General features: G+C 42.7%; 1 protein-coding gene across 4 annotated transcripts; it reads right to left on the bottom strand.

The window, feature by feature from the left end:
* Nucleotides 1-18,751: 18,751 nt before the first annotated feature.
* On the bottom strand, nucleotides 18,752-52,126 carry si:dkey-51a16.9 (RING finger protein 122). 4 transcript variants are annotated; one of them, XM_036960024.1, is made up of 7 exons: nucleotides 52,005-52,126; nucleotides 25,437-25,593; nucleotides 21,289-21,331; nucleotides 21,037-21,078; nucleotides 20,796-20,878; nucleotides 20,164-20,278; nucleotides 18,752-19,867 (listed from the first exon to the last, which is right to left on the bottom strand). In XM_036960024.1, exons 1-7 carry the CDS (start codon nucleotides 52,078-52,080, stop codon nucleotides 19,742-19,744), a joined length of 642 nt encoding a protein of 213 aa, XP_036815919.1. In that variant the 5' UTR covers nucleotides 52,081-52,126; the 3' UTR covers nucleotides 18,752-19,741. The 4 variants fall into 4 exon arrangements, with proteins under 4 accessions (XP_036815919.1, XP_036815922.1, XP_036815921.1 ...); XM_036960027.1 differs by lacking the exon at nucleotides 52,005-52,126 and adding an exon at nucleotides 44,024-44,168; XM_036960026.1 differs by lacking the exon at nucleotides 52,005-52,126 and adding an exon at nucleotides 27,060-28,241.
* Between the last annotated feature and the right edge of the window lie 4,705 nt (nucleotides 52,127-56,831).

Below are 56,831 nucleotides of genomic sequence, written 5' to 3' on the forward strand. Positions count from 1 at the left end.
ATGAAAAACTTTCACTGAATGTTTCAATGGGACTTTTAATTACATTATTAGCTTATTTTTTGAATTCCAAGCACAAACTTAATTTCCTTCGGCATTATTCATGCAAACAAATTTCTTCTGTATGTTGACATGGCATCAGTGAGATTTAAACCTATGATCTTCTGTTTTGTATCCATTGAATGAGTCCACTGCACCACCAGGATGGAGCTAGCATGTCGTGTTTTTTATACATATAAAGCTGGTTATTTTAGTCTATTCAAAACAGACCCCATTTCAAAGGAAACAAGTATTCATTAAAGGGATTATCCTGTACTTTGTAAACGCCTACTTTTTAGCCAGTAGTTCTGAAAGTAGCTCTACTGTACAAAGTGTATCGAGTCACATATGTGCAGATACAGTACCAGTCAATTTTGGACACACCTACTCATTCTACATTGTAGAATAATAGTGAAGACATCAAAACTAGGAAATAACACATATGGAATCATGTAGTAACCAAAAGTGTCATATTTGAGATTCTTCAAAGTAGCCACCCTTGGCCATGATGACAGCTTTGCACACGCTTGGCATTCTCTCAACCAGCTTCATGAGGTAGTCACCTGGTTGCATTTCAATTAACAGGTGTGCCTTGTTAAAAGTTAATTTGTGGAATTTTTATCCTTCTTAATATGTTTGAGCCAATCAGTTGTGTTGAAACAAGGTAGAAATGGTATACAGAAGATAGGGCTATTTGGTAAAAGATCAAGTCCATATTATGGCAAGAACAGCTTAAATATGCAAAGAGAAATGAGAGCAAATCATTACTTTAAGACATGAAGGTCAGTCAATTCGGAACATCAAGAACTTTGAAAGTTTCTTCAAGTGCAGTCGCAAGAACCTATCAAGCGCTATGATGAAACTAGCTCTCACGAGGACCAGAAAGAAAGACCCAGAGTCACCTCTGGGTTAAGTTAAGTTCATTAGAGTTACCAGCCTCAGAAATTACAGCCCAAGTAAATGCTTCACAGAGTTCAAGTAACAGACATCTCAACATCAACTGTTCAGAGTAGACTGCGTGAAGCAGGCCTTCATGGTTGAATTGCTGCAAAGAAACCCCTACTAAAAGGACACCAATAAGGAAGAGACTTGCTTGGGCCAAGAAATATGTGCAATGGACATTAGACCGGTGGAAATCTGTTCTTTGGTCTGATGAGTACAAATTAGATTTTTAGTTCCAACCGTTGTGTCTTTGTGAGACGCAGAGTAGGTGAACAGAGGATCTTCACATGTGTGGTTCCCACTGTGAAGCATGGAAGTGGTGTGATGGTGCTTTGCTGGAGACACTGTCAGTGATTTATTTAGAATTCAAGGCAGCCTTAACAAGATTTGATGGTTCGTCGCTGCAGAATGCTGTGGTAGCCATGCTGGTTTGAGCTTAGTGGAACTATCATTTGTTTTTCAACAGGACAATGACCCAACACACCTCCAGGCTGTGTAAGGCAGGGTTGGGCAACTCCAGTCTGAGGGCCTGATTGGGGTCACACTTTCTCCATCCCTGGCAAACACAGCTGACTAATCAAATTGCATTCTGAACTGAAGATCATGATTCGGTAATTATTGGAATTAGGTGTGTTAGCTGGGGAGCAACTGACACCAATCAGGCCCTCGAGGACTGGAATTGCCCACCGCTGGTGTAAGGGCTATTTGACCAAGGAGAGTGAAGGAAAACCTCCTTTTACTCTCTGTTCCAGACGTTCTAGACAACCAATTCTTATTGCTTTTAGCCATACCCTTATCCTACTCCTCCTCTGTTCCTCTGGCGATGTAGAGGTGAATCCAGGCCCTGCAGTGCCTAGCTCCACTCCTATTTCCCAGGCGCTCTCTTTTGATGACTTCTGTAATCGTAATAGCCTTGGTTTCATGCATGTTAACATTCGAAGCCTCCTCCCTAAGTTTGTTTTATTCACTGCTTTAGCACACTCTGCCAACCCGGATGTTCTAGCTGTGTCTGAATCCTGGCTTAGGAAGACCACCAAAAATTGACATTTATCCCAAACTACAACATTTTCAGACAAGATAGAACTGCCAAAGGGGGCAGTGTTGCAATCTACTGCAAAGATAGTCCTGTCTTACTATCCAGGTCTGTACCCAAACAATTTGAATTTCTACTTTAAAAAAGCCACCTCTCTAAAAAAAAAAGTGTCTCACCGTTGCCGCCTGCTATAGACGACCCTCTGCCCCCAGCTGTGCTCTGGACACCATATGTGAACTGATTGCCCCCCATCTATCTTCAGAGCTCGTGCTGCTAGGCGACCTAAACTGGAACATGCTTAACACCCCAGCCATCCTACAATCTAAGCTTGATGCCCTCAATCTCACACAAATGATCAATGAACCTACCAGGTACCTCCCCAAGGGCACCCTCATAGATATCATCCTAACCAACTTGCCCTCTAAATACACCTCTGCTGTCTTCAACCAAGATCTCAGCAATCACTGCCTCATTGCCTGCATCCATAATGGGTCAGCGGTCAAACAACCTCCACTCATCACTGTCAAACACTCCCTGAAACACTTCAGCGAGCAGGCCTTTCTAATCGACCTGGCCGGTGTCACGTTTTATCAAGGTGGGTGGAATCAGGCGCAGAGAGCAGGTTTCAGTGATTCGACAGTTTATTCTCCAGCGCACAAAAAACACGGTTAACCCAACATACAGGGTGAATAATCCAACACAGGATCAAAAATAGACCGGAGAATAAAACACAAGTACTACACCAAATGACATGAATACAAAACAATCCCGCAATTGTGGGACAACCTACTACATATAAGGACGTTAATTAAACTAAAATACACACAGGTGAAACTAATAAGACAAAACCAACAGATAAACAAAAAAGGGATCGGTAGTGGCTAGTAGGACGCTGACAACGACCGCCGAGCACCGCCCGAACTTCGGCGGAAGTCGTGACAGTACCCTGACGCGTGGCCCCCGCAGCGCGCTGCCCCCGTCCTCGAGGACGACCCGGAGGACGAGGTGCTGGGCGATCCGGGTGGAGGCGGTGGAAATCTCTCAGGAGAGAAGCGTCCAAAATGTCCCCCACCGGAACCCAGCATCTCTCCATCTCCCCTCCCAGTCCACGAGGTACTGTAGGCCCCCCACCCGGCGTCTCGAATCCAGAATGCCCCGAACTGTGTACGCCGGGGACCCCTCGATGTCCAGAGGGGGCGGAGGGACCTCAGGCACCTCACCTTCTTGCAGGGGACCAGCCACCACCGGCCTGAGGAGAGACACATGAAACGAGCGGTTAATACGGTAATACCTAGGAAGTTGTAACCTGTAACACACCTCGTTTATTCTCCTCTGGACTTTGAATGGCCCCACACACTGCGACCCCAGCTTCCGACAGGGCAGGCGGAGGGACAGGTTTCGGGTCGAGAGCCAGACCCTGTCCCCCGGTGCAAACACGGGGGCCTCACTGCGGTGCTGGTCAGCGCTCCTCTTCTGCCGTTTTCCCGCTAACCGTAGTGAGTCCTGAACGGCTTTCCAGGTGTCCTTGGAGCGCTGTACCCATTCCTCCACCGCAGGAGCCTCAGTCTGGTGCCATGGGGCCAGGACCGGCTGGTAACCTAACACACACTCAAAAGGGGACAAGTTAGTTGAGGAGTGGCGTAGGGAGTTCTGAGCTAGTTCAGCCCAGGGAACATACCTTGCCCACTCACCAGGCCGGTCCCGGCAATAGGACCGCAGATACCTGCCCACATCCTGGTTTACGCGCTCCACCTGCCCATTACTCTCGGGGTGAAAACCTGAGGTTAAGCTGACCGAGACTCCCAGTCTCTCCATAAACGCCCTCCACACTCTGGACGTGAATTGGGGACCCCGATCAGAAACGATGTCCTCAGGCACCCCATAGTGCCGGAAGACATGGGTAAACAAGGCCTCCGCAGTCTGCAGGGCCGTAGGGAGACAGGGCAACGGGATGAGACGACAGGACTTGGAAAACCGATCCACAACGACCAGGATCGTAGTACTTCCCTGGGACGGGGGAAGGTCGGTAAGAAAGTCCACCGATAAGTCTGTCCACGGCCGTTGTGGAACGGGGAGGGGTTGTAATTTCCCTCTAGGCAGGTGCCGAGGAGCCTTGCTCTGAGCACACACTGAGCAGGAGGAGACATAAAATCGCACCGGTCCTCCCTTCAGCAGTGAGGTGATGGGAGCAGCCACCTGACCAAAATCCCGGCTAAACCTCCGGTAGTAATTGGCAAACCCTAAAAACCGCTGCACCTCTTTCACCGTGGTCGGAGTCGGCCAATTACGCACGGCTGTAACGCGGTCATCCTCCATCACCACCCCGGAGGTGGAAATACGATATCCCAGGAAGGAAACGGACTGTTTGAAAAACTCACATTTCTTCACCTTGCAATACAGGTCATGCTCCAGCAGTCGCCCAAGTACCTTACGCACCAGAGACACATGCGCCGCGCGTGTGGCAGAATAGATCAAGATGTCATTGATGTACACTACCACTCCCTGCCCGAGCAGGTCTCGGAGAATCTCATCTACGAAGGATTGGAAGACGGCTGGAGCATTCTTCAACCCGTATGGCATGACGCGGTACTCATAATGACCAGATGTAGTACTAAATGCGGTTTTCCACTCATCTCCTCCCCGGATACGCACCAGATTATACACGCTCTCAGGTCCAGTTTTGTGAAGAAGCGCGCCCCGTGAAATGATTCCACCGCAGTAGCGATGAGAGGTAGTGGGTAACTAAACCCCACTGTGATGGAATTTAGACCTCTATAGTCAATGCACGGACGCAGACCATCCTTCTTCTTCACAAAAAAGAAGCTCGAGGAGACGGGTGATGCGGAGGGCCGAATGTACCCCTGTCCCAGCGATTCAGCAACATATGTTTCCATCGCTACCGTCTCCTCCTGGGACAATGGATACACGTGACTCCTAGGAAGTGCAGCGTTCTCCAGAAGGTTTATCACGCAGTCCTCTCGACGATGAGGCGGTAATTGGGTCGCCTTCTTTTTACTGAAGGCGATAGCCAAATCGGCATATTCAGAGGGAATGCGCACGGTGGAAACTTGGTCTGGACTCTCCACCGTAGTCGCACCAACGGCAACTCCTATACACCTACCTGAACACTCCTCTGACCACCCCTTAAGAGCCCCCTGTCGCCAGGAAATCACCGGGTTGTGTTGAGCTAACCAGGGAACCCCCAACACCACTGGAAACGCAGGTGAATCTATAAGGAACAGACTAATCTGCTCCTTATGATCCCCCTGCGTTACCATGTCCAGCGGCACCGTAGCCTCCCTAATTACTCCTGACCCTAATGGTCGGCTATCTAAGGAGTGCACGGGGAAAGGTAGCTCTAACGACACCAGGGGAATCCCTAGCCTTAACGCAAGCCCACGATCCATGAAATTCCCAGCTGCGCCTGAATCGACTAGCGCCTTATGCTGTAGAGAGGGAAAAAACCCAGGGAAAGAAGTCAATACATACACATGACCGACAGGAAGCTCTGGGTGAGTCTGGTGCTTACTCACCTGGGGTGATCGAGCAGTGCTCCGCCTGTCCTCCCGACTCCCAGACGAGTTCCTCCAGCACCGGTCGGACGTGTGCCCTCATCGACCACAACTGGTGCAGGAGGACACTCCTCCTCCGGTCCCCCTCGAAGCAGCCCCTCCTAATTCCATAGGGATAGGGGCAGGAGGGCTGGGAAGTGGAAACGACAGGGCCTGATCCGAACGCCCGCGGGCAGCCAGCAGGTTGTCGAGACGGATAGCCAAGTCAATGAGTTCATCCAGTGTGCATGTGGTGTCCCGACATGCAAGCTCCCTGCGGACGTCCTCCTTGAGACTGCATCTGAAATGATCGATCAAGGCCCTGTCGTTCCATCCTGCTCCTGCGGCCAAGGTCCTGAACTCCAGAGCAAAGTCCTGTACGCTCCTCGTCTCCTGACGCAGGTGGAACAGCCGTTCACCCGCCGCCCGACCCTCTGGTGGATGGTCAAAAACAGCTCGGAATCGGTGGGTGAACTCTGGGTAATTATCCCTCGCCGAGTCCGGACCATTCCACACTGCGTTGGCCCACTCGAGGGCTCGCCCAGTCAAGCAGGAGACGAGGGCGCTCACGCTCTCCTCTCCGGAGGGAGCAGGACGCACGGTAGCCAGGTATAGTTCCAGTTGAAGGAGGAAACCCTGGCACCCAGCCGCCGTTCCGTCATACTCCCGTGGGAGTGTCAGCCAAAGAGCCCCGGAGCCAGATGTGGTCGCAGGAACAGGAGGTGCTGGAGAAGGGGGTGCTAGAGATGAGGTGGGAAGGCCACTCCTCTCCCATCGATTCATCCTCTCCATCATTTGGTCCATGGCAGAACCAATCCGGTGAAGCACGCTGGTGTGATGGAGGACCCGCTCTTCCATCGATGGGAGAGGAGACGCGGCTGCTCCTGCTGATTCCATGGTGGTGCGGGATTCTGTCACGTTTTATCAAGGTGGGTGGAATCAGGCGCAGAGAGCACTGCAAATCAGTGATTCGACAGTTTATTCTCCGGCGCACAAAAAACACGGTTAACCCAACATACAGGGTGAATAATCCAACACAGGATCAAAAATAGACCGGAGAATAAAACACAAGTACTACACCAAATGAAATGAAACAAAACAAAACAATCCCACACAAAACAAGGGCGAGACAACCTACCACATATAAGGACGTTAATTAAACTAAAATACACACAGGTGAAACTAATAAGACAAAACCAACAGACAAACGAAAAAGGGATCGGTAGTGGCTAGTAGGACGGTGACGACGACCGCCGAGCACCGCCCGAACAGGCAGGAGAGCCAACTTCGGCGGAAGTCGTGACAGGTATCCTGGAAGGATATTGATCTCTTCCTGTCAGTAGAGGATGCCTGGTTATTTTTTTTTAAATGCCTTCCTAACCATCATTAATATAAGCATGCCCCATTCAAGAAATTTAAAACCAGGAACAGATATAACCCTTGGTTCTCCACAGACCTGACTGCCCTTAACCAACACAAAAACATCCTATGGCGTTCTGCATTAGCATCGAACAGCCCCCGTGATATGCAGCTGTTCAGGGAAGCTAGAAACCATTATACACAGGCAGTTAGAAAAGCCAAGGCTAGCTTTTTCAAGCAGAAATTTGCTTCCTGCAACACTAACTAAAAAATGTTCTGGTACACTGTGAAGTCCATGGAGAATAATAACACCTCCTCCCAGCTGCCCAATGCACTGAAGATAGGAAACACTGTCACCACTGATAAATCCACTATAATTGAGAATTTCAATAAGCATTTTTCTACGGCTGGCCATGCTTTCCACCTGGCTACTCCTACCCCGGTCAACAGCACTGCACCCCCCACAGCAACTCGCCCAAGCCTTCCCCATTTCTCCTTCTCCCAAATCCAGTCAGCTGATGTTCTGAAAGAGCTGCAAAATCTGGACCCCTACAAATCAGCCGGGCTAGACAATCTGGACCCTTTCTTTCTAAAATTATCTGCCAAAATTGTTGCCACCCCTATTACTAGCCTGTTCAACCTCTCTTTCGTGTCATCTGAGATTCCCAAAGATTGGAAAGCAGCTGTGGTCATCCCCCTCTTCAAAGGGGGGGGGGGGGGACACTCTTGACCCAAACTGCTACAGACCTATATCTATCCTACCCTGCCTTTCTAAGGTCTTCGAAAGCCAAGTCAACAAACAGATTATCAACCATTTCGAATCTCACCATACCTTCTCTTCTATGCAATCTGGTTTCAGAGCTGGTCATGGGTGCACCTCAGCTATGCTCAAGGTCCTAAATGATATCTTAACCGCCATCGATAAGAAACATTACTGTGCAGCCGTATTCATTGATCTGGCCAAGGCTTTCGACTCTGTCAATCACCACTTCCTCATCGGCAGACTCGACAGCCTTGGTTTCTCAAATGATTGCCTCGGCTGGTTCACCAACTACTTCTCTGATAGATTTCAGTGTGTCAAATCTGTCTGTTGTCCGGACCTCTGGCAGTCTCTATGGGGGTGCCACAGGGTTCAATTCTTGGACCGACTCTCTTCTCTGTATACATCAATGATGTCGCTCTTGCTGCTGGAGAGTCTCTAAACCACCTCTACGCATACGACACCATTCTGTATACTTCTGGCTCTTTGGACACTGTTAACAACCCTCCAGGCAAGCTTTAATGCCATACAACTCTCCTTCCGTGGCCTCCAATTGCTCTTAAATACAAGTAAAACTAAATGCATGCTCTTCAACCGATCGCTGCCTGCACCTTCCCACCTGTCCAACATCACTACTCTGGATGGCTCTGACTTAGAATACATGGACAACTACAAATAGCTAGGTGTCTGGTTAGACTGTAAACTCTCCTTCCAGACCCACGTCAAACATCTCCAATCCAAAGTTAAATCTAGAATTGGCTTCCTATTTCGCAACAAAGCATCCTTCACTCATGCTGCCAAACATACCCTTGTAAAACTGACCATCCTACCAATCCTCGACTTTGGCGATGTCATTTACAAAATAGCCTCCAATACCCTACAACAGATTGGATGCAGTCTATCACAGTGCAATCCGTTTTGTCACCAAAGCCCCATATACTACCCACCACTGCGCTCTCGTTGGCTGGCCCTCGCTTCATACTCGTCGCCAAACCCACTGGCTCCATGTCATCTACAAGACCCTGCTAGGTAAAGTCCCCCCTTATCTCAGCTCGCTGGTCACCATAGCATCACCCACTTGTAGCACGCGCTCCAGCAGGTATCTCTCTGGTCACCCCCAAAACCAATTATTTCTTTGGCCGCCTCTCCTTCCAGTTCTCTGCTGCCAATGACTGGAACGAACTACAAAAATCTCTGATTTTTTTCTTTAAGCACCAACTGTCAGAGCAGCTCACAGATTACTGCACCTGTACATAGCCCACCTATAATTTAGCCCAAACAACTACCTCTTTCCCTACTGTATTTATTTATTTACTTTGCTCCCCATTATTTTTATTTCTACTTTGCACATTCTTCCACTGCAAATCTACCGTTCCAGTGTTTTACTTGCTGTATTGTATTTACTTTGCCACCATGGCCTTTTTTTGCCTTTATCTCCCTTATCTCACCTCATTTTCTCACATGGTATATAGACTTGTTTATACTGTATTATTGACTGTATGTTTGTTTTACTCCATGTGTAACTCTGTGTCGTTGTATGTGTCGAACTGCTTTGCTTTATCTTGGCCAGGTCGCAATTGTAAATGAGAACTTGTTCTCAACTTGCCTACCTGGTTAAATAAAGGTGAAATAAAATAAAATTAAAATAAATAAAACACCAACTCTGTCAGGAGGAATGGGCCATAATTCACCCAACTTATTGTGGGAAGCTTGTGGAAGGCTAGCCAAAATATTTGACCCAAGTTAAACTATTTAAAGGCAACGCTACCAAATACCAATTGAGTGTATGTAAAATTCTGACCCACTGGGAATGCAGTGAATGAAAATCATTATTATTCTGACATTTCACATTCTTAAAATAAAAGGGGTGATCCTAACTGACCTAAGACAAGGAATTTTTACTAGGATGAAATGTCAGGAATTGTGAAAAACTGAATTCAAATGTATTTGGCTAAGGTGTATGTAAACTTCAGACTTCAACTGCGTATATGTATATGAGAGATATGAGATATGTTAAAACAACATGCCTTTCTTTGTCATGTTGGGTCTGTTCGAGAGTGAAGTGTACAGAAGGAGGCTAATATATACATTTATCAGAATATTTAGTATAAATAAGCATTATATTATAGGCCGGCAGTAGCTAAAGCTAAATCTTAACAATAGCCCCACCAAACATTTCTAAACTTTATTAGGGTAATATCAAAAGTCAGTCAATCCATTGCTTATAGTGAAAATATAAGCAGGCTATTAAATTGGAGGCAATCAATTGTAACTTAATTTAGCCAACCTTCAAAAGTTTAACAGGCTATATTGCAGCAATTACCAACAAAGGCCTACTGTTATTTATTTTACAACAGGCCTACTTAACATATCTTACACTAAATAGGGATCACACAATTAAAGAGAGATTTTAGATTTTACATATTGAAAGAACTGGCTTTGATTAATAAGCCTACATTAATAAAACGGATTACAATGTCAAGTTTTGACCTTAGTTCCTTGTTATGTCTTTGTTTTAGTATGGTCAGGGCGTGAGTTGTGTGGGTTGTCTATGTTAGATTGTCTATGATTTTCTATTTCTGTGTTTGGCCTGGTATGGTTCTCAATCAGAGGCAGCTGTCAATCGTTGTCCCTGATTGAGAACTATATTTAGGTAGCCTGTTTTCCATTGTGTCTTGTGGGTGGTTATTTTCAGTCTTTGTGTGTCTGCACCAGACAGAACTGTTTCGGTTGTTTCTTTGTTTAGTTTTTTCATTAAATAAGATGACCACTTACCATGCTGCGCTTTGGTCCTCACCTTCTTCCTACGACAGCCGTTACATATAAATACAAAAAATGCATTTAAGAGTAAAAAAACAAAACATTTTCTTTAAAATTGCATCATACCTGATTTGCCAGTCAATAACACCAGACGAAAGAACCAAGGGGAGTGACAGATATAGGGAAGATAATTAAGGAGGTGATGGAGTCCAAGTGAGTGTCATGAGGCGCAGGTGCTCAAGATGATGGTGACAGGTGTGTGGGATAATTAGCAGCCTGATGACTTAGAGGCCAGAAAGGGAGTATACCATCGGTGACAACAGTAGCCTGCATTTGGCAGAGTCAAAGTTCTTCTCATCTTAGTCCACTACAATATTAAAACGTGTCCATTGGGAGCACATTCCTCTTGTAGGCTTTTCACTGTAGGCATACGCCTACTCTTTTTCCTCTAACTTTTGTTTTACTTGAATGAAAAAGGCCTCCATCTTGGTAATCAACAGTAGCCTAGGCCAAGGCTCCTCTCTTAAGTTCTCAGTCACACAGAGTGTGATAATGGTTTTGAAGCAGCACATTTGGAGTGTAGGCTGATATACAGCCTCTCCCTGACAATTTGGCAGGCTACAATTTCCTGAATAACTGGGTTGAGTTTGAGTTTTTTTTATTTTCACAGGGACAGTGCACATTAATCAACGTTTCTGCCAGGAGTGTATGTGGCCACATTATTATTGGAAGACTTGGAAGAATGATGATCTGAAACAGACAGCCGATTCAGTATCAGAAGTACAAATACAGCCAGACTGGCCTGCTACTGTGCCTTTATAGACATTATAAACTGTCGAGTGTAGACCCACAACTGATCCAAATCGAATGAAACATTCAAATCACAGGGCTTTTGCATCGTTATTCAAATGACATTTTCACTGCAGCCTAGAGTATAATGTTTTACTAATTAATTGCATGTGGTGTTGTAGGTTACCATAGTCTCGGTAGGATAATGGTATTGTCCTTAAACAAGATAAATAGAGTAGTTTTTTGAGCTGTGTGTTTGTTTCATATCTTCACTGTTCTTTCATGCACAGTGATGCACCTGGCCTGTGCACCTGGCCTGTTCACTGCCTATCAGCTATTCTATTTGTTCTTGTTGATTCATATTGAAAATTGCTTTTATGTGGGGTATACTTATGTGGGGTAAATGTTGTGAAGCCACATTCATTTTCTGAAGAATTGCATTATGGGCCCTAAAAGCATGGAAATAGTGTCCACTGCTTCTATACTTCGTATTTTGGCAAATGTTGTATGACATCTGGGAACCTATGGCTTACTAACTATATCCATACTATGACCAACAAACATACAACATACTTAGCGAATCAAATCAAATAAAAATGTATTGGTCACAAACACGTGTTTAGCAGATGTTATTGCGGGTGTAGCGAAATGCTTATGTTTCTAGCTCCGACAGCCTAGTAATATCTAACTATTTCACAACATAGAGCCAACACACACAAATCTAATTAAGGAATGGAATTAAGAATATATACATTGTCATGACTTTGCCATGTTGAGTGAGTGTCATAAAATCCACATTTCCCTCTCTACCCCCCACCGGTTTATGACCCCCCATAAATGCCTTTCCCCCTTTTTATATATATTTTTTTATTTATTTCACCTTTATTTAACCAGGTAGGCCAGTTGAGAACAAGTTCTCATTTACAACTGCAACCTGGCCAAGATAAAGCAAAGCAGTGCGACAAAAACAACACAGAGTTACACATGGGATAAACAAACGTACAGTCAATAACACAATAGAAAAATCTGTATACAGTGTGTGCAAAGGAGGTAAAGCAATAAATAGGCCAGTAGTAGCGAAATAATGACAATTTAGCAATTTACACTGGAGTGATAGATGTGCAGATGAGGATGTGCAAGTAGGAATACTGGTGTGCAAAAGAGCAGAAAAACAAAAACAAATTTGGGGATGAGGTAGGTAGTTGGTTGGGCTATTTACAGATGGGCTGTGTACAGCTGCAGCGATCGGCAAGCTGACAGCTGACGCTAAAAGTTAGTCTCAAACTTCAGTGATTTTTGCAATTCGTTCCAGGGAACTGGAAGGAAAGGCGGCCAAAGGAGGGGGTGGCTTTGGGGATGACCAGTGAAATATACCTGCTGGAGTGCGTGCTATGGGTGGGTGTTGCTATGATGACCAATGAGCTGAGATAACGTAGAGCTTTACCTAGCAAAGACTTATAGATGACCTGGAGCCAGTGGGTTTGGCGACGAATATGTAGCGAGGACCAGCCAATGAGAGCATACAGGTCGCAGTGGTGGGTAGTATATGGGGCTTTGGTGACAAAACAAATGGCACTGTGATAGACTGCATCCAATTTGCTGAGTAGAGTGTTGGAAGCTATTTTGTAAATGACATCGCCGAAGTCAAGGATCGGTAGGACAGTCAGTTTTATGAGGGTATGTTTGGCAGCATGAGTGAAGGGGTTTTTGTTGCGAAATAGGAAGCCGATTGTAGATTTCATTTTGGATTGGAGATGCTTAATGTGAGTCTGGAAGGAGAGTTTACAATCTTTCCAGACACCTAGGTATTTGTAGTATTCTAATATTCTAAGTCAGAACCGTCCAGAGTAGTGATGCTAGTCGGGCGGGCGGTTGCGGACAGCAATCGCTTGAAGAGCATGCATTTAGTTTTACTAGCGTTTAAGAGCAGTTGGGGGCCACGGAAGGAGTGTTGAATGGCATTGAAGCTCGTTTGGAGGTTTGTTAACACATTGTCCAAAGAAGGGACAGATGTATACAGAATGGTGTAGTCTGCGTAGAGGTGAATCAAATAATCACCCGCAGCAAGAGCGACATCATTGATATATACAGAGAAAATAGTCGGCCCGAAAATTGAACCCTCTGGCACCCCCATAGAGCCTGTCAGAGGTCCGGACAACAGGCCCTCCGATTTGACACACTGAACTCTATCTGAGAAGTAGTTAGTGAACCAGGCGAGGCAGTCATTAGAGAAAACAAGGCTGTTGAGTCTACCGATATATACGGTGATTGACAGTCAAAAGCCTTGGCCAGGTCGATGAAGACGGCTGCACAGTACTGTCTTTTATCGATGGCGGTTATATCGTTTAGGACCTTGAGCGTTGCTGAGGTGCATCCATGACCAGCTCGGAAACCAGATTGCATAGCGGAGAAGGTACGGCGGCAGCTCTATTTGTACTGTAGAAAGTGACTACTGTTTAATTTATTAAAGTGGCCAGTGATTTCAAGTCTGTGTATTTATAGGCAGCAGACTCTATGTGCTAGTGATGGCAATTTAACAGTCTGATAGCCTTGAGATAGAAGCTGTTTTTCAGTCTCTCTGTCCCAGCTTTGATGCACCTGTACTGACCTCGTCTTCTGGATGATAGAGGGGTGAACAGGCAGTGGCTAGGGTGGTTATCCTTGATTATCTTTTTGGCCTTCCTGTATGTTTTAGGTGTCCTGGAGGGCAGGTAGTTTACCCCCAGTGATGGCATTGGGCAGACCGCACCACCCTCTGGAGAGCCCCGCTGTTGTGAGTGGTGGTACAGGATGCTCTCAATTGTGCATCTGTAAAAGTTTGTGAAGGTTTTAGGTGCCATCACTGACCATTTCAGTTTGTCAGTGATGTGTAAGCCGATATTCTTGAAGCTTTCCACCTTCTCCACTGCGGTCCCATCGATGTGGATGGGTGGGTGCTCTCTCTGATGTTTCCTGAAGTCCACAATCTCCTTTGTTTTGTTGACATTGAGTGAGAGGTTATTTCCCTGGCACCAGACTCCCAGAGCCCTCACCTCATCCCTGTAGGCTGTCTCACCGTTGTTGGTAATCAAGCCTTCTACTGTTGTGTCGTCTGCAAACTTGATGATTGAGTTGAAGGTGTGGTTGGCCACACAGTCCTGGGTGAACAGGGAGTACAGGAGGGGGCTGAGCACGCACGCTTGTGAGGCCCCAGTGTTGAGGATTGGCGAAAGTGGAGGTGTTGTTTCCAACCTTCATCACCTTGGGGTGGTCCAGGACCCAGTTGCACAGGCTGGGGTTCACACCCAGGGCCTCGAGCTTAATGATGAGCTTGGAGGGTACTATGGTGTTGAATGCTGAGCTATAGTCAATGAACAGCATTCTTATGTAGGTATTCCTCTTGTTCAGATTGGATAGGGCAGTATGCAGTGTGATGGCGATTGTATCGTTTGTGGATCTATTGGGGCAGTACGCAAATTGAAGAGGGTCTAGGGTGACAGGTAAGGTAAGGTATAGGTGATATGATCCTTGACTAGACTCTCAAAGCACTTCATGATGACAGAAGTGAGTGCTACGAGGCGATAATCATTTACTGTAGTTCAGTTACTGTTGCTTTCTTGGGTACAGGAACAATGGTGGCCACCTTGAAGCATGTGGGGACAGCAGACTTGGATAGGGAGAGATTGAATATGTCCGGTAACACAAGCCAGCTGGTCTGCGCATGCTCTGAGGACGTGGCTAGGGATGCCGTCTGGGCCGGCAGCCTAGCGAGGGTTAACACACTGTCATACTCACATTGGCCACGGAGAAGGAGAGCCCCCCTTGGTAGCAGGCCGCATCAGTGGCATTGTTATCCTCAAAGCGGGCGAAGAAGGTGTTTAGCTTGTCCAGAAGCAAGATGTCGGTGTGGCTGGTTTTCCTTTTGTAGTCTGTGATTAGACCCTGTAGACCCTGCCACGTGAGTATTCAAACATAGTTTGTGGGGGGTTTTTGAATCTAAATTATTATGAGACATAGGAATATATTTCCTACTGATTTTATTTTCATAACCACTGCAGATTAAATTTCTCACCTTTTCTGGCCTTGATGGGAATGTTTGAGAATGTTCTCAAATAGTTCAGAGAACATTAAGAAACAACTTTCTTCAGTGGGAATTTCAGTACTTCATCATAACGTTTCTTTCAGGCTTCCTTACAGTTCTATTTAAAGTCATGTTCTCAAGTTGTTCAGAGGGTTACGCCCTGACCATAGAGAGCTGTTTATTCTCTATGCTGGTTGGGGCGTGATAGTGACTAGGGTGTGTCATCTAGAGAATTAATGGTTTATGTTGGCCGGGTATGGTTCCCAATCAGAGACAGCTGTTTATCGTTGTTTCTGATTGGTATTTAGGTAGCCATTTCCTCATTGTGCTTTGTGGGATCTTGTCTACAGTTAGTTGCCTGTGTGCACACCAGTAGCATTTAGTTTGGTAGTTTGTTGTTTTTGTTCGGTGTTCATTTATTAAAAGAATATGTATGCCTACCACGCTGCACCTTGGTCCATTCCTTTCGACGAGCGTGACACAGAGAACATTAAGAAAACATTAGTCTGTGGAAATGTCAATGCTTCAGCATAACATTTCTTACATGTTTCCTCATTGTTCTCATTTAAAGTAATGTTCTCATTTAAAGTAACATTTAAAGTAACGTTTTTGTTACTGGGGGTATTGTGTACATACATTTTAGAATAAGGCTGTAACGTAATAAAATGTGGAAAAAGTCAAGGGGTCTGAATACTTTCCAAATTCCCTGTACATTCCGTTCTCAGTGTCAACCAAACTCTACCCTCTATCTTGTTAAGTGTGTTCAGGTGTTGGCCACACCCACTAATTGGCCACACATGATCTTAATGAGTGCTTCTTTCCTTTGAAATGGGGTCTGTTTGAATAGACAAAAATGTGTAGCTTTGTTTAAATAAATAGAAACATGCTAGCTCCATACTGGTGGCGCAGTGGACTAATTCCATGGATAGAGAACAAAAGATCATACGTTTGAATCTCACTGACACAGTAAAAAATAAATGTGTTTGAATGATGAATACCTAAGCAAATACATTTTCATGTGTCTTATCGCTGCTTGGAGTTCAAAACTGTTAAACTAAGCTAGCAGTGTTATTAAAAGTCTTATTGAAATATTAAATTAAAGTTTTATGGAAGTTATTCAAAAAGCTTCTCAGAACCTCCCTGCAACCTAAAAATGAACATTCCCAGAACAGGCAAAATGTTCACTTCTTTTTATCAGAATATTTTTAAAAAACTTTCAGTTTTACCAGTCAGGAAATGTATGGCTTCGTTCCCAGAATCAATGGGAAACCAAAAACGCACGTTTCCACAGCTTCCAAGGAAATGTTCCTTGGAAGCTGTGCTAGCTGGGTGGTTTGTAACTTAACGTAATATTTGCAATTTATAATACAGTTATTATACTGTAATAATAACCAGTAACATACACAGTTAAAAACTTTTTTAAAAATTTTTTTAAGTTGGCATGAAAAGTCCAAATTAATTAAATCAATCTCCACTTTACACAATTACATAGCTGCGGGAAGTAGTTTGGGGGTGGGGTTTCTGCGATGCAGGTTGCCTACCTGGTAATGGTTCCACCCCTTTCTTCTTCTTTTTTGCATTTGAGATTTTAGAACTACCTGATATACTGTCTGTGTTTCGTGTTGGCGTGACGTTTTGATAGAATTGTAAGACTCTCTCGGACAAGGTGAGTTCTATCATTAAATTAGCCTTTCAAAAATGTTAAATGCTAATCAGCAACAGAGAAAATCTCAGCAAGACTACAAATTCCTGCAGGAAGCTCCTGCACATCATCTCTAGGCGCCACTGTCAACTACTGTTCACCAGCACGATCAGAGACCCGTGTCCAAACCACAAAGGTCTTCTGTCTCCATTCTCTATTTTAGCTAGCCATTGACTACACTTTAGTTATCTAGTTAGCAGAGCAGCAGATCAAAACATCTTTAGTTTTACTTAGCCTACGGTTTGTACAGTATGTCGACTTGTGTCTATTTCACACCTTATGGCATTTTTCAAGGATGAGCATAAACGCATTAAAAGGGAAGAAGACCACTATAAGTCTGGCCATGTGGAGATGTGCAGACATAGTGAGGGGCAACTTACTGGTTTGGTCAGTGCCAGCATGAGGGATACACTTTATCCTGTGTCGGTGAGTGTAGCTATTAAGTTAAGTTTGAGCATCGTAGCAATGCAATGTTCTATACAGCTATCAACATTCTACAAGAAAAGAGCCACTTAGTTAATGATATAATCATTAACCAGATTACCCCAGATACCATACTTCGATGAGTGATATCTCAGTTATATAATGTTGTCATTGAGGAGAATGACTCTATTGACAATCTATTGACAATCAGAATTGACATGGCTTAGACATCCAGCCTGTGTAGTTTCATGACCAGAGACAAATCTTCAAAGGAACAGTATTTATTTATTCAGGGTGGTACATGTATTCACACAGACTTGATTTATATGATCCTTCCTACTAAATGATATGTCAAGTGATAAAATCCCAAATTATCAATTAAAAAGTATGGAAAAATTGCACAATATTTAATCAACTGACATTGCTCAATTTCAGTTGAGTAATTATTCTACAGCTGTGATGTCATCCATCAAATCAAATTTTATTTATATACTACATTTCTTACAACCAATGCATTTCAAGGTGTTCAAAGTCATGAATTGAAAGGCATGTGGCACTTAACATCCTCCCTCTTGGCAGGTCTCTATAGGCGACCAGGGGATTCACTCTACCACATGCGATTGCCCCAGTGGAGTTCATAAATGTAGCCATGTGGCTGCATTGGCTATTTTTGCAGTTCACAATATTGGCTTTGTTTCTGGCCGCTCTCTCTCTCTCTCTCTCTCTCTCTTTGCCTGTCTGTTTACAGCTGTCACTCTACTCTACTGCCATGATCATGATAGCACCAAACAAAGTCTTAACACATGGAATACACCTTCATGACCCATAATTACTATGATGAAGTTAAAGACATCTAAGCTGAAAGCACTCACATTTTCCAGCTACTTTGCCAGGGGTGGTGCTTGGGCAGTTGCCAAGAACCTTACTTAAAATCCTTTGCACTCAATTTGGAAAAAACCTCTTATCCTCATTTTTTAAAATCTTCTTGACTGGTGGCACATCCATTGCTAACTATTATTTTCCGAAATGGCTCATGCAAATGGGCTCCCGAGTGGCGCAGCAGTCTAAGGCACTGCATCTCAGTGCAAGAGACGTCACTAAGGCTATATCACATCCAGCCGTGATTGGGAGTCCCATAGGGCGGCGCTCAATTGGCCCAGCGTCCCCCGGGTTTGGCCGTCCTTGTAAATAAGGATTTGTTCTTAACTGATTTGCCTAGTTAAATCATGTTTTTTTTTCTATGTAAATGCAGATACTTGAAAGGGTTATAACTATGCCCCAACTGAATAACATTTGCATGGTTAATGTTTCAGAATGAATAACATCATATCACAGATCACTGAAACAATACACTTTATTGAAAGCCAGTTATAATACAAAACAATTCCTTAGAAATAATTTAAAGACTATATATTTAATTGGATGGGTCATTCTTGAATTGCAATGGCATTTGCATCCCCCGGCTTTACAACAATGAAAAACACTTTAAAATAACAAATAGTTACACATCATACATGTTTTTGTTTATATTGTACTGTTTATCATTGATAAAATATAGATAAATCCATTTCTACTGCAAAACTGTATATTTAATGCATTGTTTAAAGTGTCTTTTCTCATACATCTTCCCCCAGAAGCTAATCGGGCATCTGATACAATTATGCCAGATTTTAGTTAGGGGTTTCTGAAATTACTCATTACACAAACAATATACAAGGACCTTGAGCATCCCCTCCAGCTGCAAACTGTTTTTCAGGGGAGGGGTCTATATTAAAGAAAGCTCTTAGCTAATCACACCCTTTTAACATGTCATCATTTTGAGGATTCCATTGATGACTTGGTGTCTAAATAAAAATTGTCATTGGTATTACTCAATTAAAAACTGTAAGGGAAATTACATTGTGATTAAAAGATTAGTCATATCCCTTTAGGGTTAAGTACATTTGAGCATCTGCGCTCTCCATTTAAGAAAATACTCAATTACCTCTAATGTGTCATTACCATCCTTGATATTTAAAGTCATTAAGCTGCCATAAAAGTTTATTTCGAATAGTAAGGTGTACCCATATACTGTACATTTAAATAAAAACAAACAAAAATAAAGTTAATTTCTTCCAAAATACCATGCCCAAATGGCAATGCAAGTCAAGAATGACCACGACGCGTTATTTAGTGACAGGGTCACTGCACCCTATGTCATAGCTGAATACCTCATAGGCTCATGATGGCAGCTGTGGGCATGTGCGTGTTCCCTCCATCCAGGCCCCATGTTACTCATCGACCAATCAGGACACCCTATGTTTACTTGGCAACATGGGATGGCGGGTTATTGACTATGATTTGGGAAAGTAGGGCCCAAAACACAGCATCCCAACTCTTTTTCAGTACCCACTGTTTCTCCTGTAGGGGTTGGCCGGTGGTCATGGGACAGGGTCCTTCCTCCATCCTCTGCCTTTTAGATTAAAAAAAACATTCAGTTTGTTCTCCAATATTGTTCTATGAGTTCCACTTCAAAGTCTCATCTCACACACACCTTTAGGGGTCTAACACCTTCAAAACTAGAGTAGAGTCTTTCAGAACTCTAGGATGGGGGTATATGGAAGACGCCAGGATGGGATGCCTGATTCATTTCAACTGGACCAGGGTGTGATTTTTAGGGGTCTGGCGGAGTGGAGTGGGATGAGGCAGGTTGGAACTGTAATTAGGGGTTTTGAGGTGCTCTAGTGTGGGCCCTCGCTCATCTCACACCTCCATTGGGCTCTGGGGCCTCTCTGCTCCCTGTAGGAGGTCTGGCTGCAAACGGCAGATGGGTTTGTTACACATGGGGCAGACACTGCGGATCTCCAGCCATTTTAACAGGCACCTGCGTAGGGGTAGAGAGGGGAACATATTATATTACAGACAGACATGGAGATGTGTAGAAGAAAAGGAGAGATGATGAGCGGGAGAGAGAGAGAGAAAGTGGGAAAGAGAGAAAGAGAGAGAGAGAGGCAGACAGGCATACAGAGCGAGCAAGGACGCATGAGAGAGAGACGCAATTCAGGGAAGGTTCAACAGTACACACTACCCTGTATATTACTATATACGCCCATTGGCTACTAACATGCCAAACATATCCTGTGGGAGAGGTCGTAATACTATTCTACCCTGGTCCAGGGAGAAACAGATGGTAGTCTATCATCTCAAGCAAACAGTCTGCAAACAGTGTCATAGGGGTCTTTCCTTAGGGGTAAACTGGTGCGTATAGTCAAATGACTGAAAGTCAAGGATTTTGTCTCTGTTTAATAAAAAATAAAAAGCTTTTGATCTCTTCTTCCATGTGTATGCCTTCAGCTGTTCACTTCACACCATCAAAGCCAGGACTGTGGGAGGGGCCTTACTTCTTGTGGAAGGCATGTGAGCAGGGACACACTCCAAGCTCGTCTCTGCTTTTGAACTCTTCTAAGCACACGGCACAGGTCTGCTGTAGGATGGGAAAGAGATCACGTTAACACTATCCTTGGAAGGAGAGAAATCTCTCACTCCCCACCCTAACCATCTGATGCTGAGGCCTAAATTCTATTCCCCTGCTGACAAAAACAATTTGCAAAGTGCATAGCTGGAACAACAAAATCAACTTACTCCAAGAAGACTCAGTTTCTTTCCTGCTCCTTTCAAAACAACCTAGAGACAAAGATGAATTTATGACAGAGGGAAATCTTTTCTACAATAAAAGTGCAGCAAAATAACACCTTTTTAAATTAATATAATAGAGATCGATTTTAGGAACAACAACTGGCAATCCAAAGATATCAAGAAACAAATCAGTCATTCTCATCAATTGTGAAATTTACCACGTTTGAGAGATTTTTTATTAATACAAGATGAAATTACCTCATTATATCCATATTGCTCCCTTGTGCCTTGTCGCCTTAACCTGAAAAAAGGCATATCCAAAAAAGATTTTTGACATTGACTGATATACACATAATTTGTTTATAATTGACACTTCATAATTCCATATTATTATGTTATGAATGCTTGTCCCATTACTTTTCATCTTTTGATCATATGTCCCATCATGCCTGATGTGTTGTCATGGAGACCGCTATTCATAGGTTGCACCTCCGTCACACGGTCACGTCATGCCATTGTTATGAACGTTCAAGCCGCCCTCTACCGGCGGTGACGGTATAGTGGTGCCCTGAAGTGGTGATAAGCACAGTCATGGAAGCAGATGTTCTGTTTGAATTAGATGGCTTGTCGAGTGGAGATGAGAATGAGTAGAATTGGATTACAGTGGCGAATGTAAAAGGAAACAAGAGAAGTAAAGTGGTAGTGAAAACTAGTCATTCCAAACCTAGGTCTGAGTATTTTTTGGTTGGAATAAGAATTTTGGATCAATTTTGTTACCTGGGAGATCCGTTTTGAAGTCTCTATTTAAATTGTGGATGCGTTGTTGGCGTCGATGAGAATAACGAGAAGTGGGCTTTGTTTTTTTTGTGTTTTCTACGGAAAAGAAGGAGCGTGCTTTGCGCCTCAAGATGTCGGATTGGAATGTGTCGTGTGTCTTGATCTTTGAAGCAGGGCACCTATCAAGGGTGTTATCTCTGGGATGGCTTTAGAAGTAAATGAAAAGGATATATGTGAAGAATAGGATGGAGTGGTTGGTGCACAACGACTGACCTTTACGGTAGATGGTGTGCGGAAAGCCCACTCCATCCATTCTATTGTTTTTTGATGAAGAGTCTCTCCCTTCTCACTTGTATTTACGTTACATGAGATTCCCTGTGAGAGCCTCCGTGCCCAAACCCATGCACTGTGATAAATGTGTCAAGTGTATGTGGACGGGAGGAGTATTATGTCAACTGAGCCTAAATGCTGCAATTGTGGTGGTGAACATTCACCCGAATTTCTGAAGTGTCCTGTTAGGGTGAAGGTGATGGAGTTGGCAAGAATAAGGGCTGTCCAGAATGTCTCCTATCCGGAGGCATTGAGAAGTGTGGAAGAAAGGAGTGAAGTTGATGAAGTAATGGTAGTAGGAGTAGAGACACAAGATGATGTTCCTTGTCAGCAGAGGGATCCTGACATGTCGCACGTTAAGAAGGTGGACTTTGTAGCGTTTATTGCTTTGGTTATCAATTGCACAGCGCAAACGGAGAGGAAATCGGAGTAAATAGGCATCATCGTGAGTGCGGCTGAGCGTTTTTTGGGGGCCTCGGGAACTTTTCTGCAGAGACGAGGAATCCTGTCGATGAATGCCCGTCGTCACAGACACCTGAGCCTGTGTAGGGATTGATTTGAATGTGACTGAAATGTATGGGATGATTTTATTTATTTTTCTATTATCTCGGGACCCCCCCTTTTATTTTGTTTCAATACTCCGTACAGTAGTTGGTGTATTGCCACCACTCGTTGTAGTCTGCCATAAAACTTTAGAGAAGAAGAAGCACAGTCATTCTGAATGGAGGCTAACTACTGTTTCGTCTAAATTCCACTATAGTTCCTGGAAATACGATGACATTGCTAAAGTATTCAAATATTTAGTAGGAAACAACTTTGCCAGCATTATCATGTCATCAAATTTACTTTAGACAGATGGCAATGTTGTCATTAGCTAGCAAAGTTTGTCAAAAATAGCTAGCAATGCTAACGTTACCTAGCTAAAATCCAGTGGCATCCCCTCAATCTAAAGTCTAAAGTCAATCTGGCGACATCAAAATCATGACAAAAGGTTTTCCTGCTAATTATTTTCCTAATTTTGAATGCATTGTATTTCCATCCCACTATAATGCACATTTGATGAAATCTTCATCAGCGCTCATTGACGATGCATTGAGTGGAATGCTCAGTCGGGAATCAGTCCAATGTGAAAGTTCAAAACAGTATTGTGACGAAACATGCAACCCATGAACAGTATGCCAAATGCAAGTCACAATGTGCCTACACTTGGCTGTGCTACAGCTGCAAAACACATCATCAGGAGCAGATTTGAGTATGTATTTTTGGTTCTCGACAACAAGAAAGTCTAAAAGAAGACGCCTCAGATTTGGCCAGAAAACAGCTCTGACATTTAACGATGCTCCTACAAAGGTTCTAATGATGAACTTAGCTTAAAGATGCTTTTGAGAAACCAGGCCCTGATCTATAAAGAATGCTATAGCTGACTATGGGTTATTGTGATTAACAAGCCCATAACTCATTGATCATCAACTAGATTCAGCCGAGGGAAGATCTTTTTCTTGTGCGGATGGTCAGGGGGCCGGAATAATTACAAACAAAACTTAAATTTGACAAAAAACCCAAACAGATATATACTGAACAAAAATATAAATGATCCTGCAGGTAAAGTAGCTGGATGTGGAGGTCCTGGGCTGGCGTGGTGCGTGGTCTGTGGTTGTGAGGCTGGTTGGACGCACTGCCAAATTCTCTAATATGACGTTGGAGGCGGCTTATGATAGAGAAATTAACATGAAATTATCTGGCTACAGCTCTGGTGGACATTCCGGCAGTCAGCATGACAATTACACACACCCTCAAAATTTGAGACATTTGTGGCATTGTGTTGTGTGACAAAACTGCACATTTTAGAGTGGCTATTGTCCCCAACACAAGGTGCACCTGAGTAATCATGCTGTTTAATCAGCTTCTTGATATGTCACACCTGTCAGGTGGAGGGATTATTTTGGCAAAGGAGAAATGTTCACTAACAGGTGTAAACCCACAAATGTTAGAATATGGAACATTTCTGGGAACTTTTATTTCAGCTCATGAAACATGGGACAAACACTTTACATGTTGCATTTATATTTTTGTTCAGTATAATATTTGAATAGAAAATAATTTCAAAACTTGCTTACATTTGTATACAATAACATTTTATTATATTCTTTGTCAAAAAACTTGGGGGCCAAATAAAATCACCTTTCAGTTGGGGAACCCTGCTGCGCTAGAGGACCGCTGCTGTGCAGTAGGGGAGAGGGTATACGTTTTTGGGTAAGTTGAGTCACCTTTCTAGGAAACCATACACAAATTGTAATATTTGACCTGTTATCAAGGCAAATTATGGCTATTTTAAGAATCTCAAATACACTTTTTTGGTTACTACATGATTCCATATGTGTTATTTCATAGTTTTGATGTCTTTACTGTTATTCTACAATATAGAAAATAGTTTTAAAAAATTAAGAAAGACCCTTGAATGACAGCAGTGTTCTAAAACTTTTGACAGGTAGTGTAGGAGTCTGTGAAGGAAGAAACCTCATGGAAAAAGTGCTAAGCAAGTTAGGTCCAAAAAAACAGATTTTCACCAAGTCAATTTACCCCTTTGGCAAAACTTACACCACTCTCCCCTACTGCACAGCAGCGATCACCTAGCGCAGCAGGGTTCCCCAATTGAAAGGTGTTAGAGGTTTCATAATGCTTGTATCTAAACCAAAGTATATAAACCATCATGTTTTTATTTTTATTTGACCCCCTTCTTCGTGGTATCCAATTGTTAGTAATTACTATCTTGTCTCATTGCTACAACTCCCGTACATGCACGGGAGAGACGAAGGTCAAAAGTCATGCGTCCTCCGAAACACAACCCAACCAAGCCGTACTGCTTCTTAACACAGCGTGCATCCAACCCGGAAGCCAGCCACACCAATGTGTCAGAGCAAACACTGTGCACCTGGCAACCTTGGTTAGCGTGCACTTCAACCCGCCCGCCACAGGAGTCGCTGGTGCGCAATGAGACAAGGATATCCCTACCGGCCAAGCCCCCCCTAACCCGGACAACTGCGACAGAGCCTGGGCGCGAGCCCAGAGTCTCTGGTGGCACAGATAGCGCTGCGATGCAGTGCCCTAGACCACTGCCCCACCCAGGAGTCCCTATAAACTGTCATGTTTACATGAATTCTGATTATTTCCAGGGATAAACAACATTGTGAAATATATGTTGATATCTTTGTTAGAAATAATACTATAGCTCCCTTGACGGAGTGATTCTGAATGTAAAAAGAATGGCTAAACTTACCCCACTCTCCCCTAAGGCTCACCTGAACATGTAGCAGCAGAAGATCAGGCTGAGCATGAAGATGAAGAGGCCGATGCCCAGAATGATGACGTACATGTTGATTGGCAGATGGTAGATGTCTTCCGATGTCATCTTGCAGTATGGGTCTGAGCTCTGCGACCCTAAACCGCACAGAGATCCTGAGAGGAGGAAGACAGAGAGCCTTGAGTTTACTTGACCAAACTCTACAGGCCCGTCTGTCATCACAGGCAAAATACAAAAAGGGATTCAGTATGTACGTCATCCTCAATAATGGATTCTGAAGCACGTAGGGAGGATGTAGGGAGGATGTTTTACCTTCAAGAAATTGGTATGTGGCATTTTAAAACATTGTGCTGTATCTCTGCGTGTGTGTGTTCATCTACTAAGTGCACAGAATGTTTTACACATGAAGCAGACTGAATCAAATGAAATTTGGAATGTCCTATTAGCATAAATGCGTTATTTACTGTGAAGTGGGGTGCGCATCGTATGTCTGACCGGTACTGGACTCTGGACTCATCTCATTGCGTATGCGTTGTTAGCCACTCAGCAGCTTCTTGTTTTACGTACTGTATCAATGTAACACTACTTCCATTGTTGAACTTCATTGAGCTGCATGAACTTTTCAAAATGTACCGCGTTACTTCTTCTGAAAAGTGAGCTCTCAGTGGGAGTGGTTGTTGGACCAGCTCCCCCAGTAAGGCCTGTGTGTGTGTGTTTGACAGGTGTGCGTGAGTCCCATATCTGAAGGCCACCCCAGCAATGAGGCACTCCACAATGACTACAAGAAATCTAATGACAAATCTTAAAATCGGTACATTTGCATTTTTACATTAACAAATAACCTTCAATTCATTGCATTTTATTCTCTTACCAAAATGAAAAGAAACCAATAAATACATTTACTCAATGAAATTTATATTTTTAAACGTTTGTATATTGTCCCATACCATAATCTGTACTCTTAAATGTGTTGATTCCTAATCCCGATTTTGAATACCACTGTAGTATAATATGCAGTATATTCTTGGACTTGAATGTGTTATGCTTGTTTGTCGGCCTGGGGATGTGTGTGTATGTGTTATGTGTGTGTGTGTGTGTGTGTCGTTTTGTGGGCGTGAGTGGGAGATTGGGAATTGGAATTTGGTCCTTTCAGTCCATGCAGCCGTTTCAGACCATCACCAGCAGCACTACCTATGGAGAGAATGGTGATCAACCTTAACGTCTAATGCCACCCATAGTCTCACAATAAGTAGAGTACTTCCTGGGTCAAAGGTCACTTCTGCCTGTGTGCGGGTCTGACCAGAAGGGCCATTCCACCAGATCTGTCTCTGAGGGGGGTGGGGTGCTGGGTTTGGGTGAGGGAACGGGCATCTGTAATCTTAGTAGGATGTTAGTGAATCATTGACAGTCGAGGTCTAAGAGGTAGGCCACTGTGAACACATGCTGTCTGGGAGAGCGTCTAGGGCCTAGCATCGAAGGGAAAGGCACACAACCAAACAGACAAGACCATACAAGTCATACCCACTCAAATGCAAATCAATTTGTAACGAGACAACACATTGTTACACCACAAACACAAAGGTCATTATTATGACACTACACATAGGAAGAAGGTACTCACCGTGACCCCACTGGACTGGGTGAAATCAGCCTCAAGAAAGCCAGAGGGACCCAGGGAATCAGTGGATGGGGGTCAAAAACGTCTGAAGTTACTCACAGCCTCTAGAGTCACTATGTCTGGGGTCACAACCAGTCCTGGGTCTTTGTTGGGGTGCCGACAGATCGAGGAGGTTGTCCCCCCAAAAAAGTCACCGTCTCCCAGACAATGATGTGAGTCCAACCTCTTCTGTGTCCCCAATGAAAATGACTTTTATTTGTAGGCTATGAGTCAATCCCATTGTGATAAACATTCTCAGTTCCCCAAGAAGCTCTCCTATGGATGAGGCTCTGGTTTCCAGTAAAACATGACAAAAACAACTCACTCATTGTTGAAATCCACACTCTTCTTTGTGATGATTTGTCATTATGTGAATAATCAAGCAACAATTTCATCAGGAATTGATAGCTACTTTTTAAAATCCAAAAATATGCTAAAAAGTAAGAAAAGGTAACAGAATCAAATATATCCGTATCGCAATGGCTCCTCTCTTCAAATAAACAAAGGGATTTCCAGAGCATAGCCGTGTTTATATTATGGGATAAACATCATACCCTCGCAGGTTAAAGACACATCAATGTTATTGTTAATATTCCAAATGGAGAGAGAACTCCCATGCAGCTAACTCAATCTATCCAGCTGAGTGCAGTCGCTGCTTTGCTTTGTCTCCCCTTCAAAACATTGTCACAGGGCTTATCCCTCCCTCCCCTGAAGTCCTGTTTTCCTCTCCCTCTCTCTCTCTGCCTCCGCCTTCCTTGAATACTCGTCTCGACATAGATTTCCTCTCTTGCTGTGAAAACCTGCTAATTATGGGAAACAAAGGAAGAACTTGAATGGTTCCCTGCAGTGCCCAGTGTTCCTGTAAAAGCAGCTATTTTGCCTGCACTTGCGTTGTGCTGTCTGCTCTGTCAGGCCCAACCATCTGCTCCCCTTTTTCCAAAATGGACAAAGAGGGGGTGAAAAAGGAGACAGCGAAAATTAGCCTAACACTGATCATTTTAACCCAGGAAGCCGCTCTCCTCTCGTCCCACTCTCTCTTTTTCTCTCTCTCTGCTCTCTGTCCCTCTTCCTCACAATGGGGCTAGTGAGCACACCTCCTCAGCTCAGTTTGTAAACATATCCCTGCTCATGTGATTCGCTGTCTGCTTTCACCCTCCCCCTCCTTTCTCTCTGCCTTGCTCACTTTCCCTCTCTCATTTTCCCTCCCTCCCCCTCTCTCTCCAGCTGTAAGCTATTACTAGGTGACAACAGAGCAGGAGCCCTACAGGCAGACAGTCAGAAACCCAGCTAACAGAAAGAGGCAGAAAGAACATTTTTGCAATGTTACCCGTGATGTTCCCCTAATGTTTGTGTGCCCAATTTTCCCATTAGATAGATAGGGGAACATTCTATCTATGTTAGCAAAAACCTTCTGAGAACCTTTTTTAGCATATTTTTCCATTGGAGTTAGAACATTCCCTTTAATGTCAAACAGAACATACCCAGAAGGTGGTTACCATGTTCTCAGAATATATACAACAATGTTCTAGACACATTCATGTCACAGGAGATTGGTGGCACCTTATTTGGGGAGGACGGGCACGTGGTAATGGCTGGAGCAGAATAAGTGGAAAGGTATCAACAACATCAAACACATGGTTTCCCCTTACCTGGGATTTGACTCACAACCTCTTGGTTTTTATAGATTTTTTTATTGAACCTTTATTTAACTAGGCAAGTCAGTTAAGAACAATGACGGCCTACCAAAAGGCCTCCTGCGGGGACGGGGGCTGGGATTATTATAATATATTTTTTAAAATATAAATATAGGACTAAACACATCACGACAAGAGAGACAACGCAACACTACATAAGAGACCTAAGACAACAACATGGTAGCAGCACAAAACATGGTACAAACATTATTAGGCACAGACAACAGCACAAAGGGAAATAAGGTAGAGACAACAATACATCACACAAAGCAGCCACAACTGCCAGTAAAAGTGTCAATCTCAAAGAGATTGAGATAAAACTGTCCATGTTCATGTTACACCAATCGTCTTGCTATGCCACCATGTCCCTGTTAAGTATTGGTTAATCTGACTATTCTCACTGATCACTGATTTGATGTACAGTACCAGTAAAACATTTGGACACACCTACTCATTCCAGGATTTTTCTTTATTTTTACTATTTGCTACCTTGGGGTTGTTGTCCTGGCACCACACTGCCAGATCTCTGACCTCCTCCTTATAGGCTGTCTCATCATCGTCCGGTGATCAGGCCTAACACCGTCGTGTCATCAGCAAACTTAATGATGGTGTTGGAATCGTGTGCGGTTGTGGGTGAACAGGGAGTACAGGAGGGGACTAAGCACTCACCCCTGAGGGGCCCCCGTGTTGAGGTTCTGCGTGGCGGATGTGTTGTCTACCCTCACCACCTGAGGGTTCTGACTTAGAATATGTGGACAACTACAAATACCTAGGTGTCTGGTTAGACTGTAAACTCTCCTTCCAGACTCACATTAAACATCTCCAATCCAAAATTAAATCTAGAATCAGATTCCTATTTCGCAATAAAGCATCCTTCACTCATGCTGCCAAACATACCCTCGTAAAACTGGCCATCCTACCAATCTTCAACTTCGGCGATGTCATTTACAAAATAGCCTCCAACAAATTGGATGCAGTCTATCACAGTGCCATCCGTTTTGTCATCAAAGCCCCATACACTACCCACCACTGCGACCTGTACACTCTCGTTGGCTGGCCCTCGCTTCATACTCGTCGCCAAACCCACTGGCTCCAGGTCATCTACAGTGTGTCATCATGATCGCTGTTGGAATCGTCCGTCTTTCTGTTGGAAAGTTCATCTGATTGTCTCTCTGCTTCCATTAAGTCTCTCGTGGTTAGAATGGATACTTCAGAGTACCATTCAGAAATGTTCTTATAGAATTGTGAATTTAAACCTGTTTAAAGGTCTTATTCACATCGGCTACGGAGAGCGTGACCACACAGTCATCCCGAACAGCTGGTGCTCTCATGCATGGTTCAGTGTTGCTTGCCTCAAATCGAGTATCGAAGGTATTTAGCTGATCTGGTAGGCTTAAGTCACTGGGGAGCTCGTGGCTGGGTTTCCCTTTGTAATCCGTGATAGTTTGCAAGCCCTACCACATCTGACGAGCGCCAGAGCCAGCGTAGTAGGATTAGATCTTAGTTCTGTATAGATACTTTGCCTGGTTGATGGCTCATCGGAGGTCGTAGCAGGACTTCTTATGAACGTCCAGATTTGTGTCCTGCCCCTTGAAAGCGGCAGCTCTAGCCTTGAGCTCAGTGTGGATGTTGCCTGTAATCCATGACTTCTGGTTGTGATATATACAGTACGTATAGTCACTGTGGGGACGTTGTCGTCAATGCACTTATTAATGAAGCCAGTGACTGATGTGGTAAACTTCTCAATGCCATCGGATGAACATATTCCAGTCTGTGCTAGCGAAACAGTTCTATAGCTTTACATCCGCTTCACCTGACCACTTCCGTATTGAGTGCATCACTGGCACTCTCGGTTTGAGTTATTGCTTGTATGCAGGAATCTCGAGGATAGAGTTATTTTCAGATTTGCCAAATGGAGTGCAAGGTAGAGCTTTGTTTGTGTTTATGTGTGTGGCATAAAGGTGATCTGGAGCAGGGGTATTCAACTCTTACCCTATGAGATCCGGAGCCTGCTGGTTTTCTGTTCTACCTGGTAATTAATTGCACCCTTCTGGTGTCCCAGGTCTAACACAGTCCCTGATTAAAGGGGAACTATGAAAAAATGCGGTGGAACTGGCTTTGAGGTCCAGAGTTGAGTTTGAATGATCTAGAGTTTTGTCTCTTCTAGTTGCAAAGGTGACATGCTGGTAGAAATGAGGTAAGACTGATTTCTGTTTCCCTGCATTAAAATCACCCATAGGGCGGGAGCCATCTCCTGTTTCTGAAGCTTGAGGAGGAGGCAGGAGATTATGTAGTATGATGTAGTGTTATGTATATTAAGTATATTATGTATTTTATTTGTTGTTTTGTTTCCTGTTTGGAACCCAGGAAGAGTAGCTGCTGCTTTGGTTGCCTTGGGGATCCAAATAAATACTACTATCGGCCAATAGAAGTGCCGACTCTGGATGAGCATTTTTCCTTGTTTGCTTATGGCCCTATACAGCTCAAGGAGTAGGATTTTCAAGCTAGCATCGGTTTGACTGCTACAAAAAATGTAGATGAAAACTCTTGGTAAATAGTATAGTCTACAGCTTATCACAAGGTATTCTAACTCAGGCGGGCAGAACCTCAAAACCTCCTTAATATTAGAGATCGCACACCAGCTGTTGTTAACAAAAGAGACACACACCTCCCCCATTGAGCTCACCCGAGGCTGCCATTTGATCCTGCCAATTAGTAGAAAAAACAGCTAGATGTCAAGTATCCATGTCCTTGTTCAGCCACGACTCCAAGAAAGATAGGATGTTACAGTTCTTTAGGTCCTGTTGATAGGATAGTCTAGAACAGAGCTTGTCCAATTTTGTTCTCCAGTGATTGTACGTTAGCCAAAAGAACGGAGAGTAGAGTCCGATTATTTACTCGCCGAGTTAGTTTCATCAGGATTCCTGCATGTGGGCCTCTCTTACGCCATTTCTTCCTTTTCTGAGTCTCAGGGATTAGGGTCTGGTCTGGGATTAGGGTCTGGTCTGGGATGAGCAGTATGTCATGTGCCAACGACTTGTTGAAGTAGAAATCTTCATTCAAAACGAGGTTAGTGATTGCTGTTCTGATGTCCAGAAGCTGTTTTCGGTCATTGGAAATTATTGTGGAAACATTATGCACAAAAAAGGTTAAGATCAGTGCAAAAAAACACTACCGAAAAACAGTAGTCATCCATTGCAACACAACTCGAGTGTAATACAAATGGCCTACAAGGAGTTTTTCTATGATGTCTGCAGTGCCAGGCTGGACGAACCAAGTCTCGGGCCTGAGGAAAGACCATTTCATTTGGCGAAAGGCTCGGCACATGCATACTCAGGCTGACTGGCTCTCGTTCAGGCAAATTAGAAATAAGTGCACTCAGGCTATCCGGAAGGCCATAGTTAGTTACTTTAAGGAGCAGTTCTCTCTCTGTAGGTCTAACCCAAAGAAGTTCTGGAAAACGGTTAAAGACCTGGAGAATGAACCCTCCTCCTCACCGCTGCCCATGTCCCTTAATGTTGATGATGTGGTCATTACTGACAAGGAGCACATGTCTGAGGTCTTAAAAGTATCAGACACTTTTTTCAATTTTCGCCTAAAATTACATACCCAAAAACTGTCTGTAGCTCAGGACCTGAAGCAATGATATGCATATTATTGATACCATTTGAAGGGAAACACATTGAAGTTCGTTGAAATGTGAAATTAATAGGAGGAGAAGGTGAAGGAGGAGAATAGTAGTAGGAGAATATAACACATATCTGGTAAAAGATAATACAAACAAAAAAACATGCGTTTTCTATAAAAAAAATTCCATCATCTTTGAAATGCAAGAGAATGGCCATACGCTAAAATAGGATCCTGGGTGTAATTTGGATTTTTTTCCACTAGGTGGCGGCAGTGTGTGTGAAAAGTGTCAGACTGATCCAGTGAAGAATTACCTCACAACAGAATATTTTGCATCAAGTCTGCCAGGAGTTTGCCAAAATGTTCCGAATTGGTCAATGTATACATTTTAGTACATAACTATAGAGAACACACAAAAATGTTATGGTAATAAAGAATTCTAGTTTACACACTCCCATGAATGTCATACATGATGGATCATTAGCTTCCCTACAGAAAACACTAACCTTCACACATCTAGACAGCCGGGCGGAGTGGGTGTGGAGCCAGAGACAGCAGTGGGGTCAAACTGTAGAACCCAGTTCCTACTTTTGAATATAAAAATAGATGTTTTCAAACAAAACGACATTTTATCCCTGGGACCCTCAAGATGACAAATAAGAGCAAGATTTCTGAATGTAACTACATTCAGAGGTGAATGTGTCAAACCAGCTACCGTGTTAAAAGTGTTTTGTTGTTGTGCACTATCCTCAAACAATAGCATGGTATGTTTTTTTTCTGTAATAGCTACTGTAAACTGGACACTGCAGTTAGATTAACAAGAATTTAAGCTCTCTGCCCATATAAGACATGTCTATGTCCTGGAAAGTTGGCTGTTGTATACAACGTTTTCTAGTCACATTATCTCATGTTGAGCAACAACAGTCCCGGTTTAGGGACACTGATCCTGTAGAGGTTTTAAGTCAGGATTCCAATTTGACTCAGCCATTCCTCCTTGCCCATCCAACATTTCCTCATCTCCCACCTCCTCTAATGCGACAAGCCAGATGGGTCAGATGATCAACTGACTGGCTTTCTTCATGTCTATAGTATTCTCTCTGGTATGCAATCTGGCTTCCGGTCAGGTTATGGATGTGTCATTGCAACCTTAAAGGTCCTAAATGATATCACCATTGCCCTTGATTCTAAGCAATATTGTTCTGCTATTTTTATTGACTTGGCTAAAGGTTTTGATATGGTAAACCATTCCATTCTTGTGGGCTGGCTAAGAACTATTGGTGTCTCTGAGGGGTCTTTGGCCTGGTTTCCTAACTACCTCTCTCAAAGAGTGTAGTGTATAAAGTCAGAACATCTGCTGTCTCAGGCACTGTTTGACACCAAGGGAGTACCCAAAGGCTCGATCCTAGGCCCAACGCTCTTCTCAATTTACATCAACAACATAGCTCAGGCAGTAGGAAGCTCTCTCGTCCATTTTTTTTATGCAGATGATGTTGTCTTATACTCAGCAGTCCCCTCCCCGGATGTTGTGTTAAATGCTCTACAACAAAGCTTTCTTAGTGTCCAACAAGTTCTCTGCCCTTAATAATTGAAACTTTGGGGGCGGTATTTCATTTTTGGATAAAAAACGTTCCCGTTTTAAACGGGATATTTTGTCACGACAAGATGCTAGACTATGCATATAATTGACAGCTTTGGATAGAATGGATTGTGACGTATTTTTACGCATTTATGTTGAAGAATAGCCGTAAGGTACTACATTGAGCAAGTGGTCACATGATGGCTCCCGCAGAAAATCTTGCGTAAAGTACAGAGGTAGCCATTATTCCAATCGCTTCTAATGAGAAACCAATTGTCCCCCGGTGGATATATTATCGAATAGATACAGTGCCTTGCGAAAGTATTCGGCCCCCTTGAACTTTGCGACCTTTTGCCACATTTCCGGCTTCAAACATAAGATATAAAACTGTATTTTTTTGTGAAGAATCAACAACAAGTGGGACACAATCATGAAGTGGAACGACATTTATTGGATATTTCAAACTTTTTTAACAAATCAAAAACTGAAAAATTGGGCGTGCAAAATTATTCTGCCTCCTTAAGTTAATACTTTGTAGCGCCACCTTTTGCTGCGATTACAGCTGTAAGTCGCTTGGGGTATGTCTCTATCAGTTTTGCACATCGAGAGACTGACATTTTTTCCCATTCCTCCTTGCAAAACAGTTCGAGCTCAGTGAGGTTGGATGAAGAGCATTTGTGAACAGCAGTTTTCAGTTCTTTCCACAGATTCTCGATTGGATTCAGGTCTGGACTTTGACTTGGCCATTCTAACACCTGGATATGTTTATTTTTGAACCATTCCATTGTAGATTTTGCTTTATGTTTTGGATCATTGTCTTGTTGGAAGACAAATCTCCGTCCCAGTCTCAGGTCTTTTGCAGACTCCATCAGGTTTTCTTCCAGAATGGTCCTGTATTTGGCTCCATCCATCTTCCCATCAATTTTAACCATCTTCCCTGTCCCTGCTGAAGAAAAGCAGGCCCAAACCATGATGCTGCCACCACCATGTTTGACAGTGGGGATGGTGTGTTCAGCTGTGTTGCTTTTACGCCAAACATAACGTTTTGCATTGTTGCCAAAAAGTTAAATTTTGGTTTCATCTGACCAGAGCACCTTCTTCCACATGTTTGGTGTGTCTCCCAGGTGGCTTGTGGCAAACTTTAAACAACACTTTTTATGGATATCTTTAAGAAATGGCTTTCTTCTTGCCACTCTTCCATAAAGGCCAGATTTGTGCAATATACGACTGATTGTTGTCCTATGGACAGAGTCTCCCACCTCAGCTGTAGATCTCTGCAGTTCATCCAGAGTGATCATGGGCCTCTTGGCTGCATCTCTGATCAGTCTTCTCCTTGTATGAGCTGAAAGTTTAGAGGGACGGCCAGGTCTTGGTAGATTTGCAGTGGTCTGATACTCCTTCCATTTCAATATTATCGCTTGCACGGTGCTCCTTGGGATGTTTAAAGCTTGGGAAATCTTTTTGTATCCAAATCCGGCTTTAAACTTCTTCACAACAGTATCTCGGACCTGCCTGGTGTGTTCCTTGTTCTTCATGATGCTCTCTGCGCTTTTGACGGACCTCTGAGACTATCACCGTGCAGGTGCATTTATACGGAGACTTGATTACACACAGGTGGATTGTATTTACCATCATTAGTCATTTAGGTCAACATTGGATCATTCAGAGATCCTCACTGAACTTCTGGAGAGAGTTTGCTGCACTGAAAGTAAAGGGGCTGAATAATTTTGCACGCCCAATTTTTCAGTTTTTGATTTGTAAAAAAGCTTTGAAATATCCAATAAATGTCGTTCCACTTCATGATTGTGTCTCACTTGTTGTTGATTCTTCACAAAAAATACAGTTGTATATCTTTATGTTTGAAGCCTGAAATGTGGCAAAAGGTCGCAAAGTTCAAGGGGGCCGAATACTTTCGCAAGGAAAAACACCTTGAGGATTGATTCTAAACAACGTTTGCCATGTTTCTGATATTATGGAGCTAATTTGGAAAAAAGTTTGGCGTTGTAGTGACCGCATTTTCCGGTCGATTTCTCAGCCAAAGGTGAAGAACAAACGGAGCTATTTCGCCTACAAAAATAATATTTTTGGAAAAAAGGAACATTTGCTATCTAACTGGGAGTCTCGTGAGTGAAAACATCAAAAGTTCTTCAAAGCTAAATGATTTAATTTGATTGCTTTTCTTAATTTCGTGAAAATGTTGCCTGCTGCTAGCAGGGCATAATGCTATGCTATGATAAACTTACACAAATGCTTGTCTAGCGTTGGCTGTAAAGCATATTTTGAAAATCTGAGATGACAGTGTGATGAACAAAATGCTAAGCTGTGTCTCAATATATTTCATTTGTGATTTTCATGAATAGGAATATTTTCTAGGGATATTTATGTCTGCTGCGTTATGCTAATTAGTTTCAGGTGATGTTTACGCTCCCGCATGCGGGATGGGTAGTATCAAGAGGTGCCCTTAACCTTGTTCTGAATACCTCCAAAACAAAGGCCATGTGGTTTGGTAAGAAGAATGCCCCTCTCCCCACCGGTGTGATTACTAACTGAGGGTTTAGAGCTCGAGGTAGTCACCACATACACTTGGGAGTGTGGCTAGATGGTACTCTGTCCTTCTCTCAGCCATATCAAATCTGCAGGCTAAGGTTAAATCTAGACATGGTTTTTTCTATCATAATCACTTCTCTTTCACCCCAATTGCCAAACTAACCCTGATTCAGATGACCATCCTACCCATGCTAGATTCTTTACCATTCGGCCATCAGATTTTCCACCAATGCTTCTTAAATCGGACACATCACTGCACTCTACACTCCTCTGTAAACTGGTCATCGCCGTATCCCCGTTGCAAGACCCACCGGTTGATGCTTATTTATAAAGCCCTCTTGGGCATCACTCCCCGCACCTGAGATACCTACTGAAGTCCTCATCCTCCACATACAACACCCGTTCTGCCAGTCACATTCTGTTAAAGGTCCCCAAAGCAAACACATCCCTGGGTGGCTCTTTTCAGTTTGCTGCAGCTAGTGGCTATATTTTCATTTTATTTTTAATCCCAGCCCCCGTTCTGGGAGGAGGCCTTTTGCCTTTTGGCATTTAAGGCCCAGTGCTGTCCAAAATGTGATTTTTCTGTGTTTTATATACACTGAGTATACAAAACGTTAAGAACACCTTCCTGAATGGCACACATACATAATCCATGTCTCAATTGTCTCAAGGCTTAAAAATCCTTCTTTAACCTGTCTCCTCCCCTTCATGCTACCGAGTGGCACAGTGGTCTAAGGCACTGCATCTCAGTGCAAGAGGTGTCACTACAGTCCCTGGTTCGATTCCAGGCTGTATCATATGTGTTTGGGAGGGCTGTGCACAATTGGCCCAGCGTCGTCTGGGTTTGGCCGTGGTAGGCCGTCATTGTAAATAAGAATTTGTTCTTAACTGACTTGCTTAGTTAAATTAAGGTTAAATAAAAAAGTGACATCAATAAGGGATCATAGCATTAATCTGGTCAGTTTACCACATGGTGATGTTACCATGGAAGGCCGGAACTTCCTCCCACCAAAACAGGCTGAAATTTCAGGCGGTATTTTCAAACAGCTCTTACACTAAAAGGGCATTATCATCCTTTTCACAATTTCACAATATTATTCCAACCTCAGTGTGGAAATATACAAAATATTTTGTATATTTCCACACTATGAGGTTGGCATAATATTGCCTTTATTATTGTATATGATATTACATTGTATTGTATTGTATTACACACTTATTCCACAGAAGGTATCTGTTGTTAATAATATTAATTTTAAAAATTACATGAATTATTATATATATATATATATATACAAACACACACACACACACGGTTGAAGTCTGAAGTTTACATACACTTAGGTTGGAGTCATTAAAACTCGTTTTTCAACCACTCCACAAATTTCTTGTTAACAAACTATAGTTTTGGCAAGTCGGTTAGGACATCTACTTTGTGCATGACAAAAGTAATTTTTCCAACAATTGTTTACAGACATTTTGTATCACTGTATCACAATTCCAGTGGGTCAGAAGTTTACATACACTAAGTTCACTGTGCCTTTAAACAGCATGGAAAAATTCCAGAAAATGTCATGGCTTTAGAAGCTTCTGATAGGCTAATTGACATCATTTGAGTCAATTGGAGGTGTACCTGTGGCTGTATTTCAAGGCCTACCTTCAAACTCAGTGCCTCTTTGCTTGACATCATGGGAAAATCAAAAGACATCAGCCAAGACCTCAGAAAAAAATTGTAGACCTCCACGAGTCTAGTACACCCTTGGGAGCAATTTCCAAACTCCTGAAGGTACCACGTTCATCTGTACAAACAATAGTACGCAAGTATATGGGACCATGCAGTCATCATACCGCTCAGGAAGAAGACATGTTCTGGCTCCTAGAGATGAACGTACTTTGGTGAGAAAAGTGCAAATCAATCCCAGAACAACAGCAAAGGACCTTGTGAAGATGCTGGAGAAAACAGGTACAAAAGGATCTATATCCACAGTAAAACGAGTCCTATATCGACAACCCGAAAGGCTGCTCAGCAAGGAAGAAGTCACTGCTCCAAAACCGCCATAAAAAAAACTGACTACGGTTTGCAACTGCACATGGGGACAAAGATCGTTCTTTTTGGAGAAATGCCCTCTGTTCTGATGAAACAAAAACATAACCGTTTGGCCATAATAACCATCGTTATGTTTAGAGGGAAAGGGGGAGGCTTGCAAGCCGAATAACACAATTCCAAACGTGAAGCACTGGGATGGCAGCATCATGTTATGGGGGTGCTTTACTGCAGGAGGGACTGGTGCACTTCACAACATAGATAGCATCATGAGGATGGAAAATGTTGTGGTTATATTAAAGCAACATCTCAAGACATCAGTCAGGAAGTTAAAGCTTGGTCGCAAATGGGTCTTCCAAATGGACAATGAGCCAAAGCATACTTCCAAAGTTGTGTCAAAATTGCTTAAGGACAACAAAGTCAAGGTATTGGAGTGGCCATCACAAAGCCATGAAAAAGCATGTGGGCAGAACTGTAAAAGCGTGTGCGAGCAAGGAGGCCTACCAACCTGACTCAGTTACTCCAGCTCTGTCAGGAGGAATGGGCCAAAATTCACCCAAACTATTGTGGGAAGCTTGTGGAAGGCTAGCCAAAACATTTGACCCAAGTTAAACAATTTAAAGGCAATGCTACCAAATACTAATTGTATGTAGACTTCTGACCCACTGGGAATGTGATGAAAGAAATAAAATCTGAAATAAATCATTCACTCTACTATTATTCTGACATTTCATTCTTAAAATAAAGTGGTGATCCTAACTGACCTAAGACAGGGAATTTTTACTAGGATTAAATGTCAGGAATTGTGAAAAACTGAGTTTAATTTTTTTGGGCTAAGGTGTATGTAAACTTCCGACTTCAACTGTGTGTGTGTGTGTATATATATATGTGTGTATATATATATATATATATATAGATATATATATATATATATAGATATATATATATATATATATATATATATATAGATATATATATATATATATATAGATATATATATATATATATAGATATATATATATAGATATCTATATATATATAGATATATATATAGATATATATATATATATATATAGATATATATATAGATATATATAGATATATATATATAGATATCTATATATATATATATATATATATATAGATATATATATATATAGATATATATATATATAGATATATATAGATATATATATAGATATCTATATATATATATATATATATATATATAGATATATAGATATATATATATATATATAGATAGATATATATATATATAGATATATATATATATATATATAGATATATATAGATATATATATACACACACACACACACGGTGGGGCAAAAAATAATTTAGTCAGCCACCAATTGTGCAAGTTTTCCCATTTAAAAAGATGAGAGGCCTGTAATTTTCATCATAAGTACACTTCAACTATGACAGACAAATTGAGAAAAAAATATCCTGAAAATCACATTGTAGGATTTTTAATGAATTTATTTGCAAATTATGGTGGAAAATAAGTATCTGGTCACCTACAAACAAGCAAGATTTCTGGCTTTTATTTCTTTCATCACATTCCCAGTGGGTCAGAAGTCTACATACACTTAATTAGCCATACCTCAAACTGGTCAATAAAAATAAAAGATAAAGACAGGGAAAAGAACACAGATACTGGACAGAGGAAGATTGGAAAAAAGATTTATGGACAGACGAATCTAAGTTTGAGGATCACAAAGATGAACATTCGTGAGATGCAGAAAAATGAAAAGATGCTGGAGGAGTACTTGACGCCATCTATCAAGCATGGTGGAAGCAATGTGATGGTCTGGGGGTGCTTTGGTGGTGGTAAAGTGGGAGATATGTACAGGGTAAATGGGATCTTGAAGAAGGAAGGCTATCCCTCCATTTTGCAATGCCATGCCATAACATGTGGACGGCGCTTATTTGGAGTCAATTTCCAGGACAATGACCCAAATCACAGCTCCAAACTATGCAAAAACTAATTAGGGAAGAAGCAGTCAGCTGGTATTCTGTCTATAATGGAGTGGCCAGCAATGGTCACCGGATCTCAACCCTATTGAGCTGTTGTGGGAGCAGCTTGACCCTTGGAAACATTCCTTTCACATCACGGGAACATTGGAATGAGTTGCCTTTGCCCATAAAAACGACGTCCTCTCTGGGCAGCTTTAAAAAATAAAGTAAAAACTGTTGTCTGCATATGAATAACCCCTACGATGTAACTGCAATGATGAGATAGATGTTCTTCTTTGTTTTTATGTTTTATTATCTCAATGCCATACAGTGTTCAATCGTGTTCGATCTTGCCTAGCCATCTTGTTTCAAGAGCACCACAATGGAAATAAGTCCCAGACATTATTGTGTGTTATGCTCTGTGATTTTACTCATGTGCATGTATGGCTTTTCAAATTTTATGTGTGCTTGTTTTTTTAAATGGTTGAATTAATAAACTACATTTTTTTTTTTAATCATATGAAAACATGAGTTAATGACCTAATGAGACTCTTAAGGAAAGGTTCCCTAAAGTTGTGGGAATGTTTGTTGGGAGCTGGGAAGGCAGGCAGGATCACAGACAGACGGTCAAGTTCTTGCCTGACACAATTGCAGACGCATGCCAGATCTTACAAAGCATGGATTAAACATATCAGCTAACCACATATGATATAGCAAAATCTGATGCCTGACTGCACAGTCGATTACGTGGCACGCAACCCTTGGTTGATGCAATGCAACACCTGCACATTTAGTTGGGCAGGAACTCGACCGTGGTAACATAGACAGATATGAGGACAAACAGGCAAAATGATAGGTACACATGAAAGGCTCCTAGACAGATAAGCAGACAGGTGTGTTTGACAGTGGAACAATTAGGCAGCCAGTGAATCTGATAGTCAGACAGACAAGCAGATAAGCAATCAGATAAACACACACAGAAACCGACAGACAGCAACTATCTTAGAAATAATCAGGAAGACAGGCAAAATATAAAGTTACGAGTAAAAAAGAGAGAAAGGCGCTCTGTCTACTGGCTGATGTTTGGAAGTGCAGGATGTTACAGTAACTGATCATCTTAAAGAAAAGCTATTGGGGGGAGGGTAAATCACCTTGCATACAACGTCCTGTTAAACATGGACCGTGAACTATACACAATAAGCATATAAACACAAACTTAGAAATCCTTTATCAGCCATTACAAGCATTTGACAACTGGAAGAGAACAGAAGTAAATGGGGAACAATGACAGTAACGTTGGGAACATTATTTCAGTCCATATTTGAGTCTATTCCAATTGCTTACATTTATCACAAGTTGAAGGAGGTTACACATATCAATGTGGGAGAATACAAGTAAAGTACTAATCTACATAGGCCAGTGTTCTTCAACCCTGGTCCTGGGTACCCATTGGGTGTGTATGCTTTGGTTCTATCCCTGTGCTTACACCACCTGATTCATTCATCTAAATCAAGGACTTGACTATAAAGTTAATCAGTTGAATGTGTCAGTGCTGGGCTGGTACAAAAGTCTGCAGTACCTGTGGATTCCCAGGATTTCTTTCTCTGTGGCCTCAATGTTGTTCTCCACACTGTACTGGGCCCACTTGTTGAAGTAGTGGCTGTAGAGGGGCAGTCCCTTGTTCTCCCTGTACAGGTAGAATCCAGAGATCCAGTTCCACACTGTACTAAAGATGGGGCTGGCGCTCTGGTGCTCCTCCCGTTTCTCCTTCTCCTCGAATCAAAAGTAGCTCTTCACACTGTCGGAAGTCAGGGTGCGTGCATGGAAAAGGTCATGCTCTTAGGAGCTGACCTGGGACCAGTACGCCTCCTGTTGGTAGCCCAGGGGAGAGCAGCAGCGGTCAAGCCATGCCCATGACCTCTAACCCCTTTCCAGAGTCGTAATAGTCAGATGATCATCCAAGTCACGGGAGCCACGGCCACTTGGCCAATGATAGTGACTAGGATGGCGAAAGTAGCTGCTCCACTCAGACACCAGGTCCCAGGTACTCTTATTCAGCATGCCAACAACGAGGTAGAACACTCAGTGATGTAAACAACTCTAAAGTACTACTTAAGTTGTTTTAAGTACATTTGTAACTGTTCAAGGTTAAATTTTAAAAAGTGATAAGATGAAGGCACTAGAGCAGGGATCATCAAGCGCAGGGCCAACTATGCTAGGATGGACACCACTCCACGCTAGCTCCAACCACGAGCGCAGGGCCAACTATGTTAGGACCGACACGACTCCGAGCTAGCTCCAACCACGATCGCAGGGCCAACTATGTTAGGACGGACACCACTCCACGCTAGCTCCAACCACGAGCACAGGGCCAACTATGTTAGGACGGACACAGCTCCGGGCTAGCGGAATTTATAGAAGAGCACATGCATCCACGAAGGTCAGCAGTTTGTTGGAATGTATCATCTCTATAACTATCAAATCAAAGGAACCATAACTAATTTAATGAGCCATTTGCAGTTTCAATGTACAGGCCGTGTCTACTAAGACTTACATGGCTTCATCTTTGGGAAAAGACTGGCCGGATCATTTAGGTAGACCCCCAAAACATTGAGGTGTACCTGGCCCATAATGAAGTGGGAGAACCAAGCGCACCCATGCGCACCCAGTGGGAGGCACCAACCTACCAACAGCTGAAGCCGTGGAAGCTGTGAGAGCTGAGGCACCACTCGAGATGTGTTCTGTTGGACTATACAGCACAATGGAGCCAATAACAAGGTTTGAAAAACACAAAGTGTCACTGATTCTGAATAGGGTGACCCAGAGGTCGGCGAAGCAATGGTCACCTGCAGGGTGTGAGAAACCAGACCTGGTAGAATGAAAATGTAACTATTCCACTCAGAACCACTTAAAATTATCCAAATTTCAACAGGATACAAATAAGTCTAATACAAAAAAAGTGTTATTTGATGAAAAAAAAGTCATTATAGAAGTGTATTTATGTCCCTTGGAGTGGCAGCTATTTCCTCTGATGTGACACATTCATGTCACACCAAGCAGAAAAAGCTGTCACGGCGTTGGAAATCTCCGGCTGTATGGTCCATTTTGGTCCTTATTGTTAACAATAAGCCTTCCATTTGATTTTTACCAGAACATTTTCTCATAGCTTTTTATATTTCAATTGTTAAATAAATAGTATTTATTTTCAATTATACAATCAAAAGGCATCACACCAAAGGACTAACATGATGACCACACCGTGTGCGTCATTGTGCGCATGTTGATTTTGTCCACCCACACCAGAGGTGATCAGGACTTGCAGGTTGAAATATCAAAACAAACTCTGAACCAACTATAATTTGGGGACAGGTCGAAAAGCATTAAACATTTATGCCAATTTAGCTAGCTAGCTTGCTGTTGCTAGCTCATTTGTCCTGGGATATAAACATTGGGTTGTTATTTTACCTGAAATGCACAAGGTCCTCTACTCCGACGATTAATCCCCAGATAAAAGGGTAAACTGAGTTAGTTTCTAGTCATCTCTCCTCCTTCGGGGTTCTTCTTCTTCTCTGGACTTTATATTGAGGTTGGCAACTAACTTTAACTTTAAGGTGCATTACCATCACCGACTGGAGTGTGGACCTCAGTTCATCTTTCAATCACCCACATGGATATATGCTCTTAAAAACCAATGAGGACATGAGAGAGGCGGGACTTGCATCACAAATAGAACCAAGTTCTATTTTAGTGCCTGGCTACGAAGACCCTCTTTGACCTGCGCAAGCAGTGTGGGTGCAATTATTTAATAACATGTATGTGAGTGGTGTGGTCAGCATGTAAGAAATCTCTTTGATGACGGCAGAAAAGTACAATATTTGTATTCATATTTTTGATAAAGCTTACAATCTGTTCAGACCATGTGCTCCAGCAATATCTTTTGTACTTCCTCATTGCAGGAGAACTTTCCCCTGCAATGGTGCCCAAATGCTGGCTCATTGTTTAAACACAGAATTGTCACACCATGTGGATATTGATTATAGGGACAAAATGTAGTCAATCCGCTACCGCTGAGCAGAAAAGGCAGAGCTATTAGAGAAGGGAGGAGATAGGAATCCGACTGAGCAATGAATGGAGGAACGTATAACACCTCTCCCAGCAGACTGTCGATCAATCGCGGTCACGTCGTCATGTTGCGTCACGCGGTTGCTAAGCGTCAGCAATCCCTTCTCAAAGTCAGGGTATGAGTCAAAACCTGCCTATTTTCCTCAAAAGTACGTAACGTCACGATTCCAAAGCAACAGTATAGGTCGTTATCAATAAAGCTTTTATCTGGATTCACCTGATCAGTCTATCATGGAAAGAGCAGGTGTTCTTAATGTGTTGTACACTCAGTGTAGACGGCAAGCAAATATAACAATATTTGGATATAGCCACCTAGTTTATCCCCTGAAAGTTAGTTTCCTAACTAGCCATATTGACGTGGTCTGTTATTAGCTAGCTAGCCAATTTAACGTGGTCCATTAATCAATGTAGCCTATCATGCCTGTCAGCAGCAATCGTGATTAAACACGCTAAAAACACTGTTGAAAAGGGGAATGTTAGCTAACTTCACTAGGTAGGCCTATGTTGGTTGGAGAAAAAAAGTAGATTATGTCTATTTACCACTGTACAACGTTTCTACCGGTAGCTTGCAAAGTAAACACTATCAGCTAACAGTACATCGGCAAATGCGCACTTCAGCTGCTAGATAGGCAGAGCCCACAAACATGGGACATTAACCTACATCAATTAAACTTGTAGTTCACTTTGATTTTATATCACTCAAATACTCAATTAATGGTGGGCAATATTGAGAGATAAATTATATTAGCTTCAACATATCTGAAATGACATGATCAATTTATGTTTACTGATCATGATAAGCATGCAGTTAGTTACTTGCTGTATAACTGATGATAGAGCTAAATGTGCGCACTTGTTTTAGATGAAATCATGGAAAATGTGTAGTTCTGACTATGCTCTTCAAGAGGATATTACAATTACAATATTACAACCAAATAATTTACATTTATTTAACAATCCCTTGAAAACGGCACGCAGTTAACAATGGTTTTAGAGGAGATGGGGGTCTCTTTTGCCCCCCAGCAGGCAAATCAAACGCTCTGCACCTTATTGTGATGTTTTATTGATAACGAACTATACTGATATTACAGAGAACAAGTTAATTCTCACATCTCGGAAAAAAAATTGAAATGTTGTACTTCTTGTTCACGAAATTCATGCTAATGTTTGGTTTTGAGCTAGAGCCCAGTTGACTTCCCATTCACTCCTTGGAGACCCCTCCTTGTCCTAGAATCACCTAGAATGCTCCATGCAGCCCAGTGACGACACATGGGCAACGTACACACTGGCTGTTAATACAATGGAGCTGCCCATCTCCTCGTCCAATGGTCACTTTTGTATATTATCTACCTCACTTGCTTTGGCAATGTTAACACATGTTTCCCATGCCAATAAAGCCCCTTGAATTGAGAATTGAGAATTGGTTGCGTGCCACGTCTATGATTGAGTAGTCGGGCACCAGATTATGGAAAGCCGTTTGGGTCTTTGCGTGTCAAATAAACTTGACTGTTTGTCACACAATAATTTAATACGTTAATAAAACATTTACGTAGTTATTACACATTGATTAACACTATCATTCATATATCATATGTCACAGCGATTCACCGATACATATGCTATGATGCTGGTAAAGTTTTTATAGAGCCAGATAGCTGCCAAAAGGTTGAACGTATGTATCCTTAGGATCGTAAGAAAAGTCATGCGTGAAACATGAAACGTAACGGTTAAATTTGATCTGTTTACAAGTTCAATTCTTACTTTACGTCTCCCTTTACTCGGTTACAGATCTTTTTTTATATATACAAACTTTTGTCAGGAATGTGGCACCTGCAAAGGACATGAACCGAAAGTAGCTAGTCAATCAAGCAACTCTAGCCCAGACTTTAGAGTTACTTTGCAGCTTCCGAATTAATTTACAAAATAAAGTCGTTTGTTTTAGAACTGCAGTCAATAACGACATTATACCAGTAGATGGCGTAGTATAGACTTGGGCCTTCAGCAAATGACGTGTGAGAATTATACTTTAAAGACACAGCAAAATAGAAAGCAAATATGATTTAGGCTAGGCCTATTCCACTATCTAAATATACCATAATGTAGTGTGTTATTTAATGGCCATATAATTATTTTAATACATTTTTATAGCCACGTGGGGCTACTGTGGTGATCATGTAACCTAATGAATTACACTTTTTCCAGTATTTGGGATCACGGACTGTCAGCCTTATGTTAGGCATTTTGACTGTTTTATTAGTGAATTCCACTCTGTACTTAGGCTTGTTATAACCATTTGTGTTGCACAACCCCATCACGCAGAGGCTGTATCCATATCAATAAATGAGACAACTAAATATTGATTAACTCTTGGCTATAACCTGTCCTGAGGCCTATAATAAAAACAGTTATAAAACACAAATAGAGTTCTGAAATTATTCGTCAAGACACCAGTGCCCAAAATGATAGCCTAAATTGCAATGCCTACAAGTTGAAGGCCTATATTTATTATTTGAATGGGCCTATATTAAACATTGAATTATTAAAGTGATAGGCTAAATAACGTTTGAGAATTTAGATAATTTTGAATACACACATGGATTTCAATAAAACTAATGGATACGACTGTTCTATTCTCTTTAAGTTACAACTCAGACAAATGACAGAATGGATGACTTACTGACTGACTGAACTGAATGAAGGATGAATTAAATGTTCAAATATGTTGGAATGAGGAGTTGCACGCATCATGCATGCTCTGCACTTAATTTGGCTAGTAGGAAAATAGGCCTACATTAGGGTATAATGACTATGCAGAGCATGCCTCCAGAGGGTATCTTCTGAGGCTGAGGGGTGCTTTTCCGAAGGCGCATTGTGCTGTCGTGCTGCATGGAGAACACAAGCTCTTCAACAGGGCAGCAGTGTCGCGATGGAGGGAATAGCCTATACAGAGACTACCTAAGACCACTGCAACAGAGTTATTGTAAAGTGTGGAAATAAGCTTATGCCAGACTTAGCATACGTTGTCACGACTTCCGCCGAAGTCGGCTCCTCTCCTTGTTTGGGCGGCGGTTGACGTCACCGGCTTTCTAGCCATCGCCGCTCCATTTTTCATGTATCCATTTGTTTTGTCTTGTTCCCTGCACACCTGATTATCATTCCCCAATCAATCTACATGTATTTATTCCTCTGTTCCCCATCATGTCTTTGTGTAAGATTGTTTGTGTTACGTGTGTATTGTTGATGCGCCAGACTGGCTTGTTTTTTCCATGTTATTTTTCACGAAGATGTTTATTGTTAAACATAATTCTTCATTTCATTTTTAACGAGGCAAGTCAGTTATTAAGAAAAAATTATTATTTACAATGACGACATACCAAAAAGCAAAAGGCCTCCTGCGAGGTCAGGGGCCTGGGATAAAAATAAAATAATAAATACAGTATTAATATAGGACAAAACACATCACAACAAGAGAGACATCACAACACTACATAAAGAGAGACCTAAGACAACAATATAGCAAGGCAGCAACACATGACAATACAGCATGGTAGCAACACAACATAACAACATCATGGTGGGAACACAACATGGTAGAAGCACAAAACATGGCACAAACATTATTGGGCAGAGTCAACAGCACAAAGGTCAAGAACGTAGTGACAACAATACATCATACAAAGCAGCCACAACTGTCATTAAGAGTGTCCATGATTGAGTCTTTGAATGAAGAGATTGAGATAAAACTGTCCAGTTTGAGTGTTTGTGCAGCTCGTTCCAGTTGCTAGCTACATCAAACCGAAAAGAGGAGCGATCCAGGGATGTGGGTGCTTTGTGGACCTTTAACAGAATGTGACTGGCAGAACGGGTGTTGTATGTGGAGGATGAGGGCTGCAATAGATATCTCAGATGGGGGGAGTGATGCCTAAGAGGGTTTTATAAATAAGCAAGAACCAGTGGGTCTTGCGACGGGTATACAGAGATGACCAGTTTACAGAGGAGTATAGAGTGCAGTGATGTGTTCTATAAGGAGCATTGGTGGCAAATCTGATGGCCGAATGGTAAAGAACATCTAGCCTCTCGAGAGCACCCTTACCTGCCGATCTATAAATTACATCTCAGTAATCTAGCATGGGTAGGATGGTCATCTGAATTAGGGTTAATTTGGCTGCTGGGGTAAAAGAGTAGTTAATACGATAGAGGAAACCAAGTCTAGATTTAACTTTAGCCTGCAGCTTTGATATGTGCTGAGAGAAGGACAGTGCACCGTCTAGCCATACTCCCAAGTACTTGTATGAGGTGACTACCTCAAACTCTAAACCTTCAGAGATAGTAATAACACCTGTGGGAAGAGGGGCATTCTTCTTACCAAACCACATGACGAAGCTAACGTTATAAGCAGCTAACTAGCTTCATCCGGCTCCTGCATCTTAAATGGTCCGACACCTATGTGAAACTAGCCACAGTAAGGATTAGCCACAATAGTGGCATTTATAGTTTGCCTTCAAAATAAAAGCCCCTCTTGAAAGTGACACAAATGGATACAAATAGTGGAATCATGCCAAATTTGGACTAGATAATGCTAAACAAGGTTGGAATGTTGTTATATAAATTCAACAAAAGACAGTGATTAATTCATTTGACAAACTGATACGCAGACAGTCCTGGGCCGCCCCATTGAATGCCAAGCGGGTGGGGGAGGGCCCTCTAACTCAGCTGGTGCAGGGCAGCTGGGCCCCATGCTTTAGATACTGAGTGCAATGCCGGAGACTGGCCACGGCTGAAGCAAGCGGCTCGCCTACTGTGGTGGAGGAATGTTGCATGCCGGCCACAACTGTTGTTGGCTGCTCACTGGCTGTGGTTGAGGCTGGTGACTCTTTCACCACTGCTGAAAGCGATGACTCCCATGGTGGACCATGTGGCGATCCCTGGGCAATGATCATCAAGGATCTGGAGGTGGCTGGGCCCCAAAGTAGAGGTCAGGTTGTCTCCCACGTGGGAAGGGCTGAGGGTCGTCCAAGGCAGGTGGCAGGCGATCCCCCAGAACTAGAGACAGCAGGCCCCCCAGGTCAGGGAATGGTGGTTCCCCCAGGTCAGGGAGCTGAGGGCCTAACAGGGCAGGGGAATTGGAACTCACTACTAAATCTGAGGATTTCAAGCCAGGCATGGTGCAGACTGCAAATCTAGTTGAGCAGGGATCGTGTAGTCTAGTGCTAGTATAGGCGACTGGGTACAGGCTGAGGGTTGAGAACGGTCTAACTGCACACCTAGAGGAGCAGATAACTCTGGATCTAGGGGAGCAGGAGACCTAAGGCCTAGAACTAGGGCTGTGGTCTGGAGTGGAGCACTGAGGGAGCTGACCGCTTGCCGACCGAGGCTGGGGGCTACGGACCAACTGAGGGCAGATGCTGCAGACCTAGTGGGGCAGAGAACCTATAGCCTGGCAGAGCAGTGGACTGAGGGCCGACTAGAGCTGGACACAGCAAAACTTAACGGCTGAAGGCTCAAAGCCTAGTGCTGATCACTTTGGGCCTGACAGGGAGAACGTCTCTGTACCTGACAGAGAAACCGACTCCGGACTTGACAGGGAAACTGACTCTGGACCTGACAGGGAGAACGACTCTGGACCAGACAGGGAGAACGACTCTGGACCTGACAGAGAAATTGACTGGATCTGACAGGGAAACTTACTCTCGACCTGACAGGGAATCTTACTCTCGACCTGACAGGCAAACTAACTCTGGACCTGACAGGGAAACTGACTCTGGACCTGACAGGGAGAACGACTGGACCTGACAGGGAGAATGACTCTGGACCTGACAGGGAAACTTACTCTCGACCTGACAGGGAAACTTACTCTCGACCTGACAGGGAAACTGACTCTGAACCTGACCGGGAAACTTACTCTCGACCTGACAGGGAAACTGATGCTGGACCTGAGAGGGAGAATGACTCTGGACCTGACGACTTTGGTTCTGCCCTATATAGTGCTGTCCAGTTAAATCATGATGTTGAGGCCCATCACTGTACTCTTATTCCCCACTGTTGGCTTAAGAGCACATATAGCCTACATCAGTGGTTCCCAACCTTTTTTGGTTACCTTACTACAGAACTGAATTTTGCTCTGCCCGGAGTACTCCTGAAGTACCCCTTCACGTGCATTGTACCAGTAACCATATGGACACATGAGTCTTTTCAAGTACCCCCTGTAGATAGGCCAATCAAGTCCTAGTACCCCTGGTTGGGAACCACTGGCCAACATGATGAGACACCTACACCACCCGATGTCACAGGAAGGCCATAAAGATCATCAAGGACAACAACCACCCGAGCCACTGCCTGTTCACCCCGCTATCATCCAGAAGGCGAGGTCAGTACAGGTGCATCAAAGCTGGGACCGAGAGACTGAAAAACAGCTTCTATCTCAAGGCCATCAGACTGTTAAACAGCCACCACTAACATTGAGTGGCTGCTGCCAACACACTGACTCAACTCCAGCCACTTTAATAATGGGAATTGATGGGAAATGATGTAAAATGTTTCACTAGCCACTTTAAACAATGCTACCTAATATAATGTTTACATACCCTACATTATTCATCTCATATGTATACGTATATACTGTACTCTATATCATCTGCTGCATCTTTATGTAATACATGTATCACTAGCCACTTTAACTATGCCACTTTGTTTACATACTCATCTCATATGTATATACTGCACTCAATACCATCTACTGTATCTTGCCTATGCCGCTTTGTACCATCACTCATTCATATATCTTTATGTACATATTCTTTATCCCCTTACACTTGTGTCTGTCTATAAGGTAGTAGTAGTTTTGGAATTGTTAGCTAGATTACTTGTTGGTTATTACTGCATTGTCGGAACTAGAAGCACAAGCATTTCGCTACACTCACATTAAGATCTGCTAACCATGTGTATGTGACAAATACATTTTTATTTTTATTTTTAAAATTTTTATTTTGATTATAGAGGACAAAACAGCAAGATTATTTTGTCAAAGGGCAGCCAAGCATCGATGATCATGTCACCATTATAAGACCCTTGATATTTATCGAAAAGGATTATCAAGCTCATCACCTTGCTTGTTCACCACCCTGTGGTTATCATAATATATTTAATCTGTAGCCTAATAAACTGCATGCTTTGCCGACAAGTCATAGTGGCAGGATCACACAACATGTCATCGCGTCTCCAAGTTTACTTCGATGTGATGGTTATTATATCAATATTTGTGCATAAAAGCGTCTCCACCAACATTTCTCACATAATTAATTTTACCAACACCAAAAGACCTTACCTTGTCGAGCGTATCTTATTTTGTAGACATTTGGAAAGTTTACCGGAAAATGTTCTGTTTCCATCAGACCTGTCATTTTATATCCGAAATTGACTTTACTCACGTAAAAAGGTTGGAGGGAAACCTGGTTACTGAGGAGGAAAAGGTAACACAATATTCTCATCTGGAATGGATAGTGTTATGATAAGGGATAATCTTTCTTGTTCAAACATCAAAACATCAAAACATGAATTACATTCAGATGTCTTCAATTACTAATAGGTTATAGTATGATGAACATAGCCTACTTATTGATACTGATGATTTGTGCTACAGATGGTTTGTTTACGTTTCTACAGTTGTGGCTAAATGGAGTATGCCTACAGCTCCATCTAGTGGTTGCGTCGGGGACAACAGTGTTTAGTATTTTATTAGAATCACCAATTAGGCTTCTCTTCCTGGGGTCTAAACAGGAAACAAAATACAACAAATAAAATACATAAAATAACTAACACTATATTTTACAATACATAATAGAATGAAAAATACAATTCAAAACAATATAAAATGTCTGTGTCTCTTCACAGACCCCAGTTTTTTCTTAAAATCTTGTTTTATTGCTAGCTTGAGTTACAGTGCCTTGCGAAAGTATTCGGCCCCCTTGAACTTTGCGACCTTTGCCACATTTCAGGCTTCAAACATAAAGATATAAAACAGTATTTTTTTGTGAAGAATCAACAACAAGTGGGACACAATCATGAAGTGGAACGACATTTATTGGATATTTCAAACTTTTTTAACAAATCAAAAACAGAAAAATTGGGCGTGCAAAATTATTCAGCCCCCTTAAGTTAATACTTTGTAGCGCCACCTTTTGCTGCGATTACAGCTGTAAGTCGCTTGGGGTATGTCTCTATCAGTTTTGCACATCGAGAGACTGACATTTTTTCCCATTCCTCCTTGCAAAACAGCTCGAGCTCAGTGAGGTTGGATGGAGAGCATTTGTGAACAGCAGTTTTCAGTTCTTTCCACAGATTCTCGATTGGATTCAGGTCTGGACTTTGACTTGACCATTCTAACACCTGGATATGTTTATTTTTGAACCATTCCATTGTAGATTTTGCTTTATGTTTTGGATCATTGTCTTGTTGGAAGACAAATCTCCGTCCCAGTCTCAGGTCTTTTGCAGACTCCATCAGGTTTTCTTCCAGAATGGTCCTGTATTTGGCTCCATCCATCTTCCCATCAATTTTAACCATCTTCCCTGTCCCTGCTGAAGAAAAGCAGGCCCAAACCATGATGCTGCCACCACCATGTTTGACAGTGGGGATGGTGTGTTCAGCTGTGTTGCTTTTACGCCAAACATAACGTTTTGCATTGTTGCCAAAAAGTTCAATTTTGGTTTCATCTGACCAGAGCACCTTCTTCCACATGTTTGGTGTGTCTCCCAGGTGGCTTGTGGCAAACTTTAAACAACACTTTTTATGGATATCTTTAAGCAATGGCTTTCTTCTTGCCACTCTTCCATAAAGGCCAGATTTGTGCAATATACGACTGATTGTTGTCCTATGGACAGAGTCTCCCACCTCAGCTGTAGATCTCTGCAGTTCATCCAGAGTGATCATGGGCCTCTTGGCTGCATCTCTGATCAGTCTTCTCCTTGTATGAGCTGAAAGTTTAGAGGGACGGCCAGGTCTTGGTAGATTTGCAGTGGTCTGATACTCCTTCCATTTCAATATTATCGCTTGCACAGTGCTCCTTGGGATGTTTAAAGCTTGGGAAATCTTTTTGTATCCAAATCCGGCTTTAAACTTCTTCACAACAGTATCTCGGACCTGCCTGGTGTGTTCCTTGTTCTTCATGATGCTCTCTGCGCTTTTAACGGACCTCTGAGACTATCACAGTGCAGGTGCATTTATACGGAGACTTGATTACACACAGGTGGATTGTATTTATCATCATTAGTCATTTAGGTCAACATTGGATCATTCAGAGATCCTCACTGAACTTCTGGAGAGAGTTTGCTGCACTGAAAGTAAAGGGGCTGAATAATTTTGCACGCCCAATTTTTCAGTTTTTGATTTGTTAAAAAAGTTTGAAATATCCAATAAATGTCATTCCACTTCATGATTGTGTCCCACTTGTTGTTGATTCTTCACAAAAAAATACAGTTTTATATCTTTATGTTTGAAGCCTGAAATGTGGCAAAAGGTCGCAAAGTTCAAGGGGGCCGAATACTTTCGCAAGGCACTGTACCTGGGGTGGCAGAGATTTCCATGTAAGCATGGCTCTATTTAACTGCATTTTCCAGCCTTTGTTCTGGACCTGGGGGCTGTGAAGAGACCTCTGGCTGAATGTCTTGTGTATTATCAATGAGTGTCCAAACTGTGTGCCAACTACTTAAACAGACAGTTTGATACCTTTAACCCATCAACACCTCACACAAATACCAATAGTGATGCAGTCAGTCTCTCCTTAACTTTGAGCCAGGAGAGATTGACATGCATACTACTGACATTCGTCCTCCATGTACAGTACAGCTAAGTGAAATACATGCTGCTCTGTTCTGGAGCAACTGCAATTTTCATATGTCCTTCTTTGAAGCATATGACCACACAACTGGGCAGTAGTCCAGGTGCGACAAAAATAGGGTCTGTAGGACCTGCCTGGTTCATTTAGATGTCAAAAAAGCAGAGCAACGCCTTATCATGGACATACTACCCATTTTAGCAACCTTTTGATTCTATATGTTTTGACCATGACAGCTTGGATGTAAATCCATAACATCTCATTTCTTTCAGCAATAGGTTATGATCAATGATATCAAAAGCTGCGCTGAAATCTAACAAAACAGCTCCCACAATCTTCTCATTATCAATTTCTTTTAGCAAATCATCAGTCATTTGTGTTGGTGCCGAGCATGTTGAGTGTTCTTCTCTATAAGCATGCTGGAAGTCTGTTGTTAATTCGTTTTCTATAAAATAACATTGGAAAAAATGGTGTTTTACCAAATACAAAAAAGTTTGCTAAGCATCGGTAACAGGCTGATTGGTCGGCCGTTTGAACCATTAAAGGGTGCTTTGTTATTCTTGGGCAGTGGAATGACCTTTGCCTCCCTTCAGGCCTGAGGGCACACAGTCTTTTCGGCCTGAAGTGAAGATATGGCAAACAGTAGTCGCAATGTATTCCGCTACCAACTTCAGCAATTTACTGTACCATCAAGATTGTCAGTACCAGGTGGCTAGTCCTTGTTGATAGATAGCAACAATGTTTTTACCTCTTCCACACCAACTTTGCAGAACTCAAAACTACAGTGCTTGTATTTCATTACTTGGTCCATTATGCATGAATATGAAGGCTCTGTGTTTGTTGTTTTTTATTTTATTTTATTTCACCTTTATTTAATCAGGTAGGCTAGTTGAGAACACATTTACAACTGCAACCTGGCCAAGATAAAGCATAGCAGTGTGAACAGACAACAACACAGAGTTACACATGGAGTAAACAATTAACAAGTCAATAACACAGTAGAAAAAAAGAAAAAAAAGAGGCTATATGCATTGTGTGCAAAAGGCATGAGGAGGTAGGCGAATAATTACAATTTTGCAGATTAACACGGGAGTGATAAATGATCAGATGGTCATGTACAGGTAGAGATACTGTGTCAGGTGCGTGAATGAGGACCCAAAAGCGAATTAACAAAACAGAGTTTCTTTAATGATGAAACACACGTAGGCTCAGATGGACAGGCCGATTCCGACAGGACAGGACAAGGTTAGATGAACAGGCAGATTCCGACAGGACAGGACAAGGTTGCAGCAAACACGACGATAGTCTGGTTCAGGCATGAGTAACACAAACGAGAATCCGACAAAGACAGAAGCAGAAACAGAGAGAGATATAGAGACCTAATCAGAGGGAAAAAGGGAACAGGTGGGAAAAGGGGTGAACGAGGTAGTTAAAGAAGACAAGGAACAGCTGGGGGAAAGAGGGGAAGAAAAGGTAACCTAATACGACCAGCAGAGGGAGACAGGGTGAAGAGAAAGAACAGGAACAGGACACAACATGACAATACATGACATACTGGTGTGCAAAAGAGCAGAAAAGTAAATAAATATAAACAGTATGGGGATGAGGTAGGTAAATTGGGTTGGCTATTTACCGATGGACTATGTACAGCTGCAGCGATCTGTTAGTTGCTCAGATAGCAGATGTTGGTGAGGGAGATAAAAGTCTCCAACTTCAGCGATTTTTGCAATTCGTTCCAGTCACAGGCAGCAGAGAACTGGAACGAAAGGCGGCCAAATGAGGTGTTGGCTTTAGGGATGATCAATGACATACACCTGCTGGAGCGCGTGCTACGGGTGGGTGTTGCCATCGTGACCAGTGAACTGAGATAAGGCGGAGCTTTACCTAGCATGGACTTGTAGATGACCTGGAGTCAGTGGGTCTGGCGACGAATATGTAGCGAGGGCCAGCCGACTTGAGCATACAGGTCGCAGTGGTGGGTGGTATAAGGTGCTTTAGTAACAAAATGGATGGCACTGTGATAAACTGCATCCAGTTTGCTGGAGCAGAGTATTGGAAGCTATTTTGTAGATGACATCGCCGAAGTCGAGGATCGGTAGGATAGTCAGTTTTACTAGGGTAAGTTTGGCGACGTGAGTGAAGGAGGCTTTGTTGCGGAATACAAAGCCGACTCTAGATTTGATTTTAGATTGGAGATGTTTGATATGAGTCTGGAAGGAGAGTTTACAGTCTAGGCAGACACCTAGGTACTTATAGATGTCCACATATTCTAGGTTGGAACCATCCAGGGTGGTGATGCTAGTCGGCCGTGCGAGTGCA

Source organism: Oncorhynchus mykiss, chromosome 23 (genome assembly GCF_013265735.2).
Source record: "Oncorhynchus mykiss isolate Arlee chromosome 23, USDA_OmykA_1.1, whole genome shotgun sequence".
Classification (NCBI taxonomy): domain Eukaryota; kingdom Metazoa; phylum Chordata; class Actinopteri; order Salmoniformes; family Salmonidae; genus Oncorhynchus; species Oncorhynchus mykiss.

Coding starts and splice junctions, on each gene's coding strand:
- si:dkey-51a16.9 (XM_036960024.1), bottom strand. CDS start 52,080: ATGACAGGTCTGATGGAAACAGAACATTTTCCGGTAAACTTTCCAAAT. Junction 20,879..21,036: donor AGAAACTGAGTCTTCTTGGA/GTAAGTTGATTT, acceptor CCCATCCTACAG/CAGACCTGTGCCGTGTGCTT. Junction 19,868..20,163: donor GGCCCCAGAGCCCAATGGAG/GTGTGAGATGAG, acceptor TTAATCTAAAAG/GCAGAGGATGGAGGAAGGAC.